We start from the raw sequence: 72,089 nt of genomic DNA, 5'->3' as shown, positions 1-72,089 counted from the left end.
CATCGGAACCAGAACATATAGTCACCAACACACTGGAATAGAACACAAATTACCACTCGAACAAGAACCATAGTACCCCGTGAACAGGAACCAATAGTACACTCGAACGAGAACAGCGGTAACCCACGAGCAAGAACAACGGTATCCCACGAACGAGAACAGCGGTCACCAATAATGTACCTGTTATATGATTAATTCCCACCCCACTCACGGGTAAATCTAGGCCAAGGTAGGTCAAAAAGCCAACAGAGGATCGAATGTAGGCGCTATCATACGATATTGCCTCATTCCACCAAGCTCTGCCCGTGGATACGTGATCAGATCAATCAAGCATACGCCTTCTGTCTGTCACGGCCACTCTAGTCCTAGTTCCTATGGTATCACTCATGACCTGAGTATTGGGTCTTTTACCTCTTGAAACACCCACCCACAGATAGAAATCCAGACAGTCCAGAATATGATGGAGAAAAGTAAAAGCGCACATAAAATGCAATGCAAACAGGTAAATATGCAAAGCAATAAAACACCCAAAGATAAACACACAAGCGCTAGGATCGACTCGCTGAGTCTGGACCAGCAACAGGTCGAGACATCCCCAGCAGAGTCGCCAGCTGTCGCTATCGCGAAAATTAACAGAGTCGCCACTAACATATTTATCCTGAAAATGAAGGGAATGCCAGCAAACCACAAAACAAAACAACGGTCTCACGACCAGAGAAACAAGGTAAGGGAGTCGGTTACGCGAGGGGAAGGTGTTAGCACCCCTCGCGCCCATCGTACTCGATGGTATCCACGCTTGTGTCTAAAACTATGGGTGTGTAACAAATCTACGCTAATCTGGACTAAAATGAATGCAGAATGTAGGGAAAAGAAAGGATTATGCTCGCACGGGCCCTACCCCGCTGCCTACGTATCTGTTTTGCAGAATCAGAGCTACCGTAGCTCGGCTAACTAGTTTTTATTTGTTTTGTGTTTTTTAGGTGAACGAGTTACATTCACACTCCGCTGCTCGACCTTTGGAGACTTATGCTTGGGAATGGAGCGGAAATAACAAACTCTTAAGAAAAGAAAATCAAAGAGTGTGGTTTGTGTTTTAAAAGATGCATGAGGAAGACCTAAGCTAAGGGGGGAAAGCTTGCTACCTAATGTTATCATACAAAGGGTGCAAATCTAACTAAACTAACAACCTACGAGGGAAAAAGGAAACAAACAATAATATCACACAAACGAGCATCCGCTCGTAAAGCAAACAAACCAACGGTACGGACCGAGTGGTAGAAAGGCGGTCCCGCCATAGCCAAGGGGAGCAGCTCAACCCAAGTCAACCAAGCATTAGACCTCGCGAAAATGATCGGGCCATAGACAAGAGGGCGGACCCCTCTCAGCAACCAAGCCGTCACGGATCGTAAAGGAAAATGGTGCGTGCGTACACCGAGCATCAACGTCGAGCGACGCGAGCTATAGGAAAGGCGGGGGTCCAACTACATGAACCCTTTTCCTGACATACTCGATAACAAGATCTTGTGCAGGTTCAGAAGCAAGCAACGCGTAGCATGCGCTTACTGAACGGACTCGATGAGACTAGGCGGGGGTTGATTGCTAACCCTTTCCGCATGCCTTCCATGAGGACTTAACGGAGTGCCATATAGGACTTATTACACCGTGACTCCCTGCCGCAAAGCACAAATATAAACACACCAACAAAAACAGAGCCTCTTTCGAGGGCTTGGCCAGATGCATGTCTAAGTCCTACTTCTCATGTTATAGGATGATGCGGAAAGCGGTAAAATGCGAGAGAAATAAAATGAAACGGAATCAATACCAAACGGATAGCAAATCTGCAATGAGCTAGCAAGCGTAAGCAGAGAAGTCCAAAATACTTCGCGTAAGCCATCATCAAGCAAAACGAGTCAGAAAGCGTCGTCGTGAAAGCCATCATCAAGCAAAGTTACAAGCGACATGTGGCACGCGTCGAGCATAACCACACGAGCAACCTGCAAGAGAACACATGCCAGACAATACAAGAGTATACATCTCAATGAATGAGAGATCAGGTGACTGGCATCGGAAATAGGTTCGTGTCCCACAAATAAAGTGGAACACGACGCAAATCAATCGCACCGGAAGCGAATTCGTGTCCCACAAATAAAGTGGAACACGAAGCAAGTCGAATCGCAATCGAAGGCTCTCTCGAAGTACCTCGCACATCTCAGCAAACAAATCAGTAGTAACAAGGAAGCACGCTATAGAAAATACTAGCAATTAAGTTCTAATTAGATCTTAAACAAAAATCTAACAAGATTAAATAGTTTTTTTTTATGACATTTTCATCTAAAAAATAATAGAACAAAACTATGTAACAAAAAGCATTTAAAATCTACAAAGAAAATATTACATGTTTTTGATTATTTTTTATCATGCTAAAAAGCTAACAAAATTCTATTTTTATACATTTTTATCCCTTAAGAAAAATAAGAAGAAAAAACTAATTCCAATGTGCAAAGAAATGGATTAAGGGGGGTTTATTGCTGGAAATAGTGTGTAGAAGATCAGAATGGGACGCTGAAGCCCAAGCATACTCGGTGGCCCAGCACAGTTTGTTTTTGTTACAATTCCTCTTCAACAACAACAAAAAAAGGCGTGAGATATGGACCTATGGGGGGTGTATTCAAGAACTTCGCTGGCCCAAGGGAATCTCTGGTCCATCACAATTACTCAGATTTATTCTATATCAAATTGAACATTATGCTAATTAAACTAAGATTGATGTCAATTAAAATCCAATTAATCTCAATTAATTCACATTAACCCAATTAAAACCAAATGATTAAACAAAGGGGATTAGAATTAGGTTTACGTGAATGGGAACTCAGTTTGGTCTTCTTCTTCATCACGAACGGTGCGGCGGCGGTGCAGATGGGGAACTCCTCTCCGGCGAGCAATCTCCGTCGTGAATCAGAGAAGAACATTTCGTTTTCTTCCTTCATCCCTTCCTTCAGAATCAACCTCTTATCTTTCTTCTTTCGGTTTCGATTTCATACTCCCAATCGCTCTATCGGTGATTCTTCGAATACGATATCAGGTACGTGCACGGTGAACCTTCTTCTCACTTCTCCGTCCCTTTCTTGAGTCTCTGATGCGTGAACCTTAACGCGGTTTGTTATCGTTGTGGTGCGAGGTCGCTGATTGCAAATTGGAGGTTCTTGTTAGACGAAGATTGAAGATGTTGTCGAAGCGTGTTGACGAGGTAAGGACTGATTTTCTGTTACTATCCTTCGTTAACCATTGTTAGGAGTGATATGGCTGAAGTTCTTGTTGCAGAGATTTGGGATTGAAAGAGTTTTTGAGGTGATGAATTGAAGAATTGTTCAGTTGACGAAGACGTTGCGTAAACAATAGCAGATGAAGAGGATGAAGTTTACGGTGAGTTCTCGAGGATGAGATAGAATTGGTGGTTGAAGGTTTCAGGATTGATGATGGAGGTGATGAATTCTGTTCCGATAGAGAGAAAGATTGAAGGAAGATGAAGATGATAAAATTGAGAGAGAGTTCTGTTGGTTGTGTTGAAGATTGGTTTAGAGGTGAGTCCAATTTCTGTTACATTTTCTTTTTGGCTCTGAATTTCTGTTGTTGAAGATGAATCGAGAGAGATTCTGTTCAGAGAAGTTTGTTACCAGTTTGTTACATTTTTTCTTCTGAATCTCTATTTTGTGTGTTGTTCTGTGGATTCAAGGATGAAGAATGATGAATGAAAGAGATGAAGAACAATGGAATTTGGTTGAAGATGTGCGTCGGAGATGAAGCGTGGATGAAGAAGAGGTTCGGTTCTGATTCGGTTATCCGTTTTTTTTTAGAGTGGAGCGTCAATTCAATGGAGAGGATTGAAGATTGATTCTGTTATCGTTGGAGGTTTTAGAGATAGTCGATGAATGAAGGTGATGAAGATTGGGGGAGAAAATTGAGAGAGGTTCCAAGTTTGTTACGAATTCTCTTCTTTTTGTTATGAGATTTTGTCTGTGATTTTGTTGTTGAATTTTTCTCCTCCTTTCTCAGTTTTCAGTTGTGAAACCCCTATTGATCTCCTTTTTCACTGTATTAAACTTCTGAATTTTTGAACCGGTTTTCTGGGCTGAGCTGAGATTGAACCGGTTTTTATGCAGGGATCGGTTGGCTTTGTTGGTGTAGAACTTCCCCGGTTTGTAATTATGTGGAGGGCGGTTTATTTTGGTTTGAACACCGCATGGTCGGTTCGTCCAGTTAAAGTGCAGACTAGTTCTGTTGATTGAGTTTTGCAAGTAGCACCAGGGTGAAAGTAATGATTTTTGTGTAATTTTTGTAGTTGGTTTAGTGGGCTTTTCCTTTTGTAATTCACCTTTTTTGGTAATGAATTGTATGGACATTTGTAATATGAACATGGGCTTGGACTTGATTTTGTAATGAATATTCTTGAATGTTTGGATTTTGTAATGGATATAGTCTTTTTGTGATGAATTTGTATTTTGAAATTCTGAGTAATGAAGAATCTCAATTTGATTACTTTTCGAACATTCCACCTCAAAGTTTAATGAATGAATTCCAACCAACTTACACCTCCAATGAACCTCTAAATCAATTCAATTTTCGATGTCTTAATTTATCAATTCAATAGCAATGCCTTGAACAATCTTTGAAGACGAATTTGTCTTGAAGCATAAAAGCAAACTCAACACACAATCCAATCAAACACTCAGATGATAAACTCTTTATTATTTTTCTTTGATTTTTGAACGACGAAATAAACGTCATCCATAACTTATAGCTCAAAGAAAGAGGGCAAATTTTGGGGTGCAACAGTGGGCATTAGAGGTGTGTCGGTCACTTTTGAAGGAACAAGTTGAGATGCCCAAGGCGATTGTTACGGACCACGATACCGCTTTGATGAATGCGGTGGCAAAGATATTTCCTCTTCTAACGCATTACTTTGTCGATATCACATAACATGTAATGTGAGAAGTAAGGTTAAACCCGCGGTCAAGACGAAACAAGTAGAGACCAATGGTGGAAAATCGGTGAAGCCCGGTGTGATTGTTGAACAAATAATGGATGCATGGACTCGTATCGTAAATTCTTCAACAAAAGAATTATACGTCGATTCTGTCTTTCAATTTTGGAAAGTGTGTGAAAAGTATCTGGATTTAATGAAATATGTTGAAGGCACCATTCTTGGTAAGGTGAAGGAGAAGTTTGTGTGTGCGTGGACCAATAATCCACCAATAAAGTTGAATCAACACATGCTAGTTTGAAAAATTAGTTGGCTAATAGCAAGGACTTGTGTTGAAATTGGGACACCATAAATCTCATGATCAAAAACCAACATAATGAGATACAAACCACTTTTGGTCAGAGCATTACGGTGTTGGAACATCGATTTCGAGATAACATTCTTTATTCTCAATTGATCGACAATGTGTCTCGGGCCTGGTTAAACTATATTTTTCACAAGGCCAAACGAGGTGAAACTGTCGATTCCAATAGTGGTATTAGTTTATGTGTTTATGTGTTTTCCTTCTACTGTTACTACTGTATTATTCTGTTTTGTTAAAAAAATAGTAGGGAAACTTCTGTAGATGTATCTACGGAAGACTCTAATTTTAAAAATTATGGGTTTTTTTGTAGGTACACATACGGAAGCAAAATATCTAACATACTTCTGTGGATATACCTACGAAACTTTCTGTGACAGAAAATGTGTGGTCCATATGCACCAAACTTTTCTATAGAGTTAGGGTTTATAGTGTTGTATTACACACAAACACAAAAATTTCTCAAGAGAATTAATCCATGGCATCTCCTAGGCCATCATCATGGCAGGGGTCATCATCCAAGCGACCCGCTCCTGAACAAATTATTTTCAAAAAGGGACTGACATGTTTTTTCTCCTCTCAAACCCCCGATCCAGATGAAATTTTGGCACATCCATTCCTTGGACCAACTAAAAAGGACTCTGATGTCTTGGTTAGAGGGGGGTACAAACCTGGCGAAGTCATCAGAAGGATTCAGGGGCATAGAACAAAGACCTCAGTTGAGACCGAAGAAACAGAACGTTGGTGGGATGAAGTGGAAAACGACATTGATGTCATTCAAATGATGCATGGATCTGATGAAATTATTTTGACTGTTGTAATTTCTTAGATGTAGTATTAATTTTCTGTTTGAAATTTCAATGTAATGCCAATTTTAATCAATGAATGTTTCTTTTATCATTGTTTTTTTTGTTTTCCAGATTATGGATTTGTTCTACATGTGTACTTACGAAGTGTTTCGTGTGTGCATCTACGAAATATTTTCACATAAATGTAAAAAAAGTGCTTTCCAAAGTATATCTACGGAGGCAGAAAGACAATTTTGTCAATTCAATATTATGTGAGAGATCTAAGAGATAAGGTGGGAAATTCTCTAACAAAAATACATTTGATAATTTATAAATTTTAATGGAAATTTCTTTACCCACCTCCTTACTTTCTTGGTCACCCCTGGTGAAATCTCCAAAATACCCCCTGTTTCGGAAATGAATTTTCGAAAACGTGTTTTTTTCGAAAAAAAAATGTGGTTTCGGAAATGTATTTCCGAAAACGTGTTTTTTTTTATGAAAAAAACTGATTTCGGAAATGTACATCCAAAATAAGTGAATTCGGAAGTGCATCTCCGAATTCACCCCCCTTGGAAGAATTCGGAAATGTACTTCCGAAATGAGGTCTGGACAGAAGAAAAATAACAAACAACAACGATTCGATTTATTTAACGGATGAAGATTACATCGATCACATTACATAAGATTAAAGTTACATATTGTTAAACATGGGTAGGTGAGGATGAGTCAACATTTTGATAACGTCGGCCCCCGATCTTTGAAGTTTCGCATCCAACTCGATTAAACATCTGTTGTCGTTAAGCGATGGCGAGCGGTACTCAAGCTTGACAACCTTCCGATTTTCCGGATATTGCAATAGCATGTTGAGCGACGTTATAAAGTCCGCAAACGGCGTGTCGCGCAAGAAGCGGAATTGGAACGGCATCGGGTAGCCACTGGTGAAGTAGACGAATGCTAGGTAGGGGTAGGTTTGTGTCATTTGTGTTTTGTGGTGTGAAGAGGATGAAGAAGAGTGTGTTGTATTTATAGACTTATTGGAGTAATAATGGCCCAACAAACCTTATCCTGCATTCAGGGAAAGTTTCGAAAATAAACTTCCGAAATTGGTCTGAAAACAAGTATAATTCAGAATTTCATTTCCGAATTATGCAGAAACAGAGCTGAATTTTGCATTTTGTGCATTACATTCTGTTTTGGGTTAACAATACCAAAAGCATACAAAATAGGCATAAAATATGCAATGACAACATAAAACATACTTATGTTATATATGTATTGAATCGGTCCGATTTTACATGGTAAACGATAATACATACTAAAATTCGCCGAACCAATCAGTGGCGCCTAAATCTAAAATCGGTATGTTCTTCGACCGCTCTCTATTTTGCTCACGCTCTTGGCTCATCATTTCTTCAAACTCTGCCATTCTTGAAATGAAAGGATCCGGCCAAGTCTCTGCCTCATTTGAATGATGTGTCGTCCATTGACAAGAAGTAGCCGGTATAGGACACCCCGGTTTCAAAAAAACTTGCACGAAGTGGCGCGATCTTAGATACCCGATACATATGATGCGGCTCGACGCGTCCAATGGCGGTCGACTATGAAGTGGAAAGAATGTCTCACATAGTCCAAATCTCGTCAAATCGACACACACCCTATCGTATGCACTTGCTATTCGATGGCCCATATCGGGGAATGACATCCACTTCGAAACCGGGGCGATACCGCTAAGTGATGGAACAAGTGAATCATGAAGTTTCTCAAAGTTTTCTTGATTTTCATAGAGTCGGTCGTAGATGTCCCGATGCGAAGTCAACTCCGAAAGAAGTTGCCGTCGAATTAAAGTGTGATTTTCTTCCCCTTTTCCAAGCAAACCCGCAACGACCCGATATCCACAATTGTCGTCGCCTCAAACATCAACTATGTTATCGATATATTTATGCATAAAAAGTGGCATCTCATCAATGTAGACCATGGGTGATTTTTTGATCGGTGGTGTGCGAGGCGGCTTCGAAATACGGGCTCCTTTGTTACCACTACACTTGGACTTTGGTGTCGGTGAATCCGGGAACAATGCATCAACATGTTCAAAGTAGGAAGGAGGTCGTTTTGTTGATGTGTCTTCTTGTGTATTTTTCGGCTTTTTTGGAGCACCTTTCGTTTTAACCGGTTGAGATGGAGGTTTCAAATCGGTGGTCTCCAGAAATGCAATTTTTCGTAATTGTTCTTTTATGTGCATTTTCATTGTGTCATCCGCTTTAGCAAACTTATCCATTATCACTTCCAACTCGTCAGAGATGGTGATTTTGGAATCATTTTCTTTCGGCGGCTCGAAATCATCAAAACGGAGCTTCTTCCAATGGTCGATTACCTTATCCATGCGTATCGGTGAATTCAAATTCATTTTTTTAGAAAGTATACATGCACATGGAAGGCAGTATGTCTTTCTAATGGTGCACCCACATTTAGAACTATCTGGACCCGTTGTCTCCGCCCGCTTCGCTTCATGAAACATAAAATTCAAACCCGAACGGGATATGTTGTAAATCAATTGCGAGAATATATTTTTTTCCCTTAAACCGGTGTTCCATAACCGTCTTGCTCCGACCGAACGATGTTTGAATTTCATTGTGTTGATTTTGGAGCATTTGGTTCACGGTGTCCCATCCCCGACATAAATCTCCCTTGCTATCACCTAACCATCTCTTCAACACCGCATGTGCGGATTCAACTCGGTTAGTCGTGGTGCAACCAAGATGTCTTACTCGATCCGTCCAAGCACAAACAACTTTTTCCTTTACTTTGTCAAGGATAGTGGATTCGACATAATGAAAAAAAGTCTTAATGGAAACGCACAAAGACCTAAAGTATACCAATTTCTCGGTATGCAACTATTCGGTGTGCATCTAAAATCTCCCTCTATGCGGCCATAATCCTATCCACCACAACACCGACTTTGATGATTTTACCGTTTTCATCCGACCTATCTTTCGTGGCAACCGCGGGTTTGAGCTTACTTCTCACGTTGCACGTTATGTGATACCGGCAAAGTAATGCGGTCGATGTCGGGAAGACGGTATCGACCGCATTCATCAAAGCATTGTCTTGGTCGGTAACAATGACACTTGGCATAACCTTTTGATCAACCAACAAAGACTTGCATACTCCCAAAGCCCATGTAAAGTTATCTTCCTCTTCACATTCCAAAAAAGCAAATCCGACCGAATATGTTTTGTCCGTCGAGGTCACACCGACAATCTCTAGAAGAGGAAGCCTATACTTGTTGGTCTTGTACGTCGAATCCATCACAAGAACGGTTGGAAATGTGTTGAACAATTTGATACTTTCGGGATGAGTCCAAAAAATGTCACGCACCGTAACTTTGTCCTCGGACGTTCGGAAGGTTGACACGTATTGGTTATCGCCTAATAGTTTCAAAAGTTGTTGCATTTCCGACAGAGGGCCCATTTTCAAGACTTTAAGATTGTGTCGTTCATTGTAAACTTGCTTGATATTTGAAACACTATCCGGTTTTTTCCGCTTCAAATCGGCAAGTATGTTGTGAGGCGCCACTTTAACTATCGATAAATCCGAAATAACATTCTTCTCTTCGCGGGACAAACGACACGCCATTGGATGCTCGTGTAACTTGGCATCCAAGGCATGATTATGAATTCCACAAATGACGCTTAAACGCCACAAATCATCAACCCTCAGAGTCACGCGCAACTTAAACGGACACCCACACCTTCTCGATCATGTGTCTTCGTGTTTTAACACCCGGTTTGTTGGTACATAACTCCCACCCCTCTCGCAATTCAAAACGACAAAAGATTTCCGTCTACTATTTCCATTGTCGGACCTTAAAATAACAATGCTAAATTCAAGTTTACTAGCTTCACTACGAACCCAATCAAGCAATTGTTCACGACTAGCGAAGCTCCGATCATTTGTAAATTGTTGTCGTACATCTACCGCATCGATCATAGATTTAACGTCGATAACCAGATCGTTATTAACGTTGACAACTTCCGGAACTACTACGTCATCGTCGACAATGTTGTCCGGATGCACCATACCTAACATATGCAAAAATTAGCAAAATTGGCCAAAACTGTTTTTTTTACTGTCAGGGCTTATTTCGGAAGTACATTTCCGAAATTTGTTAGGTAACTTATTTCGGAAATGTACTTCCGAACCATCGCAGTTTTCAGCACAAATTTCTTCAATCAATGTAGTGAAATAGGGGATGAAATGAGAGATGTTTACCTCAAATTGTAGCTTTCTATGCTCCCTTTAACGTGATCAACGGTTTGGAACTTGATTTTGAGACGAAAAATGGATTGAGATTGATTGAGTTTTGGAGAGGGTTTGGAGGAGTTTTGGAGAAAAATGATGAAATAGTGAAGGAGGGAAAATGATATATAAACACTTTTTTTCGGAAATGAACTTCCGAAATATTACCTGACTGTAAAAAACAACGTATTTTTTTAATTTTCATGCATTTCGGAAATGCATCTCCGAAAACACTAATTTTTTGGTGTTTTCGGAAATGCATTTCCGAAGTCTAAAAAAATCTTTAAAAAAAATTACTTCGGAGATGCATCTCCGAAGCAGGGTTAAGTTAGGAATTTCGCCGGGGGAAATTTTCATATTAATTATCAATATTTTTGTCTTAATATGAAATTACAAGTACTTCTATTTTCCTCTAGTAAGAATCTCCTTCAGTCAAAAACCAATCTCCAAGTCTTCACACATTACTTTTTGTCGGGTAGAGAACCACATTCCTTTCTTTCTCTCTCTCCATGTCTCAGAAATTTCCCCGTCTGTCTTCTCAGTTATCACCATCTATCACTTTCTGATTTCACCTTTCTCCATCATCACACACCTTACACAAGAAGTAACCAAACTCAACATTAACTTACACTCCCAAACAGTGTCTCTTTCACACTATTATTCACTGTTCAATTCACCAACACCACCACATTCTATTCCAGCATCACAAACTTCACAAACATAGCTCAATAAAAGCCATATAGTGATGTGAAACTGTGAAGCTCAAGCAAGGTATTTTGCAATGTCACAAGGTTCTGAGCAATGGAAATGGTCTGAAATGCAAGGCATTGAGATGCTTTCATCTTCTCCTTCAACAACTTCAACACCAGCATTGGAGTTGGAAAGAGAAGAATCCAAGGAACAAATGGAACTGGAAGGGGAAAGTTCATTGCCCAACAACAAAAGCTGTGATTTTTCTAATGGAAATGAGAAGATTAAGGATGTTCCATCTGTTGGGTTTGGTGAGCTTTTCAGATTTGCTGATGGGTTGGATTATATTCTCATGACAGTTGGAACTCTTGGAGCTATTGTACATGGTTGTTCATTGCCACTTTTTCTTCGGTTCTTTGCTGATCTTGTTAACTCTTTTGGTTCTAATGCTAATGATTTGGACAAGATGACCCAAGAAGTTGTTAAGGTAAGAAGTTCTTGGTAGAGTCCAAAGTTTGTTGCTTTTTTTGTGGTTTCTGTAATGAATGTTGAAATTTTGATTGTTTTTCATTTGTAGTATGCGTTTTACTTTCTGGTTGTTGGTGCTGCTATTTGGGCATCTTCATGGGCAGGTGAAAAAAATTGTGTTTTTTAGATTTTGTTCTTGTGGTTTTTTTTGAGGTTGTGAATGTTGAGAGAGGTTTGGTTTGTTGCAGAGATTTCTTGTTGGATGTGGACTGGTGAGAGACAATCAACAAGGATGAGAATTAAGTATCTTGAAGCTGCTTTGGATCAAGATATTCAATTCTTTGACACTGAAGTTCGAACTTCCGATGTTGTTTTTGCGATCAACACTGATGCTGTTATGGTACAAGATGCCATAAGTGAGAAGGTGAAGCAGAAAAACATAAACAAGCCCTTTGTTGTTTTTTTATAATGACTTGTTTTATGTTATGTAATGAGATTAGGATGGTGTTTTTGATATGGTTTTTCTGTTTGCAGTTAGGTAATTTTGTTCACTACATGGCTACATTTGTTTCTGGATTTGCGGTTGGTTTTAGTGCTGTTTGGCAATTAGCATTTGTTACACTTGCTGTTGTGCCTATGATAGCTGTAATAGGAGGCATTCATACTACCACTTTGGCTAAGTTATCTGGTAAAAGCCAAGAAGCTCTTTCTCAAGCTGGCAACATTGTGGAACAGGTAAGAGGGTTGGGCTTGTTTGTCAAAACAACTTAATTAAGCACTTAAGGTATAAGCACTTATCATATAAGTGCATGTGTATGAAATATAAATATTTCTACAATAGAAGATAAGATTAGAAATGATAAGATTAGAGAGTGTTGGAGTAAGACTAAACATGATAAGATTAGAAATGACAATATTAGAGAGTGTTGGAGTAGCACCTATAGTAGAAAAGATGGTGGAGAATAGAATTAGGTGATTTGGACATATAGAGAGAATGCTTGTAGATTATGTGGTAAGGAGAGTAGATCAGATGGAGAGGAGTCTAACAACTAGAGGTAGAGGGAGACCCGGAAAAATTATAAGAGAAGTTATTAAGAAAGATCTTGCGATTAACATTTTGGATAAAAGCATGGTCTTGGATAGAACATTATGGCAGAAGTTGATCCATATAGCCGACCCACTTAGTGGGATAAGATGTGGTTGTTATTGTTGTTGTTGTTTCTATACAAGCCATAAACTATTAAGCTAAATTGAAGAGCTTATGTTAATAAGCTGAAAATAGTGTATGCACATGTTATAAAATGTTTTCATAAGCTATCTCAAACAGTTTCACAATCACAAGTGTTTATGCTAGAAGATAAGTTCAGATAAGTCAATCATAACATGCTCTGTGTGTATGCATCTCGGTGGTGTTAACTTTGAGCCAAATTTGCAGACTGTTGTTCAAATTAGAGTGGTGTTAGCATATGTTGGAGAGACAAAAGCACTACAAGGCTATTCATCTACTCTAAGCGTTGCTCAAAAGATTGGATACCGGACTGGACTTGCAAAGGGAATCGGATTAGGTGCTACTTACTTTGTTGTTTTCTGCTGCTATGCACTTTTGTTATGGTATGGAGGCTATTTGGTCAGGCATCACTACACTAATGGAGGACTTGCAATTGCTACCATGTTTGCTGTCATGATCGGTGGATTGTAAGTACTTCATCTTCTTCAATTTTCATGCTTTAGCAAACCTCAGTGGTTATTCCTTCTGTTCCTTTTTAATCGTCGTTTTAAGGGTATTATTGACAATTGTCATTCCTCACAGGGCTTTAGGCCAGTCTGCACCAAGCATGGCTGCCTTTACGAAGGCCAGAGTTGCTGCTGCGAAAATTTTCCGTGTGATAGATCACAAACCTTGTATAGACAAAAATAGTGGATCAGGATTGGAGTTAGAGACTGTGACAGGACTAGTGGAGCTTAAAAATGTTGACTTTTCATATCCATCAAGACCTGAAGTTCAAATCCTTCACAATTTCTCCTTGAATGTTCCTTCTGGCAAGACCATAGCATTGGTTGGAAGTAGCGGCTCTGGAAAAAGCACAGTTGTGTCCCTCATTGAGAGATTCTATGACCCTTCTTCTGGTATGCGATACATGAACTCATTCTAAAATTTGTAGCAAGCGGATAAAAACTCTAAACAGTGATTATTTTAATTTAAAAACTGTATCAAATGGCCCCGTAACTTCGTGATCATATGAAATTACAGGAGAAGTTCTGTTAGATGGACATGATGTTAAGACATTGAAGCTTAAATGGTTGAGACAACAGATAGGACTTGTGAGCCAAGAACCGGCTTTATTCGCCACCACAATTAAAGAAAATATACTGTTGGGTAGACCCGATGCAGATCAGGTCGAGATCGAAGAAGCTGCAAGAGTAGCTAATGCTCATTCATTCATCTTCAAACTTCCTCAAGGTTATGAAACACAGGTAGGGGAGAGAGGGTTGCAACTATCAGGGGGACAAAAGCAGCGAATAGCGATTGCAAGGGCAATGCTGAAAAACCCGGCAATTCTTCTCCTAGATGAGGCAACGAGTGCATTGGACTCCGAGTCAGAAAAGCTGGTTCAAGAAGCTCTTGATAGGTTCATGATTGGTAGAACAACTCTTGTGATTGCACATCGACTATCTACTATTCGCAAAGCTGACCTTGTCGCTGTACTTCAGCAAGGAAGTGTTTCTGAAATCGGAACTCACGACGAGCTCTTTGCTAAAGGGGAAAATGGAGTTTATGCCAAACTTATCAGAATGCAGGAGACAGCAAATGAAAGTTCAACGAGCAATGCCAGAAAAAGTAGTGCAAGGTAGCTTTCACCAACATTTAAGAAAAGTAATTGATCTTATTTAACTTTCGATATCTTAAGCCGAGGATATATCATTCTATTAATTTTTAAGAAAATACGCAGGCCTTCTAGTGCTAGGAATTCTGTAAGCTCACCGATAATTACTCGGAATTCTTCTTATGGCGGCCGATCACCATACTCGAGGAGGTTTTCTGATTTCTCCACATCTGATTTTAATCTCTCCCATGATGCATCGTATCCAAATTACAAGCTTGAGAAGCTTGCCTTCAAAGAGCAAGCGAGTTCCTTCTGGCGACTTGCGAAAATGAACTCTCCCGAATGGCTATATGCATTGATTGGTTCTATAGGCTCTATTGTTTGTGGATCCCTTAGTGCATTCTTTGCTTATGTTCTCAGTGCAGTCCTCAGTGTCTATTACAATCCAGACCATAAGCACATGATTAGAGAAATTGAAAAATACTGTTACTTGCTGATTGGACTTTCGTCGGCAGCACTTTTATTCAATACATTGCAGCACTTCTTCTGGGATATTGTCGGTGAAAATCTTACTAAACGGGTGAGGGAGAAAATGTTGAGTGTGGTACTTAAAAATGAAATGGCGTGGTTTGATCGAGAGGAAAATGAGAGTGCTAGGATTGCAGCAAGGCTAGCTCTTGATGCCAACAATGTTAGATCTGCTATTGGAGATCGGATTTCGGTAATCGTGCAGAACACTGCACTTATGCTTGTTGCTTGTACTGCAGGGTTTGTATTGCAGTGGCGGCTTGCCCTCGTTCTCGTTGCCGTCTTCCCGGTTGTTGTTGCAGCCACTGTCTTACAGGTTTTCTTTTAAACATTTCTTCAGTTTCATATTTCATTTGTGTTATTTACTTATTTATTGATTATTTGCATTGAACTTTTGAATAGAAAATGTTCATGTCTGGTTTCTCTGGAGACTTGGAAGCTGCTCATGCCAAGGCCACACAATTAGCTGGTGAGGCTATTGCGAATGTAAGGACCGTTGCTGCCTTTAATTCGGAAAAGAAAATTGTTGGCCTTTTCGCTTCGAACCTTGAAACTCCATTACGGCGTTGCTTTTGGAAGGGACAGATTTCTGGAATTGGTTATGGGATAGCTCAGTTTGCACTCTATGCTTCCTATGCTCTTGGTCTTTGGTATGCTTCATGGCTTGTGAAGCACGGAATCTCCGATTTCTCTAAAACAATCCGAGTATTTATGGTCCTCATGGTCTCTGCTAATGGAGCTGCCGAAACTTTAACTTTGGCTCCTGACTTCATCAAGGGAGGTCGGGCTATGAGGTCGGTTTTCGATCTCCTTGACCGTAGAACTGAAATTGAGCCAGATGATCCAGATGCCGCCCACGTTCCCGACTCTCTTCGCGGTGAAGTAGAACTCAAGCATGTTGACTTCTCTTATCCCAGCCGACCAGATATGCCGGTTTTCCGCGACCTTAGTCTTCGTGCAAAGGCAGGTAAAACTCTTGCCCTTGTAGGCCCTAGTGGATGTGGTAAGAGCTCGGTTATTGCACTTATACAAAGATTCTACGATCCAACGTCCGGCCGAGTCACGATCGATGGAAAGGACATACGAAAATACAATCTCAAGTCCCTTAGAAAACACATCGCAGTGGTTCCCCAAGAGCCATGCTTATTCGCTACTACTATCTACGAAAACATTGCTTATGGACACGACTCAGCTTCTGAAGCCGAGATTATCGAAGCCGCGACTCTCGCCAATGCTCACAAGTTCATATCTTCTCTCCCCAATGGATACAAAACAAATGTCGGCGAACGAGGAGTTCAACTCTCCGGTGGACAAAAGCAAAGAATAGCAATTGCTCGAGCTTTTATACGGAAAGCAGAACTCATGCTTCTCGATGAAGCAACAAGTGCACTTGATGCTGAATCTGAACGGTCTGTTCAAGAGGCCCTCGACCGCGCCTGCTCAGGAAAAACTACTATCATTGTTGCACACAGGCTATCAACTATTAGGAATGCCAATCTCATTGCAGTGATTGATGATGGGAAAGTTGAGGAACAAGGCTCACATTCACATTTGTTGAAGAATCACCCGGATGGGATCTACGCGCGCATGATTCAACTGCAAAGGTTGATGAATAACCAAGTCGTTGGGACCGCGTCGAGTTCAGGTTGTTCAGCAAGAACAAAAGATGATGAATCTGAATGCTAGATATTTCTATAGAATATATGATGTATACCAACTATAATTGTTGGCATTTTTGTTAGTATAGTTTATCTTTCATCTCTTCCTAGTAAAGTAAAGAATGTATCTTTTTTTGTCTTTATGAATCTTACCATGGAAGAATATCGGAATGAGAATGAAATAGATTATAGATATATCCATGTTTAATAGTAGTAGTTTTTAAGCTTTAAACCAAGCTCTCTCATTGATCCTCACAAAAAGCTACTTATGTGTCAACTTTGTTAGACCCTCCAAATAAACATCAATATTTGAAATTGAATTTGATTATTTTAGATTATGTGACACTCATCACTTTGTATGCCATCTTAGTTCATTTGTGTCGCATCATTTATTTTCTTGAGGTGTCATGACTAAAACTTCAACTCTTTTGATTGCATATAATGTTGAGTGTAGTGCTGAAATTACACACAATAAAGAGTTTTATCGGTTACACAATAATCGATTAAAACTCTTAAAAATTCTCTACATTATTCACCCTCTATTTTTATCTTTGATTATTTCTTTAATTCTCACTTTTTTTTTCATTCCAAATGTTTCATTATCTTCTTATGATCTTAACCTTTCTGTCTTCTCATGTTTTTTTGCACTGAAACATCGTGTATAAGATAAAAACCATTCATCTCTCTAAAGACTCGCTAGTGATATTGTTCATATTTTACTACACTATTTTCCATATTCATATGTGCTTCAAAATAATAATAACTTAAAAAATTTTCTCCACGTAAATATGGAACCGAATTCTCGTTCACACATAAACGTTAGAGTGACCTCATTTCATTATATGTTGGTATGTGGAAAATTTATTTTAACAAGTAAAATTAAACAAAATTGCTGAACAAGAAACAAAAATTCTTCTAAGTTCTATTTCTTAACAGCTTAATTATGGCTTCTTCTCGTATTCTTCTAATTTTAGGCTCTGTTTAGATTGATGGAAGGGAGTGGAACGGAATGGAACAGAATGGTATAAACTTACGTTCCATTGTTTGGATTGATTAAAAATGGATGGAATGGAGCGGAACCGGATGGAATGCATTCCATCCTATTCCATCACTGTCCATCATTTTTTATACCCCGATTTGGGCGGAATGACAAAATATCTCTATTCCGTCATGAAATACCCAAACAATGGAATGTCATCTTTAATCCATTCCGCTCCGCTCCGTTCCACTTTATTCTGCTCCATTCAATTCCGCTCCGTTCATTTTACTCTATCCAAAATCTCTCTATCTTTAGTGTTTGATCTTCATCGTCACCACCAACATTGCCAGTGAGCATCGTCATCTCCCATTAATCGTTGTCATTGCTGCTCACTTTCATCACCAATGCCACCACACTCATTGTTGTTCACCGTTATCGTCAACACCACCACATTCACTTTTTATCATCATTGTTATCGTCAATCGTTATCATTGTTCCTCGTCGTTATCGCCACCACACTCATTATTGATACTTGTCTCCGTCAGTCAATCGTTGACATTGCCACACTTTATTTTCTCATATTATTAAGATTATTCTCTACTTTGTGTTGATAAATAGCTATCTTTACTAATCTATTTTGTAATTTTTTACATAATTTTACTAATCTACTTTGTGTTGATAAGTGCAGTTTTGGTCCTCTTATTTACATAATTTTAACTTTTTAGTCCCCCTTTAAAAAAATTCAGCTTTTAAGTCCCTCAATTTTATATCTTTTGAAATTTTTTTTGTCCCCCTCCACTATGGCAGTGATGATTAAGATGAATTATTTATTTTTAATGAGGTGGCATTGTTGATTGGAATAAAAATTTTAAAAAATTCATTAATCAATATTTTTTATTTAATTGAAATATTTTTTTAAATATTTTTACGCTATAATAATTAATAATTTATATTTTTATTTCTAATTTAATTTTAATATTTTTTTAAACTATATTAATTAATAATTTTCATTAAAATTGTTTCTTTTATAAACGATGTGGGACTAATCCATTTGGAAATTTCTTTATCCATCCCCCTATCTTCTTGGTGACCCCTGGTGAAAACCCCAAAATGCCCCTTGTTTCAGAAATGCAAAAAAATGCTGTTTTCGAAGATGCATCTCCGAAAACGCCCTTTTTTTCAAAAAATTTCTTATTTCGGAAATGCATTTCCGAAAACAGCATTTCAGAAGTGCATTTCCGAAATACTGGGCATTTTGCAGATTAAGCAAAACAGCCCCTCCCCCTAATTCATTTACCCTAAATCAATTTCAAACTCAACCTCACAGAGATTTTCTGCAAACCAACTTCCAAGGCTACATCAAAGGCTCCATCTACTTGCTCTACTACATTCAAAAGCTTCTCAATCACTTCAATTTGTAAGTTTCTTAATCTTTAGATCCATGATTGAAATGCATGTTAAGGTTGTTAGAAATTACAAAAATGATATAGGGGTAGATTGTTTAGAAGCATTATAACATGTTTGAACTACTGATTTTGGGGTCTGCCATGAAAGCTGCAGAATGGAGTTTGCCGGGGTGTTTCGGAAGTTCATTTCCGAAAACACCTCCCTCACCAGTTTCGGAAATGAACTTCCGAAATGTGTCCAGAAGTGGTTTTTTTTGTTTTTTTTAATTGTTTCGCATTCTTATGGATTTCAATTGTTTCAGGAATATGGCAGGCAACCCAACACGTATCAGACAGGGGAGAGAGACACAGACAGCGTCAGCTAGACTCGAGCGTGCGGCGCAGCTTGCATCGACGCAGGGACGGGGTGGAGTACGAGCACCCGTACATACTGATGAGCCCGGTTCCTCGTCTGGATCGAGGAGTCGGCTGGCCCGGGTATCTTCTTCCCGTCAGGAGGAGGTACGGGAGGAGGAGGAGGCAGTTAGATACCATGAGGCGGAGGAGGAGGTACCGGATGTTGACCCTCCGCACGGGGAGGTGGAAGAGGAGGAAGGCTACCCGGGAGGGCCCAGTGACACGTTTGTGCTGATTTCCTACCACGAGCATGTTGTTCGACGTGTCTGGGAAGGAGAGGTATTTTTTATAATTTGTCCGACTCTATTATTTTAATCGTTTTTTATTTAGCTTTGGGCAAAATACCCTTTTTGGTCCCGTAAGTTAACCTCGGGGTTCATTTTGGTCCCTTAACTTCAAAAAGTTTCATATTGGTCCATTAACTCTTCAAAAGGTGTCATTTTAGTCCTTTTTGGCATATTAGCGACGGATTTAGCGACCGATTTTTGAGTTTTTCCATCGCTAATATGACAAAAAGGACTAAAATGACACCTTTTGAAGAGTTAAGGTACCAATTTGAAACTTTTTGAAGTTAAGGGACCAAAATGAACCCCGAGGTTAACTTACGGGGCTAAAAAGAGTATTTTGCCTTTAGCTTTTTATTCCTTTTTAATAATTAATAATGTTTTATGATTTTGTTTTTGTTGTAACAGGAAAGGCCGACTTTAAAAATGGTGAACCACACCCGGAAGATTTTTAGTCTCTTTAAACCAGAGGCGCAGTGGTTTAATGATGCGGTGACTGCTTCAGGGGTAGGTGGGTTGTGCATGATCGGGTATACCACCATCAGCTACGGCATGCAGGGGGCTTTGTGGAGCAGTGGCATAGGGAGACGTCTTCTTTCCACTTACCGGTTGGGGAGATGACGATCACCTTGCACGATGTGCAGTGTCTTCTCCACTTGCCAATTAGGGGGATGCTGTTGAACCATTCCCGGATCCAGAGGGTCGATGCGATCCACTGAATGGTGATCTATCTGGGTATGGAGCCAGATATGGCTGATTTTGAGTGTCGGACAACAAATGGGCCTCATATCCGGTTCTCCACATTAAGTGATTATTACGAGCACCACTTGGTGGCGGCAGCCGAATCCGAGGATGCGGAGAACGACCTATTTATGGAGTATCATCGTGCCTGCGCTCTCCAGTGCTGGTTCATATTTTTGGTAGGCACTGCACTCTTTGTGGACAAGAGTGCAAGATACGTCGACGTGACCTACCTCATCTACTTCGTGGACTTGACTACCATTCACCAGTGGAACTAGGGGTCAGCTATTCTAGTATACCTATACCAGAAGCTGAATGAGGCCTCCAACTAGAGGACCAAGCAGTTGACCGGATCCGCCACACTCCTGACGGTCCGTTTCAATTTAATTGTTTCACATTTATTTATGGTTCGTATTTATTTTTAATACATTATCGTGTTTGTGTTTCAGGGCTGGATCATCTCCTACTTCCCCCGCATCCACGGCTTCCACATTGATCCTGCGTACGAGGACGCCATGCCCAGGGCCGCCCGATACGTTCTCCAGAGGGGGAACAATGCAGTGGAACCATATCGTGGGTACCTCGACCGCACAGCTCACGATGACATCCGTTGGAGGCCATTCAGTGACTACACTACTGTTGTCGCCTGTGACCGCATCTCGTTATATTTTGGTTGGTTGGCATGCGAGACCAACACCATGGTGAGGTATCTCCCTGAGCGGTGCATGCGGCAGTTTGGATTTGTGCAGATGATTCTCAGGTCACCTTTTGAGGCTGCTCCCGACACAGTTACCCGAGTGGAGCTCACTGGCATATTTACGGGTTGGGAGCGTCATGTGGTCCCGGAGGAGTATCGTCGCATCCAGGTCACCCAGGGCTGGCATTGTGTGGAGGGGTACGTCACATGGTTCTATCGGGTGTCACATCCTCTGATGACAGTCGACGCTCCCGGCGCTCCTAGGCCAGCATACGAGGAGATCCTGGAGAACCAGCAGGCCGAGGATGACCATGCCATTGATCTCCTGCCAATCTTCCAGCGGATAGAGCTGCTTGGGCGTGACGCGTTGGAGCAAGGTATCATTGATCAGGGCGGTCCAGAGGCAGTCGCCGTGGTGGAGAGGATGGTCGCTGATGCGGGCCATGCGGCGGCATATAGGAGGCAGAGGAGGTCCCAGGGAGTGAGGGTTAGGCATACACAATAGGGGTTCGGGATTATTTTTCTTGTATTCGACTTGTATTTCGCATACTATTACTCGTCTTGTATATATTATTCGAATTTTATTTATTATATTAGTATTTTATGTTGGTATGTCGTTTATTTTATTTTGCGTTTTCGTTTAATTAAAAATACGGGACTGTTAAGAAAAACATAAAAAAAAAAAACACAATCTCTGCATAATTCGGAAGTGCACTTCCGAAATCCTCCAAAATGTGAACAAAGGTGTTTTCGGAAGTGCATCTCCGAAAACACCCCCTATTTGGTGTTTTCGGAAGTGCACTTCCGAAGTCTGGGAAAATTTAAAAAAAAATACTTCGGAGATGCATCTCCGAAGCAGGGGCAAGTTGGGATTTTCGCTGGAGGTCACCCCCATAGGGGGTCAATAAAGAAATTCTCATCCATTTTACCTCTTCCTCATCAACCTCTTGGCCTTGGCTATCACCACCATCACACTACTCCTAACTCCACATCAGCAGCAATAGCAGGTAACAACAACAATATTTTTCCTTCTATAGCTGTAGCACCACCACCACATGGACATGGACACAACATGGTAGACCACTAAGTGAGCATCACCATCATTTTCTGTAATATTTCCATAATAATCAAAATAATATTATCATCATATTCTCTTTACCTACTTCAATGTTTGATAATAGTGAATTCCAATTTTTTTTAACATGTTCCACACTGTGCAAAAGAATACATATACGTAAGATGATAAAATGAAAGATATGCTCATTGGCAGCTTTAACATTTAACATTGTGACATACAGACGCCGTATACTAGATGCAGTTGCCATAACATATGTTACTCTACTCAAAGAAGGTATGCAACATCATGGAAAAATATACTCTTTTATAAACTCTGAATTGTGTTTGTATTCATCGTAGATTGGAGTGAAGAGAAGAGCGCACAAGGTTTGGATGCATTAGAATAAACAAAATCTCGCAAAAAACAACATATTGATAATGGAAAGAATGCATGGATTGTTGTTGTGGTTCAGGTGATGATAGACAACACTGTTGTTGTTGTTGTTGAGGATGATGGCTCTTGATTCTTGAATCATTCTATTATCTTTTGAATCCCACATGGATTGTTTTATAAATTCTACATGGCTTTATAAAGCATAAGCGCGCAACACAAAATGTTTCAGCGGGTTGATATGACGGAGTACTTGTGAGGCTTGAGTAAAGACCCAGTAAATAATAATGTATTCTAGAAAAAATATTTAAAATATAGTAATTAATTAATATAATATTTATTAAAAAGATTGATTAATAATTTTTATCCAGTCAATAATGCCGCATCATTAACGGATTAAAAAAATTTCAAAAAAACTTATATGTAAAATTGAAAGGGGTTAAAAAAAATTTTAAAAAAATAAAGTTGAGGGACTTAAAAGCTGAGCTTTTTAAAAGGAGGACTAAAAAGTTAAAAATATGTAAATAGGGGGATTAAAAGTGCATTTAAGCATATTCTTTATTTTTTATTTAAGGAACTCATGAAATATTTTGTGATATTCTCTATTTTCTGTTCTATTTAAGGAACTCATGAAATATTTTGTGATATTCTCTATTTTCTGTTCAAGGAACTCAGGAAAGTTGTTTTATAATATCGTTAGAAATATAATTATTTAATATATTAGTAAATTAATTTATTCACATGTTTTATTTCTTTATTTAGGAGTATGATAAGAAAATAACATCTTTAAATATTGATTGTATAATGTGTCGTCCATATCAACTCCGGCTGACTACTCCGATGCACTAGTACTACTTCTAGAATCTTCTTAGCAGTAGCATTTTCCTTATGACATTAACAAACATCTCAACTGCAAGTACATCCAACGATTCTTTGAAATCTGCTCATAACAAATAGCGAGTTCATTACTCTTTATATATATATATATATATATATATATATATATATATATATATATATATATATATATATATATATATATATATATGTATATATATATATATATGTATATATATATATATGTATATATATATATATATACGTCAAATTGAAGTAACAAGTTTCAAACATAATTTTAATTTATTTTTCTCCCGCATTTACTGACTTGAGCTTGAAGTCCATGCAAATCCCCCCTCTCCATGGCGCCATAGGTTCATATCCATCATAATCATCACTACATTTTTGGTTCTAGAACAGAGCATTGGCGTTGTCTTTGAGAATCGTCTTTTGATTTCTACGATTTTAACAATATCATCGTAGCTCTCTGATTCGTCTGTTTGTAACCTCCTTAGGTCACCAAATAAAGACATTCATAATCTAACGTGAAGTTCCTTCACATTTGATCCAATCAAGCACATTTCAACTTTGGTTCTTTGAAGTTCCAGATCTCCAATTCTCACGATTCATAGTGATGGCTGGATATAAAGCTACTTGATCTGCCGCACCACGTGAAGCTGTCGCTGCTACTGCTTTAGCGACAATCAATCAAATGCCTCTACCTGCTCCGTAAGACATCGCAAATTTTGGAGCAACGATTTCACTACATCCAGATTTGATCCAGGCTCTTTATATAGTTAGATTTATTCGAGCACCTTAGGTCGAACCTCATGTTTCACTGTCAATCTTGCAATTGGAATCATTGCTTGGCCTTCAACTTTTACAATCACACCTCAGTTTTCAAGGTGCAAACTAACAATTAAACAATATATAAAACCCCGTTCGATAGCAAAATTCACAAGCATTCAAAGAAAGACTCTAGCGCCTCGAAGAAAGTCTCCATAACGCTTCTCCTCGCGAAAACACTTTCCAAGAGGTTGCGCAAGAAGACTCATACTGTCGTCCCATAGCCGACCAAGAAGAAGAAAGACGAACCTCCTAGGTTGATAGATCGACATAAGAGCAAGAAGTAACATACTTGTTCCTAAATCCCCAAGGGAGACTGAGGAAGCTACGCTCCTTCCCCGACTTAAGCAAATAATCGATCAAGAAACGTGCAGCCAAAACATCCACTGTCTGTCCAGATTTTGGAAAGTAAGGTATTAAAGTCCATGGAAAAGTCACCTAAGTTAGGCGAATATGACCGAAAGAGAGATCCTGGAGAGAACATCCAACTCATCAATGAACGATTGGACTACTTCAATATTGATGAAGCGTCAAAATGTAAGTTGTTTGCTCTGACCCTGATCGAACTGACTGAGCTATGATTCAACGATCTACTCGATGAGAGAGTTAAGTCATGAACCAATTTCTTCGAATGGTTCCCCACAAACTTTATTTTTCTAAAACGACGACCAGTGAGTAAAGCCACTTTGAGTGAAATCATCTAAGGTAAGAAGGAAAGCGTGCAGTCTTACATCGACCAGTTCACGCAAGCAATTATTAAGGTCGAAGGGGCCGGAGAATGTAACACCCTTCTAATACCCCGCATAAATAATAAACAATAATCAGAGTAAAACATGAAAAGGGCATTACAACTTCCATATAAATAAAATAATACTCATGTCATGCCATAAAAGAGAACGTCAACCAAATTAATTCAGATTATCATGTTTAACACAGCGGAATTATCTTTAACATCTGAATAACAAACAGCCAAGTCACAGACTTAAAACATCAACATAAAAATTCATCCAAAATAAAAAGAGTTTAACAAGTAACTCTAAACGACGCCCCCAGTGTTACACGACCAGAGCATGACACGGACCCAACTGACTCTAACGAACTACTTGACGAGCTAATCCTCACCAAGTACGAGAGCTACTCCTCAATCTAAAAAATAACAACAGTAAGGGTGAGTCTCATTCACATTTAACTAATGTTATAAGATATAGATAATAAAATATCATTTCACATGCCATTCACCCAATCACAGTTATGATCAGATTCAAACCATACAATCAGCAAGCAAACAACCAAATTTACACATATTATAACATTGGACAATCTTCCATTCATGTTATAATAGCAAACAGCCTAATGCAATGCAACTACATGCATGTGGTACCAAAATCTGGGATAACCCAACTCACCGACCCACCATCGTCAAGGATACGGTAACACCCACTCACTAATTCCACACAATGGGAATTAGCTACCACTGATCCACCATCGTCAAGGACCAGCCACGTAATGATTATGAATGCATGCATCAACCATAACATGCTCATCAACCACATACATCGATCAATGTCATAATCATCAATAAAACACATATTTCATACCAACAATACATGTATAATAAACACCAGTTATACCCACAACATCATACAGGTAATACATTCATTAGTGTACCTATAAACATATCTCACCACAAACAAATAAAATCGGGTGTTTTAAAAATAATTCAAGCCACCACTCAAAACACCATTTGAGTATATAAATTATTTGATTAGCTTCACTGTACTCGAAACGGCACCAAAATCCGGCTTACGGTTTAAAAGTTACACATTTTTAAACTTTTCAAAACGGCCTGTCGCAACAACTAACAGCACGCGGCGCCACACTCATTCGCGGCGCGGAACGAATCGGAACAACGCCTTCGCGACGCAAACAAGGTTTCGCGGCGCGGAACGAGAAGGAACTACGCCTTTGCGGCGCGACCATACGCTCGCGGCGCGTACTGAACACAACAAAACTTTCTGGCCTTCTGCCAAGCAGTTCGCGGCGCCAACTCCTGGACGCGGCGCGAACTGGCGATTTCCAGCGCTCCGAATAGCAGAAAACAGCCTGCGATTTCGTCCCTCTTTCACCGAATCACTACCAAACCAATCTCCTTCCAACCAGATTTCGCATACAGTGAAATAACACATATTATAACACATTTATAATACATTCAACCATCCAATTATCACCAATACATGATCAATATAATCATTATGCATCAATCCTCCCAAAACCTAACATTTCTACAACCTAAGCACAACCCAATTGATACGAATCACACGATCAAATTCTATCATACTACCTATAATCCCATAATAGAAGATAAACGGAAGAGTCCCCCCTTACCTGAAGGTTGATTTTTCGCCCTTCCTCGCGTCGCACTTCTTCGCTCTTCTCCTCTTTTCACGTTCAGACTTCTTTTCCCAAAATGCTGTAACTCTCTCTATTCCACAACTCCTTCTATTTTATGAAAATAAGCTTATCATTAGTAATGGGCTTCACCACTGACACCCCCCTTTCTACTACAAGCGACACTGGCCCATTAGCCTCATTATTTCCATTATTCTCAGTTAACTCAAATAATTCTAATATTTAATCAAAAATTAATTAAATTAAATAAAGAATTTTATGGGGTGTTACAACTCTCCCCCACTAGAAAAGTTTTCGTCCTCGAAAACATACCTTAGGCAAAGAGTTCCGGGTAGGAGTCCTTCATCTGGCTCTCCAATTCCCACGTAACATTTCCACCGGCTGGTCCCCCCCAAGCTATTCTGACCAACGTTATCTCCTTGCCACGCAATTGTTTCACCTTCCGATCTTCAATCCTTATAGGCAAAGTTTCAACTGTCAGATTATCCTTTACCTGCACATCATCGACTTGGATCACGTGAGATGGATCAGCAATGTACTTCCTCAACTGCGACACATGGAATACCTCATGCAGATTCGCAAGTGTCGGTGGCAACGCAATACGATACGCCACTTCTCCAACCCTCTCCGTAATTTGAAACGGACCAATAAAACGCGGAGTCAACTTCCTTGACTTCAGTGCTCTACCAACACCAGTTGTAGGAGTCACCCTCAAGAACACATGATCTCCTTCTTGAAATTCAAGTGTCCTCCTTCTTTTATCATGATAACTCTTCTGCCGACTCTGAGAAGTCTTCATCTTCTCCTGAATCATCTTAATCCTTTCTGTTGTCTCCTGAACAATTTCCGGCCCAATCACAGCACTTTCGCCAGATTCGTACCAACATAAAGGCGTTCTACACCTCCGACCATACAAAGCTTCAAACGGAGCCATACCAATACTCGAGTGAAAACTATTATTGTAAGTAAATTCGATCAAGGGTAGATAACTATCCCAAGCACCGTCCTTTTCCAACACACAAGAACACATCAAATCTTCTAGTGATTGAATAGTTCTTTCTGTCTGTCCATCCGTCTGTGGATGATAAGCAGAACTCAATCTCAGCTTAGTACCCAAAGCCTTATGCAAACCTTCCCAGAATCTGGATGTAAACCTTGGATCTCTATCTGACACGATACTCGAAGGAATACCATGTAAACTCACTATCCTTTCAATATACAATTGAGCCAGCTTCTCCATTGGGTAATCCATTCTCATTGGTATAAAGTGAGCAGACTTTGTCAACCTGTCCACAATAACCCAAATAGCTTCACAATTCTTCACCGTCCTCGGCAAACCTGAAACAAAATCCATAGATATACTATCCCACTTCCATTCTGGAATAAATAACGGTTGCATAGCTCCATACGGCTTCTGATGCTCAATCTTCGACTCCTGGCAAGTCAAACAAGCATAGACAAATTCAGCTATTTCCTTTTTCATTCCAGGCCACCAAAATAGCTTCTTTAAGTCATGATACATCTTGGTAGCACCAGGATGAATACTCAATCCGCTATGATGTCCTTCTTCAAGAATACTCTTCCTCAATTCGGCAACATTAGGAACACAAACACGATTACCAAACCTCATTATACCATTCTCGTCGATTCTGAATTCACCTCCTTTATCTTGGTTAATCAGAGTCAACTTATCAACCAACTCTACATCAGTCTTCTGACCTTCTCGGATTTCCTCAAGAATACCACTAGTCAGCTTCAGCATACCCAATTTAACACTGGTAGGAGTGTCTTCACATATTAAACTCAAATCTCGGAATTGCTCAATTAAATCCAATTCTCTCACCATCAGCATAGACATATGCAAGGACTTCCTACTCAATGCATCGGCAACAACATTTGCTTTACCCGGATGATAATTCAGTTCAAAATCATAATCCTTGAGAAATTCTAACCATCTTCTCTGTCTCATATTCAGCTCTTTTTGGTCAAAGAGATACTTCAGACTCTTGTGATCACTAAACACTTCAAACCTCGAACCATACAGATAATGTCTCCACAACTTCAACACAAATACCACTGCTGCCAATTCTAAGTCATGAGTCGGATAGTTTCTCTCATGCACTTTGAGTTGTCTCGACGCATAAGCGACTACCTGTTGATTCTGCATTAGTACGCCTCCTAGTCCCAACAACGAAGCATCACAATATACCACAAAAGATTCCGCCGGATTCGGCAAAATCAGGATCGGCGCACTAGTCAACCTCTTCTTCAACTCTTGTAATCCTTCTTCACATTTCGAATCCCAGACGAAAGCTTGACCCTTCCTAGTCAACTTAGTTAACGGCAACGCTAACTTTGAAAAACCTTCAATGAACTTCCTATAGTAACCCGCAAGACCAAGGAAGCTACGGATTTCAGAAACTGACTTCGGAGCTTCCCATTGAGACACTGCTTCTACTTTCGTTGGGTCAACGGCAATACCATCCTTAGAAATTACATGCCCAAGAAAGCTCACTTCATTTAACCAGAACTCACACTTTGACAGTTTTGCATAAAGTTTCTTTTCCTTCAATAGTTCCAATACCACTCTAAGATGATTTGCATGCTGTTCTTCATTCTTAGAATATATTAAAATATCATCTATAAACACTACTACGAACTGATCCAGATAAGGATGAAAGATCCTATTCATATACTCCATGAAAACCCCCGGCGCATTGGTTACTCCAAATGGCATCACTGTATATTCGTAATGACCATACCTCGTTCTAAATGCCGTTTTCTGAATATCGTCCGTCTTCACCCGGATCTGATGATATCCCGACCTCAAGTCAATTTTGCTGAACACACAAGCTCCAACCAGTTGATCCATCAAATCATCAATCCTCGGCAAGGGATACCGATTCTTGATGGTAACCTTGTTCAGTTGTCTGTAATCCACACACAACCTCATTGAACCTTCTTTCTTCTTCACTAGTAACACCGGTGCACCCCACGGTGAGACACTAGGACGAATAAATTTCTTCTCAAGTAACTCTTCCAATTGACTCTTCAACTCAGTCAATTCCGATGCCGACATACGATAAGGTGCCATCGACACAGGACTAGTTCCAGGAATTAATTCAATAGCAAAATCTACCTCCCTCTCTGGCGGTAATTCTCTTACATCTTCGGGAAAAACTTCCGGAAATTCACATACTACCGGTAAGTCACTACTCACCGCTTTCTTTTTCACTTCCATGGACGCAATCAACATAAACACGGCAGCCCCGTCCTTCATTGCTTTATCCACTTGTCTAGCCGTCAACTCTAAGTCCTCAACACTGACATCTTCAGGAAAAATAACCGTTTTCGTGAAACAGTTGATATGAACCCGGTTAAATTGCAACCAATTCATGCCCAGGATAACATCCTGTTGTTCCAACGGAAGGCACACTAAGTCCATTCCGAATTCTCTACCAAAAATATCAATTGGACAGTTCAAACAAGCAAACGAAGTAGTCACTGAACCCGACGCAGGAGTGTCAATGATCATACTTCCATTAATCTCAGATATTTCCAAATTCAGTCGTTTAGCACAATCCAATGAAATAAACGAGTGAGTTGCTCCAGTATCTATTATTGCAATTAAAGGAGTGCCATGGATAAAACACGTACCTTTAATCAACCGATCCTCTGGAGTAGTCTCTGAACCAGATAAGGCGAACACCTTACCACCAGCTTGATTCTTCCTCGGCTTAAGACACTTAGGACTAATATGACATTCTTCCCCGCAGTTGAAACAAGTTACAGTGTTCCCTTTGCACTCAATAGCAATGTGACCTGCCTTTCCACATCTATAGCACTTCTTTTCCTCACTTTTGCACTCGTGAATGCGATGTCCAGGTTCTCCACACTTGAAGCACTTAATAGGGGCACTAGAGTCTCCCCCACTAGGCTTCTTCCAGCCTCCAGCTTTCTGGTTACCCTTACCATATGGCTCACCACGATCCATATGCTTTTTCCCTTTCCTGTCGACTAACTCGCGAGAGTGTGACGACTTCAGTTTAATATTGTCCTCTTCAAAGATTCGGCTGCAGTCAACCAAATCGACAAACCTGCGAATCCTCTGGTATCTGATACCCTGTTTAATCTCATCACGGAGACCATTCTCAAACTTAACACACTTCGAGAATTCACTAGCCTCATCATTATTGTAGTGGACATAATACTTTGCCAGCTCAACAAACTTGGACGCATACTCTGGCACAGTCATGTTACCTTGTGTCAGCTCCAAAAATTCAATCTCTTTCCTGCCTCTAAAATCCTCAGGAAAGTACCTCCGCAAGAATTCTCTCTTGAACACAGCCCAAGTGATTGCAATACCTGCATCTTGCAGTTCGTCCCTACTAGCCATCCACCAATCATCAGCTTCCTCAGACAGCATGTGAGTACCATATCTCACCTTCAGATTTTCGTCACAATCAATCACCCGGGAGATCCTTTCAATTTCCTTCAGCCACTTCTGAGCGCCTTCGGGATCGTGAGTGCCTTTGAACAACGGAGGGTTGTTCCACTGAAAACTATTCAGCTGCCTGTCAGCACCAATTCCAGCTCCATTGGCATTCCCTCCCAACACACCAGCAATCATACCGAGAGCCTCAACAATCGCGTCGTCGTTTCTTCCTCCTCTTCCGGCCATTGTTCTGCTAAATATCAAACAATATTTATTAGAACAAGCAGTATCGACAGTGTCAATCTTACACTAATCGCATACGAGGGATCAACCGACACTAAGACTCTGACTCAAACGACCGACTATGCTCTGATACCACTATTGTAACACCCTTCTAATACCCCGCATAAATAATAAACAATAATCAGAGTAAAACATGAAAAGGGCATTACAACTTCCATATAAATAAAATAATACTCATGTCATGCCATAAAAGAGAACGTCAACCAAATTAATTTAGATTATCATGTTTAACACAGCGGAATTATCTTTAACATCTGAATAACAAACAACCAAGTCACAGACTTAAAACATCAACATAAAAATCCATCCAAAATAAAAAGAGTTTAACAAGTAACTCTAAACGACGCCCCCAGTGTTACACGACCAGAGCATGACACGGACCCAACTGACTCTAACGAACTACTTGACGAGCTAATCCTCACCAAGTACGAGAGCTACTCCTCAATCTGAAAAATAACAACAGTAAGGGTGAGTCTCATTCACATTTAACTAATGTTATAAGATATAGATAATAAAATATCATTTCACATGCCATTCACCCAATCACAGTTATGATCAGATTCAAACCATACAATCAGCAAGCAAACAACCAAATTTACACATATTATAACATTGGACAATCTTCCATTCATGTTATAATAGCAAACAGCCTAATGCAATGCAACTACATGCATATGGTACCAAAATCTGGGATAACCCAACTCACCGACCCACCATCGTCAAGGATACGGTAACACCCACTCACTAATTCCACACAATGGGAATTAGCTACCACTGATCCACCATCGTCAAGGACCAGCCACGTAATGATTATGAATGCATGCATCAACCATAACATGCTCATTAACCACATACATCGATCAATGTCATAATCATCAATAAAACACACATTTCATACCAACAATACATGTATAATAAACACCAGTTATACCCACAACATCATACAGGTAATACATTCATTAGTGTACCTATAAACATATCTCACCACAAACAAATAAAATCGGGTGTTTTAAAAATAATTCAAGCCACCACTCAAAACACCATTTGAGTATATAAATTATTTGATTAGCTTCACTGTACTCGAAACGGCACCAAAATCCGGCTTACGGTTTAAAAGTTACACATTTTTAAACTTTTCAAAACGGCCTGTCGCAACAACTAACAGCACGCGGCGCCACACACATTCGCGGCGCGGAACGAATCGGAACTACGCCTTCGCGACGCAAACAAGGTTTCGCGGCGCGGAACGAGAAGGAACTACGCCTTCGCGGCGCGGCCATACGCTCGCAGCGCGTACTAAACACAACAAAACTTTCTGGCCTTCTGCTAAGCAGTTCGCGGCGCCAACTCCTGGACGCGGCGCGAACTGGCAATTTCCAGCGCTCCGAATAGCAGAAAACAGCCTGCGATTTCGTCCCTCTTTCACCGAATCACTACCAAACCAATCTCCTTCCAACCAGATTTCGCATACAGTGAAATAACACATATTATAACACATTTATAATACATTCAACCATCCAATTATCACCAATACATGATCAATATAATCATTATGCATCAATCCTCCCAAAACCTAACATTTCTACAACCTAAGCACAACCCAATTGATACGAATCACACGATCAAATTCTATCATACTACCTATAATCCCATAATAGAAGATAAACGGAAGAGTCCCCCCTTACCTGAAGGTTGATTTTTCGCCCTTCCTCGCGTCGCACTTCTTCACTCTTCTCCTCTTTTCACGTTCAAACTTCTTTTCCCAAAATGCTGTAACTCTCTCTATTCCACAACTCATTCTATTTTATGAAAATAAGCTTATCATTAGTAATGGGCTTCACCACTGACACCCCCCTTCTACTACAAGCGACACTGGCCCATTAGCCTCATTATTTCCATTATTCTCAGTTAACTCAAATAATTCTAATATTTAATCAAAAATTAATTAAATTAAATAAAGAATTTTATGGGGTGTTATAGAGAAGACCTTTAATGTTGGATCTTTTATAATGGCCTTATGAGGGACCATCTGTTCTGGTCGAAGATAGGGAGGAATAAAGTGAATACCATCCAAGAAATGTTAACAATGGTTGAGTCTTACATGGTCTTAGAGGAAAGGCTGAATACACGATTCGATAAGAAGATTTTTCACTGGTTATCTTCTGGGACCCACAAAGAGAGCTTTTCCTTTAGTGATTCAACTCACAAACCAAATAGAGAGTTAATACTAAATCCTCCTAAAAGAGCTTTCAACGGGTTTAACTCCAAACCCGAACAAACACTTCCTAAGGAATAAATATTCACTCAAGAGAAAAAAAAGAACTCTTGGTGAATTTACAATATTACTCTTTCTAGAACAATTTCCCCACTTAAATACATAAACCCTTCTCAAAGAACTTTAGCCAAATTTTTGTGAGAGAAAGAGGTGAGAAATTCCATGTTTGTGGATGTGAGAAAGTGAAGGGAAAACTTCTATATATAGGCTAAAGGATAGTTCACAAAAGAAATGATTCGTGGACAAAGTTAATTGTCCAGTCGTTTGGGTCTTTATTCTAATCGATTAGATGACCTAAATAATAAATTATTTGTTTTCATTTTGGAAATATTTAACATAGAACCGTTAACATTCATTCAAACACTGCTACAATCGATCATGAACTCAATTGTCCCTTATCTAATCGATTAGGTATATGGTCTAATCGATTAGACAATTCAAATATAGGTTATAATCATTATGGCAATTTCCAAATCATCTGGATAGGCTCCAAAACAATTTTAGGTGATTTTATTTTAGAAATAAAGGCTTTAACAATAATTTTAGTAAGTGTTTGACTTAGCCATATTACTTTACGAAAATGCCTTTGTGTTTTTACAAAACACTGATCACTTAGACATGATTAGGCGATTTTTCACACTTCCACACTCTGAAGCTTCATGTCTATTGCCGAATACACCGTTCACATAAGCATTTCACTTGAATCTTCTTGAAGATGAGGCTTGAGATATATTAACGTTGTACGCCATTATTGGAGGATATCACAATGATCATTAAACCCTATCTCTTCAGTTTTATTCAAAGGAAGAAGTTGATCAAACTATCTTTTACATCTTTGACTTCTTGAAACAATTTTAGCACTTGCTTGTCTTTATGATTTGTTACCCTCAAGGTCAAGTTGCATCTTTATGAGTTGTCATCAAAGTCATGTTGCATCTTTATGAGTTGTCCTTAAAACCATGATGGGTCTAGGCATGTCTTGTTTAGCTTTGATCACTTATTTATTAAACCTACAAGCACATAGTTCCACAAATTCTTTAAAAGCTCTCGAGTTTAATGGATACTCTCAAGAATAATTATTAGGGACAAAAGTAGGTCATCTTAGGCCAAACTAGTATATCTCTCAGGTGTTCTTTCTTCTCCATTATCTCTTTTACTTTATAGTAATTTTCCTTCCTTTGGTTTTCTGCTGCCTATTTATTCATTTATTTTAAAAAATATTTTCAAACTCTAATTTTACAAATGATTTTGTTTAAAACCAAAGTTTTTTAAACCTCCACAATTAACTGTCCTCTTGTATATGAAGTCACATGTCCAACATATAACAATGATGTGCTCATGTGGATCGCTTTTTCATCAAAGGTGACCAACAACAAGAGCTTGAAGTTCTTTGGTACGTGCGTGTCCCATATTTTGTTGGAGATTGGCTAAGGGTCTAAGCTCTCCACGCCCTCTAGTGGGTCGTCCTTGCGTCTTTGTTGTTGGAGATGCAAAATACTAGTTTATAGAGTTTTGTTGTGGCAATGTAATTCTTTCATATATCTATACATCTCATTTATGGATCCTTGATCACAGGTAGCGAGCTTCTGAGCGAGAGACTTATTAAAATACCCGTGTGTTCAGGCCATTCTGGAAAGCATCCCTAAATATTTATTGGTTGGACTAACCACCTTGATGGTCTCCTTGTTGAACCTAGAAAGGTACTATCTCTCTCTCTCTCTCTCTCTCTCTCTCTCTCTCTCTCTCTCTCTCAAAGAATCAGAGTATTCGTGGAAGACGTTGAACAAAATTATTATTGAATTAGCTTCTTCGTGAGGTCTTGGTAGCTGGTTATTTAGAACCTAAGTAGGTTTATGTATCACCTTAATGTCGCTTCATTGAATGTTGCAGACAGAAGCGCACACTTCTGGGAGTGGGTGATGCCTATTATCACCACACGAGGGTTGATAGCAGTGATGTACTCTTGTGGGTTGCTTTTTTCATCAAAGGGGACCAACAATGGTAACTTGAAATTCTCTAGTATAAGTGCATACCATATTCCATTAGAAAATAGGCTATGTGTATAATATTTCCACCCCTTTTGTGGGTTGCACTCGTCTCGTTATTGAAGAAGATGCAAAATGGTTGGTTGTGGGGTTTCGGTGTGGCGGTGTAATTCTTCTATAATAGTTTACATCTTTGCCACAACTCCTTGATCAACATTACTACTGCTAGTTGTGCCAACTCTCATCATTGTGGAATTGTTAAGGAAAAAATGTTTATGATAAAACTGCAGTCTAAGGAGTTACTTTGCTTGTAGTGAGATGCACAAGAGGGATTTTTAATCTAATTTGTAAAAATGAGTGAATGAATCGCCCATATGTCTCTAGCTATGGTATTTATAGGCTCAATTACTTGATCCAGGGATTGTTGAGAAAATCGACTCTAGTGCCTACGAATCTAACCATGTGCCTCATGACTTTGACATGTTATTGGGGTGAATCGAGTGAGTCATCCTCATAATTGGGAGTACAATTAATCTACGTGACTTTACATTACTTTAGTTACTTTTCTAATACATAACTGAATATATTTTTACTATGATCCATGACTAAGGAGCGTTGGACCCTGCAAAATCACATGCTCACCACCTGACCCCACCATTTCATGCCCAAATCCTTTTCGTGTTACTTACGAGCTACATAATTAGTGGACCTCATTGCGGCTCAACAGAGTTATTTCATTCCAGAGTGCTTCAAGCACGAAGTATGAAATAACAATGTCATTAAAGTAAGACTTCTATGTTGACATTCGCTCAAACACGAGACTTAAAAGAGCGATCGATTAAGTCTAGACCTCCCCGTTCATATATCTTAGTGAAATTAAATCATTCATATTTATTATAAGGATTCATTAGATGTTAATCATTATACTTGTATTAACTGCTTAAATTAAGAATATAAGTGAACATAGATTAAGAAATATTTATTCATTCATGTTACTATTACTAGAAAGTTACCCGCGCGATGCGCGGCTGTTTGCATATATAATAATTGAATGTGTATTTTAAAATAAGCTGAATGTTTTATTTAAGTTTATTGTATATAATAATATGATGTCATTCATGCTTGATAAAAAAATTGTAACAAAAATTTTTGTCTTCATATATTGTTAATAGATAATATTATTTAGTTATATTTAAATATTACTTTTTATTTTTAAAGACAATCAATTCTTTTGCATTTATTATGGTTTATATGAGAATTAAATGAATTTAAATGATTAATTAAAAGTTTTAAAAAGTAATAGATAGATTTTAAATAAATTGTATATTAAAAAAATTAATAGAACAAAATAATTAGTTTATTTAAAAAACCTATATTCTGATTAATTGTTTTAACAAAAATTGTTACATTTTTTTCATAATGAACTGTGATGATATTTAGTTCAAATGTAAGAATTTAGAGTAAAAAGTATGACTCTTTAAATATTTTAATAGTGTTTGAAATTACCGAATTTAACGATTGTGTAGAAAAATATTAATGATAATAGTAAAATATAGTAATCAAAGGTTTCAAACATTATTATAGCATTGAAGAGTTAAAATATTATATACATAAATTAAATTATAGAATAACATGTTTGCAAAGAAAAATATAATGACAGAGATATACTTAATTCTGAGATCAATTGGTTCAATTTTTTATTATTGTTTAAATTTAAAGTGAAATATTTTACTTATAACCTTTATCTAATATGAAAAATATCGAAATTGCATATTATTTATAAAAAGTAGTTTATAATGATATAAGTAATTATCAAATATCAATTAAAATTCAATTTTTAGATATAACAGTTTAATATATTAAAATGTTATTTTTATATTGAAATGTGTACAAAATCAAACAACGCGTTAAGATAAATTATATTTTGTAAAATAGAAAATATGGTTTATTATAAATAACAATTAATATTCAAATTTTAGATATAAAATTTCAATATATTTAATTGGTATTAAATTTAATATTAAAATATGTACAAATCAATGGTAGCTCAATTTCTCATTGTTATCGGTCAAAATATGTGATTCAACTTGGAAAAAAAATTATAATGGATCAAATCTCCTATTTAATATATAATAAAAAAGTTAAATGAAAAATAAAGACAAAAAAAGAATACACTTGAAATTTCATACCTTTTTTATTCTTCCAATTATTTATAGAAAAGAAAAAAAATGAACTCAAATAATAAATTAGCCTAATTCTCCCTTAGCCTTTTTCAATCCAAAGTTCAGTCTTATAATTATATGTGATTTATCAACTCACTTTTTCTCAATAAAAAATATGATTCATCATCTCTTTATCCGTCTGACAAAATATGTGACTCAACCTGAAAAAGTAAAGAAATTACATACCTTTTTTTATTCTTCCAATTAATTACAGAAAAGAAAAAGTGAACTTAAATAATATATTAGCCTAATTCTCACTTAGCCTTTGTCCATCCAAATTTTAATCTTATAATCAAATGTGATTTACCAACTCACTTTTCTCGATAAAAAGTGTGATTCAACCTGAAATTTCAAAAAATAATAAAATTTTAACTATTCAAATCACATACATGAGATAATAAAGTTGAAGTATATAGAGTAGAATGAAAATAAATCTTCAAAATTACATAAATTTCTTATTCTTCTAATAACTATATGAAGGAGAATGTAAATTCAAATAATATATTAGACTAATTCAATAGCTAGCATTGTTAATTGAGAAAAATGAAGGAGAAAACTTTTAAAAGGGAAATGAAAAAAAAAGAATGTAATTGAAGATCATTTCTTTTGATATTTATAATGAATGCATAGAATTAAAATTAAATAAAAAGTGGTTGAATAGTAAAAAATGCACATTAAGTATATTTTTTTATATTCTTAACCGAAAAAGTTAATAGTACCCATTATTTGTCAACATAGTAACTGATAAATAATAATAAGTATGGCATAAAGGACCTATTAAAATGGTGTTTTTATGGTATCTTTAATGAAGATTCAAAACTGACGAAAAAAAATTAAATATGGTAGGAAGTTATGAAATAGAAAAAAATTAGTATATATTTATAATAATTCAAACCAAAATACATTATTACTCTTAGAATTATATTGTCTGTTTTATAAGAACTTCTAAATCTATATATTATCTAAAATTACATTCAGTTAGCATTGTCAATTGAGAAAAATGAAGGAGAAAGTTTGTAAAAGAGAAATGGAAAAAAAAAAAGAGATTGAAAAACATTTATTTATGTATTTATTATGAATGCATAGAATTTAAATTAAATAAAGAGTGATTGGATAGTAAAAAATGCACATTAAAGTATATTTTTTTATATTCTTAACAGAAAAAGTTAATAGTTATTTGTCAAAATGGTAACTGATAGTGATAAGTAATAATCAATATTAAACACATGACTTATTAAAATATTATTTTTATGATATCTTTAATGAAGATTAAAAACTGAAAAAATACTAATAATAATAGGAAGTTATGGAAAAGAAAAAAAAATTGATATATATATATATATATATATATATATATATATATATATATATATATATATATATATATATTATAATAATAATTCAAACTAAAATACATAATTACTCTTCAAATTATATTGTCTTTTTTATAAAAAAAAAATTAAATCTATATATTACCTAAAATTATAGTTTATATAGAAATGCCTATTTTATTAAATCATTCCTTAATAAAAAATAAGACCAAAAATAAGACCAAAAGAAATAGGATATCAAATAGTATTATAATTTTATTTAGTATATAAGACTACTATAATTTTATATTATATTAAAATTATAATATTTTAGACTAAACGATGTTAAAAATATTTTTTCAATGTTTCAATATTTAAATTTAATTATGAATAACTTTATACACAAAATGCAAGGGGAAGTAAGAAATAAGACTTCAAAGAAAAATACATTATTACTATTAGAGTTAGATTAATATTTAAAGTTAGAAATAAAATTAAAACATAAGAATTTATATTTTTTTAATAAATGAAATTAATTTTTTATATTTTATTTTTATATATTATCTACATTGAAGAGTTTTATAAATAAAATATAATTATATCAATTTTATTGATATAAAATATAAAGATTGAAGAGTTTTAAGATGATTTTTAATAATAATAATTTTATTTTTATATTTTATTTTTATATATTATCTACATTGAAGAGTTTTATAAATAAAATATAATTATATCAATTTTATTGATATAAAATATAAAGATTGAAAAATTTTAAGATGATTTTTAATAATAATAATTTTGTTATTATTATTATTTATAATTATTATCATTATTATTATTATTAATTATTAATGTAGGGGTTTAATAAAAAATAGTATTTAAATAAGTAGTTATTTTCTATGAATAAAAATTTAATAAATTAGATGGACAATTATATCAATTTTATTGATATAAAATATAAAGATTGAAAAGTTTTAAGATGATTTTTAATAATAATAATTTTATTATTATTATTATTATTATTATTTATAATTATTATCATTGTTATTATTAATTATTAATGTAGGGGTTTAATAAAAAATAGTATTTAAATAAGTAAGTTATTTTCTATGAATACAAATTTAATAAATTAGATGGACAAAAAAGTGAACATAAAATTAGGGTTTAGGCAAGAATTACTATGAAGATGACACATCACCATATATGCTTAGAATTGCTATGAGGTTGACATGTGGCTAGGGTTGCCATCATGACAACCTTGGATTTATATATATTAAGATTAAGATTAAGAAAAGAAACATTTATTTCAACGTTAATCTTATTTTGCTTTGGGCGCCAAGTCACTACTCTTAAGCCCTGAACCTTATTGCATTTAGGGTTTTGGTTCCGATCGAAGAAAGCTCCGACGACGAGAATGGGAACTCACTGGACATTGACCGGGAAGGAAGTCCCCATAATCGGAAGTGACGCCGTTCGTTGGACTGACCTCTCCGTTCCTTCTTCCTTCAGCACCACCGTCGACGGCGGTGCCGCCATCACCGACGACTGCGCCTCCTGCTCTGTCATCGGAGATCCTCCTACATATCTCATCTGGTTCAATCCCTCTCCTCCTCAATTTCTACCCTAATTTTTTCGAAAATTTTACCGTTTCACTAACCTCACTCATTGTTTGAGCAGGAGAATTCACAAGGCGCATCCTCAAACTCTGGAGCTACTCGAGCTCACTGCTTCGAAAGAATTTCCTCGTGTAGGACTCAGATTCACTTTTCCCAACGCGTTATACCCCTTTGCATTTATCTGCAAAAACGAGGTTACTTTTGCTTATTCCTAACCACTAGTTATGTCTAATTGTGCATTGTTTAGTATTGTTTGTTTGTTCGTGTTTGTTAGTGAAACTGTGTTCATTGTTGATGCAGATTACTGGAAGTTCTAGATTCCCTTACTTGCTTTACGTGTTGACTGTATCTGGAGTGGCTTATCTTTTACGAATTCGAAATGTTTCTGCGTATGCGTCCTGTTCTATTTTGCCAGTGGATGAGCTTATAGAGCTTAATGTACGTGATTACGTTCCAAATAATGCTGCAATAACCGCTGTAACAGCAACTGCTCGGTGTCTTGTTATTGGCACTGCTGATGGTTCAGTTTTCTGTTTCCAACTTGGAGGACTTGATGCAAGTGCTCCTGGTATGTTAGCTCAGCTCTTTGTTCTTTAGTTAGTACTGTATGCACAACTGCAAATGTTACATGTTTACTACTGCCCTGTTTCACTTCTTTCACGCTAATCATGCATTTAATTCACTGAGTTGTATGTTACTTGGAACTTGAGATTGTAATGGGATTGCTCTCATAGGCTAGGCTAATATAGGCTGGTTTTATTTACTATTTTGGTGGTGAATTGGAAAAAAGAGTCTGGTTCAGCTGTATAGCAGCATAATCTCACCTTTTACTATGTGAAAATTTTATTCATGTTTGGAGTTTTGTCGATAGTTCTTTATCAATTTTTACTGGTTTATAGTGAATTTGTTTTTCCATGAAGGCTTTGTGCATGAACTGAGAGATGAAGCTGGAATTGGCCGCTTGTGGGGTTTAATATCAAGGTATTCTCTTTCTTAATTCCAACACCTAATAATCAAAATAAATCATATTCGATTACTTTTCCAGTCTATTAATCTACTTTCTCTTTTACGGATTGAACCTTCCCGAATTATGAATTATAACATGTTCAATAATAATGTCTTCTAGGGGCAAAATGGTGGGTACTGTACAAGACTTGGTAATTTCCGAGTTGTATGAGAGAAAGTTTGTGTTTGCACTTCATTTGGACGGGACATTACGAATTTGGGATCTAGCATCTCTTAGCAGGGTCTTTAGTCACAACATGGGTGGAATGACAATGACAGGTATTGTTCATCTCATGGATTAGTTCTAACTATTATTTTATATTTATGTTATACTTGCTCTGTTATCATCTGGGCTTCCACATACTCAAGAGGACTTAGCATTGATTTCTGTAGTATTCATGTCTATATGAATGGGAGATATTGGGAAACTTGCAAGTGACTTCTACATGGAGGGTTTTGGAATTCCATAATTTGGCCTGTTGGTTTATGAAATCTAGAGAAATGATATGTTGTATATGGTATTAGGCTACTAGTTCTTTTGAGTTCCTGTAGATTTCTGAAGTGCACCGAGTAAGAATAGATTATGAAAAACACACACATAAGTTTAATACACATTGTCTAGTTAATCTTGGTATTATTTGCTTATATATTTTTCTTTATTATTACGGGAGATCCATTCCTTAATTTTCTCTTCATCTTGATGAATTTATTCTTTTATGCATAAAATGAACAACTTGTGTTTTCCACTTCTCCTTTATAAAAATCATGATTTTTTTAAAGTTCCCCATAGGTTTCCTCCACCGGAGGTAATCCTATTCAAGACACTAGTCCCTTCTACTAGACCCAAACCTCGTTGGTCTTACAGTCGTTATTTTTTCCACTGCCGAACATATTTTTTAAAATGATATTTTCAAAAAATAATTAGAAACATTACAAGCACCGTCCATTTAACAGCTGCTAATGCAAAACACAAATAACCATTGTTTAATATCGCGCCATGGCTCATTCTCGCTCGGCTATAGTGCCGCTATTCACAAGTCACAACATACCTATTTTAATATTTCAACTAGTGGGAGGTGATCAAATGTTGTCAAAAACAGGGGGGAGAACCTAGAAACAAAACCAGGAAATGGTAGAGAAGCTGAACGTGACGGTTGGTGCTACAAACAGTCACTGTGCTGGAAAATGCCTCTGCTGTCACCTGAAACAGAGAGTTGTCGTGCTATTTCTGGTCTATGTAGTCGTAGAAACACCGAAAAACAGAGTGTCTCTTGTGTTTGTTTTTTTTCTGTGAATGAATAGGATGAGAGGCAGTTGTTGTTAAATATCGGTTATATCGCCGATATACCGGTTTTTCATATCGGAATATGCCTATCCGATATGAAATCCGATATCCCGTTTCAATTTCCCGATGATCCGCATATCGGCCGTTTTTTGTATACCGGTATACCGGTTTTGAATTTCATATCAGAATTTATATTTTTCTGATCAATTTTTTAATAAGTTATATTAAAAAATAATTGAATGTGAAGAGGTGGAAGGAAAAAGTAGGCTACGAAGAGGTGAAGAGGTGGACAGTAATAGGTGGGCAGTAATAATTAGTAAGTAGGTGTGAAGAGGTAAGAGGAACACAGTAATCAAGTGCAAATGTGAAGAAATCAAGTGAAAATGTGAAGAGGTGAAGTAATAATAAAGTGGAGATGGGCAGTAATAATTAGTAAGTAGGTGTGAAGAGGTAAGAGGAACACAGTAATCAAGTGCAAATGTGAAGAAATCAAGTGAAAATGTGAAGAGGTGAAGTAATAATAAAGTGGAGAGCTGTATGGATATTAACATTAGGAATGGATTATATTAGTTGGTGTGAGTTAAGTAGCTTTTATACGTTTTTCATGTTTTATTTTATATATAATTATTTATTTTAACTGCCTTTGTGGTTTCCGCTATTTGCCCGTTACGATATCCGATATTTCTCAGATCGGGTTTTTGGCGATCCGTTATTAACAACACTCTGAGAGGTAGGGCAATGTAAACTTAAACTGGCGAATGATAAAACAATTCTTAAAAAGTTAGAATTAGATATATCTTATGACATTACTGTTGATATTTGTATATATTTAGAATAGAATATTACATAACATATTCTTTAAATATACCGTAGTTTATTTATTTAATTAATACAATTAATTGTGTAATTCCCTTTTTAATAGAACTTCCGTAGTGCTATTCGGTCACACGGTTTACCCAAATGTCTCTCTTTCTCTCTCGTATTTCAACAGTTTCAAACACCAACCATTTAACAACTGCTAATGTAAAACACGGATAACCATTGTTTAACATTGTGCCATGGCCCATTCTTGCTCTGCTTTAGTGCCGCTAGTCACAAGTCACAACATAGCTATATTTGTATTTCAACTAGGCAGGAAGTGATCAAATGTTGAGCATTATTTTTAAGGGGTATTGGTTAAATGGAAGCATCACAGGGCACTGTATAAAGTATAAACTTCCTTTCTTGTAATAATGCAATAAACTAGGAATGGATTATAGGAAGCAAAAGCTAGACATTTTTTTATTTCTCTTATTTTTTGGGGTTGGGAATGTTGAACACTGTCTCTTTTTGAAAGTTAGTTGCATGTGATCTCTCTTTGTTTAGTTATATATTACACTCTCCTTGCTGATCTGTATTCACAAACGCATGCATGTTCTAAAACTTCAATGTTTTCTTTTCAGGTGCTAACTTTTTAAGGTTGTGGGTGGGTCAATCTGACCCCAATTCAAACATAGTTCCTTTTGCAATCTTGTACAGACATACATCGGTATAAAATTTAAGGCATTGTTATTTCATACTCATTTTTTAAATACAGATGCGCATCTACAATGTTGGCCGTGTTTACCATATCTTATAATGCACTTAGAAAATAACCCTGCAGTTGTATCCTATCATTACTGTTTTGCATATTTAGAAAATAACTGCAGTCTTATCCTAGAATTACTGTTTGTTTGTGATCTATACTTTGGGTTTAAACGAGCAAAATAAGAAAAATCAGGACCATGGCTTAAAATAAGTTGCAATTTGAGACATAGGTCCAGTAAGAATACCTTCACTTTGATAATTATTGTTTGGTTTTGAGTTTCAAAGAACTGTATTTTGTCTAATACAAATTAAAATGTTATGTTTTTGCCTTTGATTGTTGAAAATGAAATTAACTTTGGTGATATAGACTAGAATAATTATGAAGTAATAAATTAGCCAAAATTTTACTCTTATTTCTGCTTAAAATTTTGATATGTGACAGAATCTCTTTCTTAATATTATTAAATTCCCATATTCATTATCATGCGCCTCTATCCTTGCATAAATCTATGTTAATCACACTAGCTAATGAGTTAGATCGTTGATGTCTCAATCTGAGTCATTTAACCGATGTCTAGAGCTTGTGGCACATTGTTTGTTTTAGTTCACAAGCTTTTTTTCATCAATCAAACACATCGACCAAACTTTAGAAAGTCATTTCGCTCCTATCTTTAACTCGATGCTTCATATTTTCATTTCGTCACTTGTTTTCTGTCACTATGTGGTTCTTCTTCAGTTCTTCCGTTTTTCCTTCTCCTGCAATTATGTTGAATATTATATCTCTTATTATTTATTTTGGTTTAATTGGAAGAGTTGTTATGTTTTGCATACAGTTTTAGTGTACCCGCTTTAAAATGGAGAGACATCTCAAGGATTTGTTTAATTCTGAAAAGTATTTTGTCTTTACCAGTAATAGAAAACAAGAAATGGAGAAGCATCAGTTGTTTAACTGTTCTAGGAATCAATATTACATGTTGATTTGTTTTGTTTCTATTGCTCTAGGATGAAAACTTGGAGACTATCTCTTTACATAGCATCCTATATAATTTTAAGGACAGAATTGTTTTTTCTCTGGAGCCTTCAGTACAAAATATTCCTTTGGAGGAGGTAATCTGCTGGCTTTTTCAATAAGCTTGAATTGGATGTGATTTTTTTTTTCTAAATTTTTGCTTCATTTGTTACTTATGAGCCCACTTTCATTTTATTCAGGGACGATGCCTTGACGTTAAACTAATGTCAGATAAGATATGGATACTGAAGGATAATGAATTAGTATCACACTTGTTGACTACAAATATTGATGAGTATGTAAAATTTTCTTATCTTTTAAATTATGCTGCTCTTTTGATTTTGAGCATATTTTCATAGTAGGTTAGTACTAAAAAGAGCATCCTGTGCCATGCAAGTTACAAAAGAATAGTCAGGCTTAGTATGGGCCTGTTATAGGGACAGCCTTACTCTGCTTTTCAAGAGGGTGATCCCCTCACTTGCAAGAGGCTGGGAGGCTGGTACATAGTAGTGGTTGTAGTATAAACCAGGAATAAATATCTCCATTGGTCTATCAATTTACTAGTCAATTTGAAAAAGGCTAAACTTTTGTCAATTGATAGTGGTTAATTTATCTTTATCCATAGGCAAGATCTGGTTCTCGCTAACACTCTATGAAGCACTGACTCAAACATTGACACATTGACACCGATAATTTGAAAAAATGAATAAGTTAAACGTAATCACATGTGTCGGTGTTGGACATTGGCACGTGTTGGGCACCACAAACGCCTTTGTTCAGTTCAGAGGTGTCGGTGTTAGAGTGCTAACGCGGCATGATTTGTCTAGGAGACATTTTTCATGAATCCAATTAATTTATAATTTGTCACCATATTATTAATTTAAATTAAATTTCTGAAATGAAAAGATTGTCATGTGCATTGTGTTACATTCAATGCAGTTTAAATTGATTTTAGGATGACACATTCACATTTAAAATCGTGACAGGCAACTTCAGATTTAGGAAAAAAATAATCCTGTAAAGAAGTTAATTAGTGGTTAAGATTAATATAGTTTTATTCCTGTGTCACATGTTCAAGACTCTAAATCCCGACTGTATTTTTTAATGTGGGTAAAGTCATTGTTCTTGCTAAATTGTTAATCTGTTTTGTCAGGGTAGAAGCATTCTCTTATGCTTTACAGGAAGAATTTGTTGCTGATCAGTTATTTCAAAATTCAGAACATCTTGCAGACGAAATTTTGCGGATAACCCATTCAATATTTACATCCTCAAAGGTATTGCACCATTTATTATTTTAATCTAAAAAGTTTTTGTGGCAGTCTAGGCCTTTGTTATTAGTGGGAGAGTTATGTTTCCCAGTTCACTGAATGCGTCTATATGCCTTGGTTGCACTTTGTTCATGTGTATATGCTCATATAAGTGTACCGTGCTTTTCTATTGTCAATTATGATTTTATATAAAGATGGTTACTCCACAAAGAACAAAATGATAGTTTTCATTCAAACACTCTAGGTGCTTGTAAATAATGTATATTGAAAGAAATTGGAATTTCTATCCTAAACTTTCATGATAGGAAATCTGTATGTATCAATTCAAGTGGTTAGTTCTATTGGATGTGCAACATTTACTCGGGAAAGTGTGTGTCCATGTGTACTAGTGATTGTAGAAGCAACTTGTCTTTTATCGCTTCTGAAATTTAATTTATAAAAAATATTGAAAATGAACTCTATTGATTGATGCTTTGAGGTAGCGGCGGTAAACTAAAAAAACTTTTTGTATCAATACTGTTATCATGCTGAGTTCTTATATTCTTAAAGATATTTTGTAAATAAAAGGGGGAGTTATTATTACAAGTGTATGACTGTTAGTTACTTCTTTTCTGCAGGATGATATTTTGCCTTTTGTATCTTCTATTTTTTTGAGAAGGCTGCTGCTTCCAGGGGTTCATCATAATGCTGCTTTGCTTGCAACTCTGGCTGAGTATAACAGGCATTTGAGTGAATCCGAGTTACAAACATTAACTGTAGATGGACTAAAAAAGGAGATACTGTCACTTATTGAACACGAGGTTTTTGTCCATACTTATTAAATCTCTCTCATCTCCCTCTTTGCATTTCCCTACCCTTTAATTTTGGAGAAGTTGTATATTGACAAGATTTTTATGTGATAGGTTGGATCTGAAAAAGTGTCTATAGTGCATTGCTGGAAATGTTTTTTTGCCCGATATTTCCATAATTGGGGCAAGAACAATGCATCATATGGCTTGCTTGTTGATTCCTCTACTGTTGCTGTTGGTTTAATAAGAAAAAAATCAGTTTCACTTTTTCGGTCTCTGGAAGATATTGAGCGGATTGTAGAAGGTAATTAATAATTATGAATATTTCACTTTCTCGTCTCTTTTTTTATGAATTTTACATTATAACAATGTACCTGGCTTTCTCTTCGATATTTTCAATTAACTTGCTCCTTATACTCAGACTTTATTTTCATTTGCTTTCCTTAAAATGAATTTTGTTTAAATTCTGTAGGCTCTTCGGAGGAAGTTAGTGAGCTCACAGGCATTGTGGATTTATTTGATGATGATATTGAGTGTGAAATTCTGATCGAATTGCTTAAGTGTGTCACGAGTTTCAGCCAACAGTTGGGCAAAACTGCTTCTTCTATATTTTATGAATCACTTTTAACTGCACCGGTGATCTCTTCTGAAGATATTGTCCACTGTATAGTGAAGGTTCTTGAAACTGGTTATTGTATATCAGGTGCAGTGCCCCAAAGATCTACATCTGGGGATTATACGATATTCCTGCAAAAGGAACTAACAGATCATAGAAGTTTGAGAAAACTCTCTGTTGATATGTTTTTGTCTCTTCAAGGCCTGTACAAAAAAACTTCTTCATGGGGCAAGATTTTAAATGTAATTGAGGGTTTACTAAAATTTCTGGTTCCGCAGAAAGAAATGCTTAAGTTTGATACTGAAATGTCATCAAACATAAATTCCTCGATCATGGTACATTCTTCATATCAAATTGCAAAAGTGATGTTTGAAACTGCCTGGGACTTTCTCCTGTTTTTAAGCTATTTGGTGGACGTCAGCGGTCAGGTTAGTTTATAGACATTTCCTGTATTCCTTTTATGCAATTGTCTTTATTTTTTAATCTTTTTTAAATTATTGTGAGCATCCGTTAGTTGAAAATATTGTCTAATTTAACATGATACAACAACAAAACCGTATCCCACTCAGCAGGGTTAGTTACATGAATCAAACGATGCTATAATGCTCTATCATATATTATATTTCTATCCAACTTGTTAATCTCTAAATCTTTTTTAATAGTTTCTCTTGTTTTTTAGATCTTCGTCTGTAAATAGTGATTTCACTATCCTCCATCTGATCTACTCTCCTTACTATAGAATCTACGAGTCTTTTCTCTACGTGCCTAAACCATCTAAACCGAGTTTTCACGGTCTTTCTACATAGAAGCTATCCTAACTCTCTCTAATGCTATTATTTCTAATCCTATCCCGTCTAGTCTTACCACACATCTAACTCAACTTCCTCATCTCTGCTACCCTTAATTTATGTTGAGAATCAAGTGTGTGGAAGAAGTCCTTCATTGGTTAAAAAAGGGAAGAATGAACACTTTAAAAGTGAGAGAACCCACACACCTATCACCTTAAGGTTTTAGGTGAACAAGTGAAATTTATTTCTGTGTTATTCCTTGCTGCCCAACACTCTGTCCTATACAACTTCCCTGATCTTACAACTGTCTGATAAAATTCTGTCAGCTTAAGCAGTACTTTTTTCTTGAATTTAATAGTTTAGATTTCCTTCTATTTCTATGTTGTTTTGTACTATAGCCCCAAGATATTTAAATCTTGTAACTTGTGGTAATGTGGTATGATATGATCTCCAACTTTCACCTCTAAGTTAGAAATGCTACGTCTTTTGCGGAAATTGCATTCCATATGCTTCTAAGGCTCCTTCTCTTACCTCCCATTAAATTCGCTCTTTGACTCTCTCTCGACTCTCTCTGACTCTTTAAGTAGGACTATATTATTTGCAAAAAGCGTGCATCTTGGTACTAGCTTTTGCGCTCAAAACTAAAGTAAAAAGATAAGAGCTTAAGGTAACCGTTGGTGCAATATTATTGTTATGAGAAAATCATTTGTAGCTCCACTCTGTGTCCTCGTACATACTAGTCGATATCCCCTCATACATATCCTTGATAGCTCGAATTTAGGCAACCCTACCCCTTTCTACTTAGGACTTTTTCACAAAACCTCTAGACACTATCACACGCCTTCTTCAAATCAATGAAAACTAAGTACAGTCTTTTCTATCCATTCGATATCGCTCTATCACATGTCATAGTAAGTAAATCACTTCCATGATTGATCCCCCATTTGTAAAACCAAATTGATTATCAATGACATCTCTTAACAAACACCTAAAAAACTTAATAACTTGCTAACTAACTTTTAACTACCTAGTTATCCAATCTTCTATGTCCTATCAGTGTATATCTCGTGCAATTGTTTCTAATACAAGCATTACTTAATTAAAATTATTTTCAAATTAAATAAAATTATTTGAAATTCTCACCAGAATGTCTATATTTTTTCCTTCATTCAATATCAATTTTGAAAGTTTTGTGCTTGATGTACTTGATCTGAGTCTGATGTTTGTCATTTCTTGAGCTGTTGGCAAACTGACCCACTAGATCAACTGAATACATTGGGGTCACTTGATCCATGTAGCCGACCCCACTTATTGGGCTTATGGCTTGGTTGGTTGGTTGTTGTTACGGGCTCAATGCCCCAATGACCAAATTTTTTGTTTCAGTATGGATATGTTAAAAACGCAGATATAATTTTTTTTATCCGGTTAATAGTCCCACATTAGATGTTATGCATTTGAAAATGAGTTTATAAGTGGAATGATATTTAGTCCCACCTTACAGGCCAGTTTTGTAAACAAAACCCAAAATTTAAGATGATATCTTAGTCTATCCAAGATACGTTCACGCCAAGATATCTTGTCCTGGGCATAAAAGTCTGTTAAGAGTCTAATAAGTGATATGACCTGAAAATGAAATGATAAGTGGGAAGCATCCCTCACCTTATAAGTTGTTTTGTAGGGTTAAGTTAGACTCAATCCAAATTCTAAAGGACTTGACTCCTCTAGAGTTTACAATTCACTTTAGAGGGTATACCGAGTATTATGTACCATTTATTAATCAAGAAATCAGAAGTGAATATTTTAAGTATATCTTACCAAATCATCAGTTTGAAGAAATAACAACCCTTGATTTGCTCACTTTACTAATTTTAGATAAGTGGAATTCAATGTTAGAACTGGTTCCAAAACATAGTAAATTAGTAATGTGGGGCAATTTTCTGATAACTATATATAATACTACTCAAGATATAATCCTCAACAGAGTGTAAGTTAAATAATTATAATTGATATTACAAATGACGCACTAACAGATAGTACAACAGCATACTTAGTTTTCCAAGAGATTCGAGAGCCTTGGATTACTCCCCATCCAAAGAACAACTCAATTATTCTATAATGACCAAATACGTCTCGTCTTTTCCTATTTATTTCTAGTTACAACCAAAATACCAAATAAAGCATAAACTGCTATAATTAAATCATTTTTGCTAGAGAGTTGCAGTCTCAATGTAGATTAAAATGTTGTACATCTCATATTGATATTTTAAGATAAATTGTTTCTCGCAGGTCCACTTGTCACCTGATGATTTAACCAAAATACAGCTTGAGTTAGTTCCGATGCTTCAAGAAATTATTTTTGAGTGGTTGGTCATCATCTTTTTTGCCATCACACCTGCCGCACCAGCTGTTACAGAGGACTTCCATTCAAAACTTTCATCATTGCAAATAGGTAGGTTTTATGATTTTTTTACATTGTATTTTGTAATTTTGGGCCAAAATTAACCCTACCAAACTTACTTGTAATTCTAAGGTAAGTTGCTTATACTTGAAAAGTTCTATTTTGGACTAATCTCTAATCAATTTGGGCTGGTGAGCATTTTCCCAGCCACCTCAAATGCCCAACACTATTGGGGTTGGTCCATGAATAATGTTCTGCCCCATAATAAGATCTAAGATAGACGCCAATACTTAGGTTTTGGGGCTAACTAAATCTCATAACCTTCTTATAAGGCGAGACTTTAGTTTTTCTCTATAGTGTTATCACTTTTGCCAATTTCCCATGGTTGTCCCATAATTATCATAATAAGGGTGCAAATGCTCACATGATCACTCCTCAATCCTTACACAAAATTCAAAGGAAAAAGATAAAACAGATTCTTAATATAGTTTCCCAAAAATTGCTTTCATCATGAAACATAAATGAAATTTTGCACGGTTGTCTTTGAATTATGAAAATGAACTACATTGCCAAAGACTTTTCTAAAATATGGAAATAATATTCAAATAGTAGGCAATCAGGAAAGAGCTCACTGTGTAGTAGAGAAAATAGAAACATTATCAACGAAAGGTGGACATGCCTTTTTTTCCATTTATTTATTGAACAAAACAGTATTTTTAATTATCGGACTGTGTGTATGGGCTTGTTTGCAACTAAGAGTACTTGCATGTATCCAGTTTGCATGCTCGTATAATTTGTTTGTATGGTGCAAACCAACGAGTATCCAATGTATAGTGGGTACTGGGCACAGACATCTTTAAATTTGTAGTACCCATGCTTCATAGGTTAAACAAATTGTATATAGGTTATCATATCCTATCTCTTATTCTGGCTATCAAACCACAACTGTTTTATGGTCTTCTTTGTCTTGCATAACTTTATTTATGATTCCCTATTTCACATTGGCAGAAATAACAATCTGTCTTTTATAGAAATCTACTCAATCTTTTTCCTTGACATCCGCTCATTTTCAGTTACATTCCTTCATTTATCACATCCTTTTAAACTTAAAAGGGAGTAGTTGTAAAAGTGAGTGGGATTTGGTAGAACTGGGTAAATAGAGCCGTGTATTAACATTTACCTTTGTGGTTTACTAAATTGATCACATAAGCCTTGCCACCAATATTATGCTAACTTTTTTTGCTCATAAATACAGATAACAACATGGGGAAACAAATATGGAATGAGAAGTTTGCCAGATGTGACTTAACACTGGCTTTTATTTTCTTGCTGAATGTTGGAGGTTCATCTATAGATCATAGCCACTTTTCTTCAGAATGCATTTCAAGTATGCCAAGCTCTATGAATAGGATGAGGGACTTCATCAGTTGGATCATTTGGGGCCAAGATGGTGGATCTTCTACGTTCTTGAGTCGTTCTATTGATCTTGCATTTATCCTTTTCAAGCATGACCAGTATTGTGCTGCTGAGGTTATTTACTTGCCTTCACTTTTCTTATCCCATAATGGGATTTGATTGCTTCGCATGGTTTCTTTACTCTAGTTAGTTATCTATACTGAAAGTATCTAATATTTCAACTTACTAATGTTTCAAAAGCAATTGCTTATGATGGCGGAAACACATTTGCTAAAGGAGAAAACATCCCAAAGTATTCAAGATGATGATGGTGGATGGTGCATACGTCATCATCTTCTGGGATGCTGCCTACTTGCACAGGCGCAGTATGAATTGCATGCAGCACAGAAGGATAAAAAAATTTCGGATGCCATTCGCTGTTTCTTTAGGTACAGTTATTATCCTCTGATTTGCTTGCATTGTGTAGACTTACATTTTCAGCCTACGAGTTGATCACTTGGTCAAGTAGTTACATGATATTGGTTAATTTTAGTCTAGATTTGAGCTTTAATTTAGTTTTGATAAGGAAAAGATCTAAACAAAAGCCATCTTACTCAAGGTAGTCAAAATTGGAGATTCTAATGTTAGTTTTGAATATAGTGGGAGTGTCAAATTTATACAATTCTCAGTACACAAGCTCACTCAATTTAAGACATTTTTTTACTATTTCTGAATGTCTATACTAACCACTAGCATAAACAGACTGTTCCCCATCTCTGCACACCATTTTAAGCCACACACTGCCAAATGCCATCCACTCCTCAAAGTGAAAACCACTTCTTCATGAGCCATCAATTATTATTCCATTTTTTAAGGTGCTACATTTCCCTTTTATCGTCTCTCGCATGTATTTAAAACAAAATAATATACCTCTCGTCTACTATATTTTTCTTCAAAGCATGTTTTAGATTCCTCTGCTAATGTTTTCAACCAGTACCTTGGTATTTCCTTTGGAACCAACCATCTTCTACCTCGATATAATGAAAGTTGCAGCGATTTACGTCCAGCCAGTGCACAACTCCGAGTCATTGAGATCCACTGGGTAACCGTTTTTTATGGAAAATCGACGTAGTTCCACGAGTTACTCCGGTTTGTATGCTTGTTTGAAACACTGGAACTAAGAAGCAGAGTAGTTTACATTGAACCCACATGAATCAGAAAATCAAATCAGGAAGGAAAATGTAGCCAATTTGAAATCAAATCCGGCTTTCTTTCTTTTTCTTCATATAAAATAAAAGGGTACCTCAATCAGAGTGGTGGAATTATCCATTCAAGTGATCTATTCCCAAAGACATTGTCCGCCACAATACCAGATCACATTTTTGGATTTGGCATGATCTCCAGAATTATATGATCACATTCACAGTTGAAGCCACTTGATCTTATATTATGTGTTAATAGCTATAAAAATAATTACGGTGTATTAGATCTCAAGTGTATTGAAAATTTCTGAGTTAGATTTACTGTAAACAAAAATATATGACCTAGAGCAAAAATAGCACATATGCAAATTAATAGAGTACATCAAAATAGATGAAAAGGAGAATCAGATGAACAAGGGCAAGAAGACTTGGAATAAAAAATTGAGGAATCATATTAGTGTATTCAGTTAGTAATTTGATGATTGTTTTGTTTTATTTTGACAACAGTAATTTGATTAATTGTCAAATATGAAATCTTATGCACCACAGCCTTCATGTGTGCATGTTATTTTAAGAGAGTAAAAGGAGCAAATCGAGACAATGAGTTCATTCTTAAGTTGTGAAGATTAACATATAAAATCTTATGATATTTTTAAATATTAGTAATGTTAAGATACGAAAGACTAAGAGGCATTTGAATAAACCGTGTGTCTTGTAAAGCACTACGGAGACTTTATTATATATAGAGAGATTACAACTAATTACATAATATAGTTGATGTGGGACTATTCTATATACAAATATTCTTAACACTATATTTACAAATATCAACACTCCCCCTCAAGCTTGAGCATATAAGTCAAATGCACCAAGCTTGCCACATATATAATTAGTTCTGGGACTTCGCAGGGATTTTGTAAACACATCTGCTAATTGATCATTGGAGTTGACAAAACTTGTAACAATTTCGCCTGATTCAATCTTCTCTCTGACAAAGTGACAGTCTATCTCAATATGTTTGGTTCTTTCATGGAAGACTGGATTTGAAGCAATGTGCAATGCAGCTTGATTATCACAAATAAGTGTCATTGATCTTGCTTCTTCAATTTGAAGTTCTTTGAGTAACTGTTTTAACCAAATGAGTTCGCATGTTGCCATTGCCATGGCTCTATACTCTGCCTCGGCACTTGATCTTGCAACTACATTTTGTTTCTTACTTTTCCAGGATATAAGGTTTCCTCCAACAAGTACACAATACCCAGAAGTGGATCGTCTATCAATGGGTGACCCTGCCCAATCAGCATCAGAGTATCCAACTATCTGAGTATGTCCTTTATCTTCATACACGAGACCTTTTCCTGGAGCACACTTGATGTATCTCAGAATCCGGACAACAGCATCCATGTGTTCTTGGCAAGGAGAATTTAAGAACTGACTTACCACACTAACTGCAAAAGAGATGTCCGGACGAGTGACTGTGAGATAATTCAACTTTCCAACCAATCTCCTATACCTTCCTGGATCAGATAGAGGCTCCCCCTGATTGGGTAGCAATTTGACACTTGGATCCATAGGAGTATCAGCTGGTTTAGCGTTCAACAACCCTGTTTCTTGCAAAATATCCATAGCATATTTCCGCTGGGATATCACCAATCCATCTTTAGATTGAGCCACCTCAATTCCCAAGAAATAACGGAGTTTACCAAGATCTTTTGTTTGAAATTGATTCGAGAGATGTTGTTTCAACTGGAGTATTCCTTGATGATCACTGCCAGTTATCACAATATCATCCACATATACAATAAGATAGATACACCCTTGGACAGAGTGACGATAAAACACAGAGTGATCAGCTTCACTACGGACCATACTAAACTGTTGTACTACAGTGCTGAATCTGCCAAACCAAGCTCTCGGAGACTGTTTAAGACCATAAAGAGACCTGTGTAGCCTACAAACCATTTGTGAGGACTCCCCCTGAGCAACAAACCCAGGTGGTTGCTCCATATATACTTCCTCTTCAAGATCACCATGTAAAAAGGCATTTTTGATGTCAAGTTGATGAAGAGGCCAATGTCGAATGGCTGCAATGGCTAGAAGAAGTCGAACAGATGCCATCTAGGCTACAGGCGAGAAAGTATCACTATAATCCAACCCAAAAATCTGAGTGTATCCTTTGGCTACCAAACGAGCTTTAAAACGATCAATCTTACCATCTGGACCAACCTTCACTGTGTAAAGCCAACGACAACCTACTAACGATTTCCCAGGGGGTAGATGAACCAGTTCCCAAGTACCACTGCTTTGAAGAGCACACATTTCGTCAATCATTGCTTGCCTCCACTCAGGGTGAGATAATGCTTCACCTGGAGTGTTAGAAATAGAAACAGGAGACAAAGAAGACAAGCAAGTATACTGCAAAGGAGAAAGACGATGATAACATAAATCAATATAATGTGGAGAAGAATTTCGTGTTTGACGTATACCTTTTCGAAGAGCAATCGGAAGATCGGACTCAGGTTGCGGGATCGGATCCGGTGATGGCGAAGGCGTCGGAGGAGAGTCTGCAATGGCCTCAGGGACAGGTACTGCCTCAGGAATAGGTACAATAGAAGTGGGTTGGCGACGCTGATATGTTTGAAATGGGCGAGTAGTGGGAAGGTCAACCGTAAGGCTAGAATGGTGGGGGATAAGGGGAAATGAGACTTCCGGAAGAGGTGTAGGAGTACTTTCCTGAAGGGGTTCCGGAGTTACTTGGCTGGACTCGAAGTATGGAATTGACTCGAAGAAGGTAACATCGGCCGATACGAGGTATCGTTGTAGAGTATGTGAGTAGCAACGATATCCCTTTTGGGATCGATGATAACCAAGAAAGATACACTTTAGTGATCGAGCGGATAGTTTATCAAGACCAGGAGAGAGATTGTGTACAAAACACGTAGACCCGAAAACTCGAGGAGGAATTGGGTGAAGAGGAGAGTTTGGAAACAGGATTGAGTGAGAGATTTTATTATTAAGGACAGATGAGGGCATGCGATTAATGAGGTAACATGCCGTGAGCACCGCATCCCCCCAAAACCGGAGAGGAACATTACCATGGAGAAGTAGGGTCCGAGTGGTTTCTACGAGATGCCGATTTTTACGTTCGGCTACCCCATTTTGTTGAGGTGTATGAGGACAAGATGTTTGGTGTAGAATACCATTGGATGACATAAAAATTTGAAATTGTTGAGATAAATATTCGCGTGCATTGTCACTTCTTAAGGTACGGATAGACAAGCCAAATTGGGTTCTTATTTCTTGATATATTTTTCAAAAATAGAAAACAATTCTGATCTGTTCTTCATTAAAAATAGCCACGTACAACGTGAAAAATCATCAATAAAAGTGACAAAATACCTAGACCCAAAGGTAGACTCAGTACGCGAAGGACCCCAAACATCGGAGTGAACTAAAGCAAAAGGGGACGCAGCCCGTTTATTGACTCGATTGGGAAAGTGACTACGAGTATGTTTCCCTAACTGACAAGACTCACAATGTAAACTAGATAATTTAGATAAGTTGGACACCATCTTTTGGAGCTTGGGAAGACCTGGATGACCTAACTGCGCATGTATAATGAGTGGAGAATCTGTGGCAGAGCATGTGGTGGATGACGCAGAGAAGTAGTAGAGGCCTTGAGACTCACATCCGACGCCAATCGTCTTCCCCGAACTCCGATCCTGCAAAGTAACAGCACTATTAGTAAAGGTGATAGAACAATTAAGGGCACGAGTTAAACGACTGACTGACAGTAAATTAAACGGACAACTAGGTACATATAGGACAGAAGTAACAGAGAGAGATGGTAGGATTTGAACAGTACCAATCCCTTGGGATTGGGTTTGAGAACCATTTGCGGCGGTTATACTAGGTAAGAAACCAGAGGTAGAGATGGAAGAGAAAAAACCTTTATTACCGGTAACATGATCAGACGCACCAAAATTGAGGACCCAAGGACCAAGAGGAGATGATTGAGAGAGGCAAACAGATGAATTACCAATGTGTGCAACCGAAGCCGTGGAACCAGAGTTCTGATTAGTCTTGCACCACCTGAGAAAATCGTCGTAGCTTGGCGTAGGATTTTGAAGTGAAGGTGAAGTCTGCATAGTATTGGGATAATCAATTTGAGCTGCATTTACCTGACGTGGAGGTCTGCCATGCAGCTTCCAGCAACAGTCGATAGTATGCCCAAGCCGATTACAATGGTCACACTTCGGACGAGGTTTGGAGTTGGATGACCCTCCTCGAAGGCGATTTTGATTGTTTCCAAGAGATGCAAGGGCAGCAGTGTCACCTGGTGTTGGAGCAACAATAGATGGAGGAGAAACCGGACCAAACTCATGAGGTGTAGCCAAGCGCAACAGTTGTTCACTAACTGTATCATAGCTAGGAACAATAGTACCTGATAAAATCTGGTTACGAACGGATTCGAGTTATGATGGTAGTCCTTTAAGTGCCATGACCATGAAATATTTACTCTGCTGTTCGGCATGAGCTGTTGCATCTTTTGCGTAAGGCATGAGGGTTTCATAACTTGCTTTCAAGGCATCAAGCTTACTCAGATAAGCTTGCACATCCATATTTTCCGACGTCAGTGTGTTGAGTTTGTGGATGACACTGTATAGAGAGTGAACGTCGTTGGAAAAGACTTTCTTGGCCTTTTCCCATACCTCATAACAAGTGGAGTAGGCTTGTTACTGAGCTTGGAGGTTAGGTGCTATGGAAAACCACAACACAGTACACAGAGAGGCATCAGTTTTCTTCCATGTAGCGAGTTTGTCGGTTGCAACGGCAGACAATTTTGTGGTTAGGTGCTTTTCAAATCCCTGACCGTGAAACCACATATCGACGGCACGAGCCCATATGTTATAGTTTGCTGATCCTGTTAGTTTTTCACATGGGATCAGCGGAACTTTAGTAAACGAGTCTCCCATATCTTCAAGTTAATCAGAACGGGGCTGTTTGAACTAGAGGGTAGATTTTTGCGAGTCGGAAGAATAAACCGAGAGCAGATCTGAGATCAGAGAACAAAACCAAGCCAAATTTTTTTTTTTTTTGCCGATGAACAGTACCGCGCCGATGAACAGTCCGCACGATGAACAGTACCAATATAGTCGCCGGAAAAAAAAAGAAGAGGCAAACCGGAGTGATGACACGGTTTGCAGAAGAAAATTTCTCACCGGAAGACAGTAGGTCAACCGGGTAAAACACGGCGAAGAATTTCCTCTTAGTAGGCTCTAGATACCATGTTAAGAAGTGTGGTTGGGCCTAACTCAACCCTACAAAACCGGCTTGTAGGGTGAGGATTGCCCCCACTTATAAGGACATGTTCAGGCCATATATTGTCCGATGTGGGACTCTTAACACACCCCCTCACGCCCAGGACTAGACAACTGGAGCGTGGAAATAAATGGCGGGTGGCCCGATAGCGGAAACCATAGAAGGTGGCCCACCGGATCTTAAACGAGGCTCTGATACCATGTTAAGATACGAAAGACTAAGAGGCATTTGAATCAATGAATTAATGTATGGTAAAAATATGCTGCCTCTCAAAAAAAAAAAAAACAGAAGAAAAAGAAGCTTATAGTTTGGGGTCCTGCCTTGGATGGGAGAATTTGGGCTTACTTGCTGTATTTTTCTCTCTCTTACCAATATCAATAATATAATTTGGTTTTCATTGCAGTTGCGTTAAATGTGTGAACAATAACTATTTATTGGTTTTAATGGCAGGTCTGCATCTGGAAATGGTGCATCTGGGGCTCTTCAGAGTTTATCTGTCGACGTAGGAATTCCGCATCTTGGTTTTAGTGGGTATCCCTGTAGCACAAGTCCAATGATCTTAAGCAATCTGAATCTTAAGTTTTAGTTACTTATCAATATGTGGTTTTAATACAGGTGGTTGTACATCGATTGCGGCGTGGAAGCTTCAATACTATCAATGGGCAATGCAGTTATTTGAACGTTATAACATTAGTGAAGGTGCTTACCAGTTTGCTCTTGCTGCACTTGAGCAAGTTGACGAGGCTCTGCATATGAAAGATGAAAAGTGCATGGACAACTCTGCTAACGAATCAGTGACAACCATCAAGGGACGGTTATGGGCTAATGTTTTCATATTTGCATTAGATCTTGGACGGTATTATGATGCATACTGTGCAATAATTTCAAATCCAGATGAAGAGAGCAAATACATCTGTCTGAGGCGTTTTATAATTGTTCTTTATGAACAAGGTGCAATAAAGGTCAGAGAATCTTTGATGAGGTCTTCCGACTGTCCTTTAACTGAGCTCTAACTAATGTTTTTATTAGTTTAATATTATCCCTTTTGGAAAATGTTGATGGCTCTGTCCTCAAAGGTTGACTAATGTAATATTTATTTGTCATGACTAAGTTGAAGTTAGATAATCCTAAGTGGTATTTTAATGGAAGCACACAAGTTTATGACATAGTAATAATACTCCACTAGTGCCTTTTACATTATTTACAGCATTGTAATTTGTAAATACGTTTAAGTCTGTGCATGAGTTTCCTGTTGTGCAAATGATATTTTGGTATATTTCCCTATTTTTCTAATACTAGAATGCTGTTATTCCTCACTTAAAATGTTGAACGTTATATGTTACTATCTGCTGTGTGTGGGAGTGTATTAAAAGGATAGTGCATGTTAGTAATTTTCTAACAAAAATTTATACTTTTTCATTCATATTCTAAATTGTATTTTCCCCTAATCTTCATTGGTTTTTTCCCCACAGATTCTTTGCAGCAACAAACTTCCCCTTATTGGTTTAGTGGAAAAAGTAGAACAAGAGCTGGCATGGAAGGTATGGTCTGACTGAACACTTTGACTGATGTTAATTTTTCTGTTTTCTTGAATGTGGTTTCATTTTCACTATGGAATATGCAGGCTGAACGATCAGACATTTCTGCAAAGCCAAACTTGTATAAGTTGCTCTATGCATTTCAACTACATCAGCATAATTGGCGACGGGCAGCAAACTACATGTACATGTATTCTGCTCGTTTGAAAACTGAAGCAGCTTTAAAAGATAACCAAGGAAGCTCCATGATGTTGCAAGAGAGGCTGAATGCACTCTCTGCTGCAGTCAATGCATTACATCTTGTTCATCCTGCATATGCATGGATTGATTCGTTGACTGACCACAATTCTCTTACTAGTGAATGTTATCCAAGTAAGAAAGTTAAAAGAACACCGGATGAATATTGTAAGTAATTCAACAAAAAAGTCATACTGCTTGTTATGCACTTACCATTTCATTATGAATTATGATGTTATATGAACATTTTCCCTCCAAATTTTTTAACAAAATGAAATTTAGGGAAGAATGGATTCTTATATGCTAAATCTATATACTGGATAGCATGTACTTCACATCTATGCTAATATTAGGTTGTTTAGGTAACCTTGATGGATATGTTGAGGGATTGGGTAACTATGTTTCATTGGTCTTACCGTTATTTTTTTTTCTTGTTCTCTTTCCTTATAATATTATCTCTTCGTAATCATCTCGTCTGCCTTAAATAATTTCTTCTTTCATCATTGAAACAATTGCACTAATGTTATTTTCTTTTTTTCTAGTTCTCTTTCCTTATAATATTATCTCTTTGTAATCATCTCTTCTGCCTTAATTAATTTCTTCTTTCATCATGATAACAACTGCACTAATGTTTATTGAAGAAGTCATGATATCATTTTCATTAATTTGCTGCAACAGCTGATAATGATGCTGAGACTCAAAAGGGGCAATCTGCTATTGATATTGAAAAACTTGAGAACGAGTTTGTGCTAACTTCTGCAGAGTATATGCTCTCACTAGTAAATGTCAAGTGGACATTTTCTGGTAAGTCTCTGTGCATGTGTGTTTTTGTTGTTGAATTGTCTCTGTGGCCTAGGACTGCTTCCAGGGTGATTGATGATATTAAAGTTATTATATAATAACGTGCTTTCATTTAAGAGAATTTTGAACTGTATTACCTTTTTTTCATTTTCAAGGAAAACCCGGTGCCCTATCAGATTTGGCTGATCTTCTTGTCCAAAACAATTTATATGATATGGCCTTTACAATCCTTCTCAGATTTTTCAAGGGTTCCGGACTGAAGAGGTTTACACCTGTGCACAATTCGTGTGTTTTTCTTTGCTTATAGATATGTATTGACATGCTTATATCTGTGACTTTGTCCTTCTATTTAGGGAATTGGAAAGAGTTTTATCTGAAATGGCTATAAAATGCTGTCTTGATAAAGTAGAGTCCACTTGGATTGAGTAAGTTTACCTATCATTACCTTTCAAGCAGTTTTTTTTTTGTGTATTCTTGAAATAAGATACCCGACTTATTGTTGCTTATCAGTTATTCTTGTGGTTTACCTTTTGTTATTATTTTACTTATCTAATATTTTGTTACTTGTTTTCAAATTTTCACTTAACTGTTCCTGTTGATGGTTATTATGCATTGTATGATTGATAAATGTTTTTGATGATTTCAGGGAACATGGTCATTTGTTGACATCATCAAAGCTTGAGATGGTTGTCCATGGTTCACCTGTTACAGTTCCTACAGCTCCACAAATTGACAGAAATAGTCGTTGGGCAACTCTCAAGCTTTACCTTGTTCGTATCTTTATCTCTTTCTATGTTGGCCTTTAGTTGATTTTACTGTATCATCAGTCAGTATCTTTATCTCTTTCTATGTTGGCCTTTAGTTGATTTTACTGTATCATCCAGTCTAGAAATGTTGGTTGGGGAGGGGTTGTGATTGGAGAAATTTTCATAGAAAATGTTTCTGACCTTATTTTTGCCTTAACCCACTTCTGTATTTTTCTCAAGTTTTGTCATCTCTGGTAGTTGTGTTGATACAAAGTATGCTTGGTGTTTTTTTTATGCCGGAAATTGATATGGGCTGAATCAAACTCATGGGAAAAAGGTGTGGGATGAGGTGTCTGAGACTACATGTGAATAAATATAGATTAGTTGCTTAGACAAAATTGGATATAAAATTGGATATAAGCAAGTCTTATGATTCTAGTATTTTCCCCTTACATTTAAAGGGCGCGGAGAGGATTTTTTGTTGACAAGAGCAGGGAAGAACTTTAACCTCTAAAAATTTATCGCATTGGAGACAGTATACCTTGCTCTGTGGCAGTAAAACAATGTTCATTTGAACATCATTCAGCTGCATAGATGATTTTTTTTTAATCGGTGTTTCCCGTGTAATATTATATTTCTCAAGTCTCTGGATACTTAATTTCTCTTTAGTGGGGGTGGTTCTGATTGTTCTTTTATTTATTTTTTTGAATAAAAAAGATCACATTGTTCTGTGTCCTTGGTTCATTTTTTTCTTTGAAACTGCATGAAAATTGCAGGAGAAGTATAAGGACTTTCACGGAAGGTTGCCGGTTATTGTTGCTGGAACTCTTCTTCGAGCAGATCCTAAGATTGAATTGCCTCTTTGGCTTGTTCAATTGTTCAAGGTAATTTTCTAGGATGAGACACTGATTGGTGTTTATTGATTCAAAAGGATACCTATCACCTGCTTTTTCAAAAAAATAAATAAATTAATAACCGGTTTTGGTAATGTTTCTCTAAGACGTGTTATGTGATTCCTGTTCTTGGAACTATACCTAAAATCAATCACATAAATATATTTGTTTTTAAGTTGATATAAGAATGTAGGCAAAGTAGTGGAAAAAAAAATATGAATACCAATTATATTTGATAGAATACAAAGCACCAATAACTATTCATACCGAGAATTAGGGCATGTAGGTGTAGAACTTTTATGACACTCTGTAACACCTTTCACCTTCAAGTCAGCATCACATAATATACTTGGTTGTGGTGTTTTTCTATTCTTTTATTCTTCCCATGCCGTATTGAAATAATATCTGTGCAAAGTGTTTTCACCGTTGCTGCTATCTCATGCCTTGTTCAGATCCTACTTGTAACTTTATGTTTTCACCTTAGTGTTTTTCTCTTTCTGTTTTAGTTCTATATTTGTCAAAAATGGATGTCATTCAAATTTTGAGTTCGCTTGTAACTTTATCTTAAGTTCTGAGATTGTGACTTTGAGTCTGCTGTTACAACAACCAGCTAATGCATTTTCAATCCAAGTTCAGTTAAATCTTTCTTGATTTATTAGATAGGATTTTGTAAGATGTACATGTTTTCACTATTGGCCAATCTTAAGATTAGATTTCAATTTTGACAATCCTAGACACTAGTATTAAGAGTGTAGTATTGCAACAACCAGCTAATGCATTTTCAATCCAAGTTCAGTTAAATCTTTCTTGATTTATTAGATAGGATTGTAAGATGTACATGTTTTCACTATTGGCCAATCTTAAGATTAGATTTCAATTTTGACAATCCTAGACACTAGTATTAAGAGTGTAGTGTTGCAACAACCAGCTAATGCATTTTCAACAACCAGCTAATGCATTTTCAATCCAAGTTCAGTTAAATCTTTCTTGATTTATTAGATAGGATTGTAAGATGTACATGTTTTCACTATTGGCCAATCTTAGGATTATATTTCAATTTTGACAATCCTAGACACTAGTATTAAGAGTGTAGTCTGTACCATGTGGAAGTACCAGCTTTGGCGTGTTAGTATTCTCTGAATGACAATGGGTATGTTTCACCCTATTCAAATCGTGATGAATTAAACATGCTCATTTACTATTAAGTCCTATTATCTTTTGACACATTTTAAACAAGTCAAGAGTTCTTATTAAAAATGTTACATTTGCCAATTTGATCATTAGCATAAAATCTAGTTTCACTTGCAAAACAGTGTTATATATGTCAAATATAAGTGCTTTCACTTTAAAAGTTTGTCCTTTTTCAGAATGTTCATATATAGAATGTGGTAAATGTTGATATTCAATTTTATATTTATAAAAAAATTAATCGTGCTAACATCCAGGCCTCCTTATATCCTTTTGCCCGTCTCTTGATCACAAGCTTGGACTGAAACTAATTTAGACTGAACTAAACAATCTTGGTTAACACATCCTGTATCTGTTCCACACAGTATGAGGGATACAGTTTTTTCCTTCACCGTGCAACCTTGGCTGCTATAATATGGGATTTTGTATGATATTATTTACATGGCTAATGTCTTGTCACTTTTAACAGGAGGGTCAAAAGGAAAGGATGTGGGGGATGACCGGCCGAGAATCAAATCCTGCATCTTTGTTTCAGCTTTATGTCAACTATGGTCGATATGCAGAAGCTACTTATCTTTTACTCGAGTACATAGAATCATTTGCTTCAATGGTAAATTATTTTTACTATTATGTATTGGATTTATTATTGTCATCATCAGAATTAGATAGAATCATTTGCTCAGCCTGCATGATATTCACATTCAATCACTTTTATCATTAGAGTTCCCAATGTTTGTATAACTGAACGGACAGTTCAACCAGATGTGCTGTGAACCGGCACTGTCTATGCTTGGAACCCTGTTCCGTTCCGGTTTAAGCAGTTTAAAGCAATTTGAACCATGACTCAGTTTTCACCAGTTTGATATCTGGTTCGGTTTTTAAAACATTGGATAAAAGGACATAAATGTGCATGATTTATTCAGTGTGGTTGCTTCGAGCAAAATTTATGCAGCACGTGATCCATCATCTATGTTCATGATGCAGATACAATACAATATACAATGATCATACTTGTTTGTTGTGCATTCACTTGTGTTGCTTATGTCCACATTCTACAGAGACCGGCAGATATAGTTAAAAGGAAGAGACCTTTTGCTCTTTGGTTCCCGTACACAACTATTGAGCAGCTACTATACCAACTTGAAGAATCAATCAGAATGGGTCACATGGTAGATCACTGTGACAAGCTCAAAAAGATGTTACATGGTTCCTTGCTGAATCATTTGAAGATAGTAAGCTCAATGTCTTTTTCTTAGAAATAATAATCTTGCTTGCACTCTTGTTCTTATCAGTCTGTTTGTCACGGCTTTTCAGTTGAAGGTTGACTCAGATGATACAATATCTGCAACTTCTTGAACTCTACTTGATGTAGTAAAGATACGAGTGTATTCACAGTGCTCTTCATTACTTGATGTATTTAACAGGTTTGTCTTTTGTTTATTCCTCAGTTGTTTCCTATACTTTTTGTTACTCTTGTCATGGTTCGTTGATTGGTTTATAATGATGATTTCTCTATTGCAGTATAATTTCCGTTGAACGGCACAAATTATTGGATGGAAAATACAAGGCAGTGGAGGATTTTTAATTTTGAAAAATGTTTGTTAATTAGTGGGTTATGTTAGGAATTGAGCCCTGACCTGGTTTGAACTTCTTCAGCCTCTCCAACCGATCTGCCTGCTTATGACACAATTGAGGATATTATAATTAATCCTTCTCTTACCCTAAGAGCACAATCAATGATGGCTTCCACACCGACTTGTCAGGAACCAAAAAAAAAAAACTAAGTGTAATATACGTGAATAATGGTGTAAAATTTGTATATGCTTATAGAAATGAATAATTGTTTTATATAAATGTTGCATTGTTCTGTATGGGTGCTAGGGTTTGAGTGCAAAAATTTCCAGGAAATTCAGTATAGAATAGAAATGTTTTTCCCCAAAGTGACGGAAAGTATGATGGCATAGATTCAAGTGAATGACATGAATTTTCTTTTGTATATCACAGCCAATTTTTTATCACTTTTCTCAAATCAACCACTATTGAATGAGATTCATTAATTATATACAAATGAGTTATAATGTAAGTATTACAACAATTGATTTAATTTGTATCTATTTTTTTTTACTATTTGAATAATAAATATTTTGGGGTGCATGACGCTAAGTAAATGGTGGAAAATTAATTGAAGAAATCTACAACTAAACTGCCATAATATTCTAATATAGGAATACTGGTTGCCGGTATTGAAGAGGAAATAGTGCGTCTGAAAGATTTGGCATGAATTGTGTAGGTTTGGTGTTCGATATTAGAATAATGGAATTGTCTCACAAGTTTAACTCATTATTATTAGATGTGAATACAATATTTTACTCCATTCATCTCATATTATTTGTTGCAATTGATCATTTTACATAGAATAAATAATAAATAAAGGGACAATTTTTTTCTCTAAAATATGACACTTATTTTGAGACAAATGGAGTAATATTTTCTATAATTTTCTACTTTATTTATGTTTTGAATTAAAAGCTCAAAATGATTTTTTTTTTTTTGGATTAAAAATTCCTTAGAGTTTCTTTTTATGTATTTAAACACCTTTGGGGGTGTGAATGTCCAGGCTATCTTTGATTATAATAAAGTTCAATTATTTTTTATTTTGGTGGATTCCAAAACTTTATCCGAAAGATTTGTCGCTTGCAAACTTGTGTTTTCGTTCTAGGCTTAGCGTATGCTAATCCTTCGTGATTTTGACTGCGCCAGGTTGCATCAGAGCATGTTTTCTCATGTTTCTTTTCGTAGCTTGATTAATCATCGACTAGAGCAAATCTCGAGAAAATTATCGCTGCTTTTACCACTGCCCCAACTGCTTTGAATGAATAGATGGCGACTTTAACAACTCAGGTGAACAACGCCAACAATAACGGGAACCTGCAAAGAGTCAAGAAAAGGGAATCAATTAGAGTTCCGTGGGGTGGAAACAATCATTATTTTTTGTTTGTTAAAAATTCAAGTTTTGAAGAAGAACCAAACGAGGAAGAGATAGTTGATCATGAGAATTGATATAACGATGATTATCGAGTGAAGGATGATATTCTACTATTCTACAGAATGATGGGAGTGGAGGAGTTTCTAGATTGACAGCAGATTCTTTGACGTCATGGGTGTCCCTGAGAACAAGCAAGTTAAGATGGGAGCGATCGAGCTGAAGAGTACTGCTGCTGTTTGGTGGGATAAGCTTGTTGAGGCAGATGCAAAGAAAAGGGGCAATCAGATCTTGGCGAAGAATTAAGCAATTGATACTGGAGCAGTTTTTACTAGAGGATTTTGAGCAAATTCTTTATAAGATGTATATTGAGTGTGTTTAGGGAAAGAGAATTGTAACATAATACACAATTGAGTTCCTTTGTTTCTCTGAGCGTAAAGAACTGGGAGAATCAGAGAGACAGAAGGTAGTTCGATACATTAGTGGCTTAAATGGATCTTTGTAAAAGAAGATGGGTTTGTAGACCGTATGGATTGTGGCTGAGGCATCAAGTCTAGCTTTGAAGCAGAAATGATGGAGAAATCCCCTCGAAAGTTCTTATCTATTAGGTACTGTCCCCCATAATAATTTTGAATCAGTGGGGAGTAGAATAATACATATGCTAAACCTACTAAAGACACATGTTATCATTGTAATATAATAGATAATAGATCAAACGTCTGTCCAACAAGGAGAGTCGTTGCTGTTGCGGAAGAAATGGAAGAGGAAGAAGAAAAAGAAGGATATGCAGTTGAGAACAATGAATTTGCAGGGGTAGAGTTTTCAGAGGAAGATTCTGATGAGGGTAAATTTTGTGTTGCAAAGAATTTTACTAGCATCCTAAGATGAAAGACAACACAAGAATTTGTTTAAAACACACTATTCTATTAAGAACAAGGTATGTAATCTGATTGTGGATAGTGGCAACATGGAGAATCTGGTGTCATAGAAATTGATAGATTATTTGAAGTTGTCAACAAAATTCCATGAGAAGCCATACACCCTTTGTGGGCTAATTAAAGGCTTCCCAATTTTAGTAACACTCATCCCTAGGGATACATCAAGATGGTGATATCAGTTGGCGACAGATATGATGTTCGAGTAGTTAACTCACAATTCCTCGTAATCCCTTGCAGAAGAGTTTACAATCGAATCCTAGTAAAGACCCTTTGTCACTATACTGGATGTTGTGGCGTCAACAGTTCACCTAAAAATCAAGTATTACAACCTCCAGGGAGATTCGATCACCATTAACATCGACTTTGAGGGAGCAAAATTAATATATCAAGCACTCCAGAAAGACCAATGGGAAGGTGTGGCCATAGAGATCCTTACCAATCAATTTAACATTGTTGAACTTCAGACTTCACTCATAAAGGGGGGGGGGGGGGGTATTGCATGGTTAAGAAAAAGTCATTTTGAAAAACTTTGCGGAGTAAAATGACAGTTTAAAAATATTTTAAATAATTAGCTGCGGAAAAATAATTTGCAGAAAATAAATGGTGGAAAAGTAAAAAAGTTAAGAAAAAGAGAAGACACCGAGAGTTATAGAGGTTCATTGACAAATAAACGAACCTACTCCTCTCCCCAAGAACTGATCTTGAGAGTTTCCTATAAACTTGAGAGCTTTTAATAGGTTATATTCACAAACCCCCTTATACAAGGAAATATGGTTGGCCTTCAACCAAATAAGATTTCAGAATATGGCTGTTTGAGTCTTCTCTTCCAAACGCTAGATTGAAGCGGTTAGTCTTCTTTCCACAAACAAGAATTTTGGAGCGGTTAGTCTTTAAGTTCTTAAACCTTGCAAGCTTTTATCATGGGTTGAGCCCACGAACCTTATACCTTGGTTTTACACGGGCTAACCAATAACTTGTGAAATTTTAATACCGGGCTAATCTCGAACCTTATCCAATCTTTTATCACGGGCTAAGTTTTAACCTAATCTTGGTTTTACTAGGGGATGATCAAGAACCTAAAGAGATTATACCATAAGTTAATCTCGAACCTAAACACGAGTTTTGATCATAAAATCCACAAACCAAAGCTTTTACATGTTTAGCTTCTAACCCGAATGAAAATTCCCTAAATGGATATTATGTTAAACCAAGGTATAAATTAAGGTTCTTTGGTGAACTTTATAATTCTACCCTTCCATAATTACACTTTAGATCTCACTCATAAAAGGACTATTCTCACAAAGGCACTAGGGCTAAAGAGAGAAAGTAAAAAAGAAGTTTAGAGAGGGAGAAAGAGTGAGTTGTGTTAAAACACGATTTTAGCTTAAACGAAACGAGGGAAGAAACCTCTATTTATAGGCTAGAAGTTGGTTCAAAAAGGAATTTCAAATAAAAGCATTTTATGACCATCTAATCAATTGGCACATGTTTCTAATCGATTATAGGTTTAAAATGTAACCGATTGTAAGTTTAAAAAAGGAAAGAAAAGATATCTTTCCATTGCAAATCACCAAGGCGTTGTCCTAATCACTTTGGACTCAATTTTGAAATGAGCCTATCTATTAGACAAAAGTGCTAATTGATTAGATAAGTCAAAATTTTGCTCATAGCTATTTTGACAACTCCCAATTCATCTAGCACAACTTCAATATATTTTTGAAAATATTTTCTTTGGTAAAAACAATTTGAAAATATATTTTAGTGTGTGTGTACTTTAGCCATGTGCTTTACGATAAAGCTCATATGTTTTACAATTGGTTCACTCACTACTAAAAGGAGGGTCCTTAGCACTTCAAGATTTTTCCAAATGCTTTCTCTTTTGTATACACTTGCTTGGGTATCTTGAGATGAGGCTTTAATTACATTCCATTTGATTTCCATCATCAGATAGTCAAGTCCATCAAACCCTAATACTTAGGTTTGCATCTTTCTCTGCTTGATCGTTTATGCTTGAATTTTCAGAATATATTAGTTGTCATCATCAAAAGTTGATATCCTTGTTAAAAGTATATCACCTGCAAAACAAAGTTCCACAAACATGATGGATATGTCCCCCCTAAGAAGTTGAATGGCCTAACAACAGGAAAACATGGAAATAAGCATTGGCTAGCTCGCCTGATAATGTTTCCTTTTCCCTTTACACTAAATGGTGTACCTATATAATCAATCTTCTTATTACAGGGGCAACATGCAATTATAAATGAAATACAACTTTTTCTAAACATTAATTTCTTTTTGATTATGCATAGTAACAATGAGTCTGGGGTACGTTCGACGAGATCGAGGCCTACTACAAAGAAAGTTAGGGGTGCTGTCTAGGGGTGATCAAAACCAAACCAACCCAATAAAAAACCGCAAACCAAACCAAACCAAACCGAAACCGCAAAAAACCGCATTTGGTTCGGATTAGTTTGGGTCATCTTTTGACAAAACCGCACGGTTTGGTTCGGTTTGCGGTTTGTATTTTGTAAACCGAACCAAACCGCATTATGTTACAACCTAAATTTTACTTAACTCACATCCAACCCAAACTTAAACCTATTATACCTTAGCCTTATGATTACCAACAATTTTCCCATCCTTACACATATAATTTCAGTCCCGATCTTCTCAAATCTCTAATAACATTATCGCACCTTCTTTGCCACATACATCTTCCTTCTTCTTCTATAATCTCTACTCTCTTATATTCTTTCTTTTTCACATTCTATTTTTATGTAAATGTTCCGTATTTCAATTTCGTTTTTATCGCACATTTTTTTCTCTAATCTCTCAACACTTTTTTTTCTTTTTCACCTTCACTAATCTCTTGTCTCTTATATTATTTTGTTTTATTATAATATTTTTTATATTGTTTTATATTATTATTTTATATTTAATATTTCACTTTTGTCTAATTTAATTTTTACATATTAAATGGAAAATTGTTGTCAAAATATGACGAGTTTTGTTGTTATTTGATAGTGTATGAATGTCTAAATACAAAATTATGTTGTCATCCATATGTGTATTATGGCTCAATAAAATATTTGTAAAAAACCGAACCAACCGAACCAAACCAAACCGCATTAGTTTGGTTTGGTTTGGTTTGGATTTTTTTAAAAAGCCAACCGAACCAAACCAAACCGCACGATTTTTTCTCTTGCGGTTCGGATGATTTTTTTCGTCAAAACCGCCCAAACCGCACCGCGAACACCCCTAGTGCTGTCGGAGACGCTTTGCACGTCTGACTATAATAATCAATCCCCCAAAATATAAATCCCGCATAAAGAAAGTCAGG

The 72,089-nt window shown here is 36.7% G+C and overlaps 2 protein-coding genes across 3 annotated transcripts; both read left to right on the top strand.

Annotated features, from left to right (window-relative positions):
* Window positions 1–10,882: 10,882 nt before the first annotated feature.
* On the top strand, window positions 10,883–16,882 carry LOC131636539 (ABC transporter B family member 1-like). The gene is made up of 9 exons (XM_058907150.1): window positions 10,883–11,603; window positions 11,694–11,748; window positions 11,833–12,008; window positions 12,119–12,319; window positions 13,020–13,279; window positions 13,395–13,711; window positions 13,836–14,433; window positions 14,536–15,253; window positions 15,340–16,882. Exons 1-9 carry the CDS (start codon window positions 11,208–11,210, stop codon window positions 16,621–16,623), a joined length of 4,005 nt encoding a protein of 1,334 aa, XP_058763133.1. The 5' UTR covers window positions 10,883–11,207; the 3' UTR covers window positions 16,624–16,882.
* A 23,578-nt stretch (window positions 16,883–40,460) lies between these two features.
* Window positions 40,461–66,697, top strand: LOC131636540 (nuclear pore complex protein NUP160-like). 2 transcript variants are annotated; one of them, XM_058907152.1, is made up of 28 exons: window positions 40,461–40,760; window positions 40,845–40,977; window positions 41,084–41,351; window positions 41,704–41,764; window positions 41,910–42,067; window positions 44,516–44,601; window positions 45,642–45,746; window positions 45,849–45,943; window positions 46,802–46,922; window positions 47,534–47,716; window positions 47,819–48,008; window positions 48,177–48,748; window positions 51,395–51,557; window positions 52,762–53,036; window positions 53,163–53,350; window positions 59,876–59,952; window positions 60,041–60,387; window positions 60,898–60,966; window positions 61,050–61,335; window positions 61,879–62,004; window positions 62,157–62,265; window positions 62,355–62,426; window positions 62,648–62,771; window positions 63,524–63,631; window positions 65,298–65,438; window positions 65,887–66,060; window positions 66,143–66,252; window positions 66,350–66,697. In XM_058907152.1, the coding sequence occupies exons 1-27, from the start codon at window positions 40,582–40,584 to the stop codon at window positions 66,182–66,184; spliced, it is 4,452 nt and encodes a 1,483-aa protein (XP_058763135.1). In that variant the 5' UTR covers window positions 40,461–40,581; the 3' UTR covers window positions 66,185–66,252; window positions 66,350–66,697. The 2 variants fall into 2 exon arrangements, with proteins under 2 accessions (XP_058763135.1, XP_058763134.1); XM_058907151.1 differs by having other exon boundaries at window positions 61,050–61,368.
* The last annotated feature ends 5,392 nt before the right edge of the window (window positions 66,698–72,089 follow it).

Source organism: Vicia villosa, unplaced genomic scaffold (assembly GCF_029867415.1).
Source record: "Vicia villosa cultivar HV-30 ecotype Madison, WI unplaced genomic scaffold, Vvil1.0 ctg.001771F_1_1, whole genome shotgun sequence".
In the NCBI taxonomy this organism is placed as follows: Eukaryota; Viridiplantae; Streptophyta; class Magnoliopsida; order Fabales; family Fabaceae; genus Vicia; species Vicia villosa.
Note: the sequence above shows the minus strand (reverse complement) of the source record. Positions and strands in the feature narration are given on the sequence as shown.

What these genes read in the sequence shown, in the direction of transcription:
- LOC131636539 (XM_058907150.1), top strand. Translation starts at nt 11,208, where the DNA reads ATGTCACAAGGTTCTGAGCAATGGAAATGGTCTGAAATGCAAGGCATT. An exon ending in TTGGGCATCTTCATGGGCAG is followed by an intron (nt 11,749 to 11,832) that starts GTGAAAAAAATT and finishes GGTTTGTTGCAG; the next exon opens with AGATTTCTTGTTGGATGTGG. An exon ending in CTGGCAACATTGTGGAACAG is followed by an intron (nt 12,320 to 13,019) that starts GTAAGAGGGTTG and finishes CCAAATTTGCAG; the next exon opens with ACTGTTGTTCAAATTAGAGT.
- LOC131636540 (XM_058907151.1), top strand. Translation starts at nt 40,582, where the DNA reads ATGGGAACTCACTGGACATTGACCGGGAAGGAAGTCCCCATAATCGGA. An exon ending in CAATATTTACATCCTCAAAG is followed by an intron (nt 46,923 to 47,533) that starts GTATTGCACCAT and finishes TCTTTTCTGCAG; the next exon opens with GATGATATTTTGCCTTTTGT. An exon ending in ATGAACAAGGTGCAATAAAG is followed by an intron (nt 60,388 to 60,897) that starts GTCAGAGAATCT and finishes TTTTCCCCACAG; the next exon opens with ATTCTTTGCAGCAACAAACT.